Source organism: Tetrao urogallus (genome assembly GCF_951394365.1).
Source record: "Tetrao urogallus genome assembly, chromosome: 1".
NCBI lineage: Eukaryota > Metazoa > Chordata > Aves > Galliformes > Phasianidae > Tetrao > Tetrao urogallus.
The window spans coordinates 156,167,179-156,239,267 of NC_136813.1; the positions used below are offsets into that span (position 1 = coordinate 156,167,179).

Sequence of the window (72,089 nt, forward strand, 5' to 3'; positions counted from 1 at the left end):
TTTCAGAACCAATGGTGTACGCTTTCAGCCTCTGTTTTGCCAAGAGAAGTAAGTGTAGCCCAATATCTGCTGATCTGTGAAACAACGTGGGAGAATGCAGTCCTCTAGCAGTTCTGCACCTGCTCTATTCTTGCAACTGTTCCAACGTGGGCAGGCAAAGCCTTCCCTCCCGGTAACTCCTCTGTGGTACACTGGGCTGTGCTGGATTGTCTGCTGCCTGGCCACCACAAAAGGCAGCAAATGCCAGGAAGTGGATATGAGGGTGGGTGTCATGGGTACCACCTTTGGGACTGAAAGGAGAGAAGATGAAGAAGGGGCTGCAGTTTTGTGGGCAGACAGAACCAGAATGCATCAGGAGTGTTACCAATAAAAATCATAAGTCAAAGACATCTGGTAAAAATAGAGATCTGTTTAAAACAGCTTTAGGGTGAATGTTCTAGTGTCAGGAAAGATCTGTTTATTTGGATAACTGCGTGGCAGCGAGTTCGTGCAACTCAGACAGCTGACTAACTGCTTTAGGTATCAGTGTGTACATCTGTTTGTAGTGTCACTCCTTTTTCATCCTGTTTGAGAGTGCTTAGCGTTTCCGTAAATTGAATGTGTGTGTAGCCATCCTGGTGCTGTTGAATAGCCTGCTAATAATAGAGCCCCAAATGGGTGTGGGGTGAAGAGATGAAAAGGAGCGGCTTGCAGGAGTGTGAAGCGGTTGTGCCTCAGTGGCCTGCACCCCGGCTGCCCCTGGGGAGGCAGCACCGCTGCGCCTGCTGCTCCTGGAAGTAAAGCTGTGGGGATAAGTTCTGCCCATGGTAACGTTATCTTTCACCTCAGTAATGGCGATTAATCCCTTATAATAATTTCCCTTCCAATGGATCGTGTTTTTAATTTAAATGTGAACATACAGGCGCACACTTCCCAGTTACGTGTCATCTCAGTACTTGCTGAGGTCCATGAATAAGGTCTTCCTTGGTTCTTGAGCTGAGTCATGGAGAACAATAACCTTTGCAATTTCTTAAGCACAATGGCAGACTGTGACTTTGTTTAAAAAAGTTATCACTTTCTTTTGTGTTTCAGTGGCATATGTTATGGTAATTTAGTATTTCAATTTGCTATAGTGTGTTAATTCTATTTGCTCTGCCTAAGGGAGTTCTAATTCTAATGTGCTTTATGTAATACAAGAACAAAAACTATGGTAATAATGGAACAGTTGAACAAATGCTTGTTCTTTCTAGCGCAATTTTCTTCCACGAGTGTGTATTTCCCAAGGCAGGCTTGGAGCTGCACAGCCAGGTTGATGTGCTCTCCCACTCCTCTTTTCCCATCTCTCTCCCTGTTCTCCTGCAGCCTCCAGCTCTCAGAAGGCTGTGGGAGCACCTTCCTTTCTGCTCAGTTACTCTTTCTGCTCTTGCTTGAGCTAAAGCTACAGCTTCATGTGTACCCCAAGCACAGTACGCTAATACTGTAGCTTAAAAAATATTCCACCGTCTTCATGCTCTTCTTCTTGCCCAAATGTTCAGCATCTGGCTTCTGACTCAGCTTCTTCCTGCCCAGCCCTTCTTAGAAAGGAGGAAGAAAGTATCCTTGGGCTAATACTCTGCTGAGTGCTTGCTCTGGCAAGAGGGCAGGCAGTGTGAATGTGCTTTGAGGCTGCTTGGACAGCTGGTTGTTCTCCTGTGGGCTGTTGCCTTCCTCTATTCTGTATGGGCTGGCTTGCAGCCCTCACTTCTGCTTCTGTCTCTTCTCTGAGGCCATGGAAAGAGGGGCAGAGCCGTGGGTGGAGGTGGGCATCTCTGCGCTCATCCCATCTTCATCTGCTTCCCTCTTTGAACCCACTAAGCACATGATTAAGCCTTCCCACTGAGTTCTGTTTCCAAACCCTTTTCTTGTCTCACTGTTGACTTTAAATGTGATGTAGTACTGAGGTTGTTGTTTTTTTTTTTTTATAGCTTTTGTTCTCTATCAGAGAAGTAAATAGGAAATATCAAGAGAATGAGGCATTGTTTGGCAGATTCCAGGGCAGTGACCATGAGCTGAATGCCCAGGCGTGCCACAGAGGGGCTGGCTGGCTTGAATAATTTAATTTCTCTGTTGTGGTTCCATGAAGTCAAACGTGGCTGTTTCCAAAGTTAATCTGAGAAGCTCTTTGTCTCTGCTATTCCAGAACAGCTCCTATATATTCAAACTGCTTATATGTGCTTGTGTCTGCAGGGCAGGAGTGGTGTGCTGCTGCTGATGTCTGGAGTGAAGGGAAAATACAAGGGAAAAATGAAGGATTTCCCTCTATCTAGCTTTCCTTTTTTTTTTTTTTTTTTTTTTTTTTTTTCCTTATATTTTTGCAAGTGTGACCAAATGTCAAGACTTGCCTTTTTGAGTGTATGTGGAATAGCTTTTGTTTTGGCCATTTTTTCAGAAGTTGACCTCTCCTTTCACTCTTGAAAGGCTGAGTTTTACAGGTAGTGTGTGCATTTTACAAGGAACCATAATACAGAGGGCATACAGTAGAAGACTCTTTGTTCTTTTAAGAGAGAATGTGAGAGATTTTTAATGGATTTCAGACACTGGGCATTACTTTTTGTTTTGTTTTGTTTTCTCTCCAGGACATTGTGTGGCAGGATGGAAGAACTGTAGCTGAAGGAGAGACACAACACGCTCTTTCAGCATGGAGACTGTTCTGGCTGATGGGGAACTTGACAAAAATTCAGTGAGTAACTTAAATGTGGCTTCATGTATTCAAATGAAAACAAAGATGTTTTTCCTAGGAGAAGGGTCAAACAGCTTGAATTGTTTCTGTTGAGTCAATACTTTTCTGGTAAATGCACTTGGTGCATTATGTCCTATCAACCATAATTTGGTAGACTCTAATGGCAGGAGGGCTGGATGTCAAGAAATGTCTGGTTCTTGGATTTGATACTTCATGCATCTGAATCCCAAAAGAAAAATATGCCTGTCAGTCTCACTTGTTAACACTTTATCAGTTACTTACTATGGACAAAAAAAAAAATATTTCTCAGTGGGATAAGGGGCAGAAAAGAAAGGAATACAGGTAATTATGTATTTTCAGGCTCATTTCAGGTACAAAAGTTGGTAATCTGTGCAGATTATAAATTTTCTGAAGCAGTGAATGTCCCAGCTCTCTTTCTAAGCACAAGTTAAAAACAGGAAAAGCACAGAGGGTGCTGTGACACTTAGTCATCATCAGGCTGTCAGAATTATTTAAGAACTTATTTTTTTCCACAAGCTACGTTCTGTGAAAGCACTCTAATAACTGAAGTAGGAAATGACTTTTTCCTTCCAAAGTTGTTATCTGATACAAAGTGCTGCCTCCAAAGGGCAAAATTGGATTCTCTAAATTGAGGTGAATATGAGGTTTTAACAATTAGAAACAAACTTTTTTTTTGTGATGGTTCAACTACCACATGAAGTTATTCATTTGATAAGATAAAGGCAGTAATAAAATACTTTTGAGAAATCATTTTGAGATTGTATTACAATGCACTTAAAAAGTTGTGTTTTTTTTTTTCCTGTAGTTAAAATTTCCCTGAATTGTGCAGGACAAATATGTGTACATTCTATGCACATAAATACAGCAGACACGCACAATGCACTTCAAGTATTATCTACCAACTCTCTAATAGGATATTTTATTAAAAAAAAACCAAAACCATCAGTTCAATTGCTGTGCTCCTTAATCTAAAAAAAACTCACTGTAATGTTGAAGGTAATAGAAATTTCCTACTTCTGTTTTTATGACAGGCCTTCACAAAAGCATGTTTTTTTAAAAAGGTGTCCTGAAGCGAGGCTGTGTACATTTTACTACACAGAAACCTGAAGTTGGGCAGATCCAGCACAAACTGGGATAAAAGTGATCATCTTATATCACACTTTCATTAAGCGTTAAGCCTGACTTCGATCAGTAAGTACTTCAAATCAGTGGTAAATTTTTATTCTAGAGCATTTCAATAGGAAGTGCATGATTTGAAGCAAAACTGTTTGCTGCATTGGAAACCAACAGGCTATATCTGAAATCAGGAATATGTACTTTTATTTAAATGCATTAGCAGATGGCAAAGTAACTTTCCTCCCCCCCCCCCCCCCCCCCCCCCAAGTTTTAATTTATTGGTCCTTTTTACTGATCAGCTCTGCAGGCTGGGTTAGTGGTCCTGAATTTAGTTGAAACATGACTGATATTAGTGATTTATATGTAATAAAGACAGCTTCCTGAAAATGTCTCTCTTCAGCAGGCTAAAAATTCTAATTTGGCTTTAAAATACTTGTTCAAACTCTATTAAGAATTTAGTTGTAGGTTTAGATTGTAAGTCTAGTAAAGATTTTTAACAAATTGATCTCTTATAGTGTTAGATTGGGACACGCTAGCGTGACATTCACTTTTGCTTTTGGCTAATCTTCAGCAGGAGAAGGATTTCACTTTATAGGACAAGTTGGCAGATGTAATTTTAGGCTTAGTGGCAGTTATTATAAGCTTTATCCCAGAGAAATGAATGTCTAATAATAATGCTTTTTTGAAGCACAGAGCAGCTTTTGTATGAAAGTATTCTTGCTGCTATTGCATGAGATGGTCAGTGTCACTGTTCTTCATTCCCTGGTATTGAATAGCTGAAATGTTACTGGGAGGAGTGCTGAGCTTTGTATGGTTTGGTAGAAACATTTTTAATTGAATATGCCCCAGCAGAAACGAAGTCATTTAATGTGGGGAACCTCCCTTGTCAGAAGGTTTACTGTGTAACTGAAGCGTGTCGTCAATTAAGTAAATGTGAAAATACAGTGGGCTGTGTCTCTGGAAATAAGTGCATATTGATTTCTCTTAATTCTTTGTATTTAAAATAAAAATCATGGGAGATGAGGAACGGGAATGCCCTGAGGGTGCATTCTTTTCAAAGCAGTCACCAAGGTAGTAAAATGATCATTTTTTGTTTCCTGAAGGGTTTGAATTGCTGATCTGCAGGGAAAGGAATTACAAATCATTGAGGTTCCAATAGGCTATTGGAAAAAATAGAGGTCTTCTTGACTGAGATAGTCTCATTTCAGTATTTTAATGTCTCACATCGTGTTCAGAATATTCATTTGGTTTTAGGTAAATGCACAGGCCCAGTTTTTTCTAGCGAAGGGGACGCTGACCAGCAAGGAACGTGGTTTGATGTGTAAACAGAATGTTTATTGGGGAAGATCAGAGTTAGCCAGGCTTGTGTTTCAGTCCCTGGCATGGGAGCTGTTTGTACCGGTGCATAGGATTAACCAGGCATTGCTAAAATATTTACGCAAAAGTCCCTGCGTCGTCTCGGGTGACCGGTTGCCCTGCTCTGTGGTGTCATGTTGTATCTTGGGCAAACTGCTTGAGAAGCAGGCAGTGAGGCAGAACCCTCTGCTGTGCTTTTTCTCTGTGTTTCTTCAACATGTAAGTATGTGCTGTTAGCAACCGTGCATCAGAAACTTCTGATCTGTGTGCCTGTTAGTAATTTATTTTTCCAGTTCTATTCTCTTGCTTTCTGACTTGCAGTGTGAAATAAAGCAAACCAGCACTGAGCATTGGCTTTTCAAGTCCTTCCATCAGCTGCTGGATCTGTTACTGCAGGCTCTTTCCTTGCTCTCTTGTCAGTAATTCTCTTCAATCTGTAAACAGCGTAGGGTAGCACAGTTACAGTCCAAACAGAAGTTTTCTCCTAGTCTGCTGTACATTGCTAAAAAGCTGTACCTTGAAAACTGTTGAGTTCTTGTATGCATTTCATATGCTGGTACTTAAACTTGTCTGGTAAGTTCATGGGTTCCTTTAGGAGTGCTTCCGTCTGACCTAAAGTGTCTGACAAGGGGCAGAAGGCTGTTTAGCAAGCACACTTTATTTCAGCTTCTCTCGTTCAATCACATCTACTTCCCTGAAGTGCAACATTATGAAAGAAGTGTTCCCTCATCTTTCTAATGATTTGTCCTGCAGTTTCAGAATTCTTGTTGCAGTATTTTAGGTTTGCTTGTCACTGCATGTTGCAGTGATGATTTAATGCCCCTTTGCAGCTGTGAGGAATAAAAATCTGTGTTTTAAGATGAGGAGTGATGAGTCTCCTGCTTGCAAAGATTTTTACTTCTTTCAAATTTGCTGTTAATTAGTCCTGATAACAGAGAAGTAAAACTGAATGCTTTACAAAGCAGGACAAAGATTTCCTTTCTACATGGAAATGGAGCAGAAGGTTTTTGTCTGAAGTATAGTAGGTGCAGCTTTTTTGGATTTATTTTGGTGTTAGAAAGGAAATGGCATTTCATGCTGGTGTGCTGGCTTTCACTCTTCTATGTTTTTTGTGCGTGTCTCAAAAGTAAACCTTTTGAGACATGGGTGGAACTTATCTTGTCTCTATACTGCTAAGCACAGTGGGATCTTAAGCCCATTGTGGCTTTGGGTAGTAGTGACTTTTAAGTGATTCCAATTCCAATGTCAGAAAGGTGTCCGGACTGTTAGTATGTGATTGTTCTCCTGCAGTAGCCACATTTCATGTATCTCAATGGAGAAAGATAATGTTTTAATGCAAGTTAGTTCTTTGGGTATATTTTGATACAAAATGTGGCTTCTAGGTCAGTGTTTGCCAACTGAAGCCATTGGCGTGGATATGGCTTTAGTGCTTTTGCGCTTGTTTGCACACTAACGATCAATTAAGAGCTTTTTTATTTCTGAAACACCTGTCTGAAAGTGGTCCAGTTTTCGAAATAAACGTTATTTCAACTTTCTTTCGAGCTTTAGCCTTCTGAAAACGTTTCAGCTGGAAATTTCTTAGTGTACGTTATATATAAGTCATAGGAGCAGTGGGAGATTCCACTCAGAATTAGCAGCGTGGTCAGTTGCTCATCATGTACACTAACCATACACAGCGACGGCTTCTAATGGCTGCTTTATTAGTATATGTGTCAGTTTTGTTGCTTTGACTTTTCTAAGCTGCTAATTCTCTTGAGGTCTCGCCTTTGGTATTGAGGTGCACGTTGTATTTTAGCCATGAACTAACTCTGTTTTCATTGTCCTTCTTCTTTCCCGCTGCTGCTGCTTTTGTGCACTTGCTTCTTCCTGGCCTGGATCTTTTTGTTTGCTGTTCTTCGTTCTTCAATTGTATGTGCACACAGCATCATGGTGATAACAGAGAATCTCATGGACCATCAAGTAAGTGAACACACCTTTACTATGGTATTTTGGACATATGTGCATAATAGGTAGTCTCTTTCTTTGTAAGTGAGCCCCTAGGCTAAATATTTGATTTTCTTCTGTCTTCAAATCCAGAAGCTGAGATACAGTGGAAAATATACTGTTTTGAAAAAAAAATCCTTCAGAAGCTACTCTAGTGTGGATAATAAAGGCAAAGAAATAGTGGTTCAGAGATAAATTCATTTTTACAGTTTTATGTTTATGGTGCTGTATGGTTTGTTTAATTTCAGTAAGTTATTTCAGTAAGTCATCAGAAATCAACTGGTGCATGAACTGTAATACTCAAAGATTGACTCTACTGTTTCAGTAGAGAAAACTTCTGTGTGTTCATGAGCATGCAGTCAAGGATCGACCAGTGCCACTGCTTCATGTGCATGATTGGCAGAGTAATTTTGCCTGGGATTTAGAGTCTGTGTATGTGAGGGAGGGACAGGTGCAGGCATGAACTTTGTCCTTTGGAAAAAATCTGTGCAGAAGCTATGATTTTAATCAGTTTTTGTGGGCGGTCCATGTACCCCATACAGGTAGGGGTTTTCCCTTTATGAAGAACACATTTTGATGAGGCACATTTGTAATATGAAAATGATATTTAATCATTGAAATATTTATCTTTTTGACAATGGAAAGAGTTCTTTTGGCATCCGACTGTTCGTTTTTCAAATTAATACATGTTGCTACTTCCTGTGATATTAGATGTACAAAATAAACTTATTTGAGGTTTTTAACTCTGTCTTGCAGATTAATGTACAGGCTGCTGCTGGCCTCTTGTCTGAATTTACGATATATAGTTAATGGCATACACAGCTTCTGTGTGTCTTGTGAGCTGTAGATAGCAGGTACAGTCTCCCAGACTTTGATTGCAAAAAACCTCACAGTCTAATGTAAAAACGGGCAACTTTCTCTAAGTGTATCTGCTTGAGCGAGGAGATAGAACAGATGAGCTCCAGAGATCCCTTCCAACCTTGACTACTCTGTGATTCTTTGAAAAAAATATGAGACAGCTGTGCTATATAAATGTTTAATCTGAAAAGCAGACATTTACTAGAGTGTACTCATGTACATGCATAGAGTTCCCAAAGCCTCTTTATCCCACATTTGGAAGTTATTTTCTGATATGTTTTTCAGTGAACGAAGTAGCCATGCTAGGTGCTAGAAAATTCCTGAACAGAGTATTTAAAATCTTACTGCTAAAATAACTACCTAAATAATACTTTTAATTTACCAATTTACAATCTTCTGGATTTTCTGTAAGTGGAGCTACTGTTGCTACTTAGTAAAAACTAATGCAGAACTGAATTTGTATAAACCTTTTCCTATATCTCATGTCCTTGTATTGTTTTTAAGTGTGTAGGCACTTTGATATGATATGCTCATTATGGAACAGAAGAATTGGCAATCTACCACTTCAGTTATTTTTTTTTCAGAACTTTATCTGATGAACTGAATTGGCTGTAAAGACCTCAATTTGTATTTCTTCTGATACATAAATCTTACTGACAATCTATAATTAGCAATTTGATTGCTAGTAGTGAGAAATAGAATGAAGTTTGAATTATCATCCCTAACAGTTCTGTTGGTATTCAAATGTGCCCTCCAAAGATTCACAAAGAGACTTTGATGTTTACTACTTGATGTTTCTTTTCTGAAATAGCATTCTGCTTAGCTTCAAGGAGATAGATCAGATGAGTTTAAACCCGTTCAGGTAAAGGATCGGATGAACTAAGATCTCTCTTTTGAATGAGTGCTCTGAAGCCTGAGCTGAAGTCTACAAATACATAACCACTTCAAGGCCATTGAGTGGAAGAAATGGTTGGCAATGCTATTGTAGTGCATGCTGAGTATTTATCTACTAAATCTATTTCTCAAGTTGCAAAGATGACATGAAACCTAAGAATTAAATGATATGTAACTTGAGATCATTAGAAAAATCAGGTTTTGAATGTCCTTGCCATAAAGACCTGATTAAGAAGCTAAAGCCGTACTCTCTAGAAAGTTTGAGTGCTTTGAAGATTAGTCAGCATTTGAGTGTGGGTTTTGAGACTTACAGCTGTCATTAGTTTGCCAAGATTTTACTGCACATACATGTGGACACCCAAGTTTAAAACTAAAAGCTTCAGTTTGGTATTTTGGGCAAATTAGAAATAACACGTTTGACTAGGAACATCATTCATGGTAAACTTTCACAAGTGAGCAAGACACTAGAGTAAATGACCATTGCTCTTTTTCTGAGAGGTAAACCTACTTTATTTTGTGAATTTACTGAAATTCCAGGATAAAATCATTTTTTGGAGGAGCATGAGTTTAAATGGGGAATCTGAAGCTTGCTATGGATGTTGCTTAGATAATATCATGGAATTTAGTTCGTGCTTTTGTAGAACTTTACTGCAGAGCAAATATCATCTGAAAAATCATTGCATCTTGATAGTTAAAAAACTGACTGAACAAATCTGTGTAAAAACCTTTGTAAAATGTTAAAAAGGGACACATTTGAACCCTGAACTAGGAAAATGAGCTTTTTGCTTCCTTTTCTATCTGCTGACTTTTCTTGAGCAGCAGTCATGGTATAATTTATCTGGAGAAGAGCTCTAGATGGTTTATCTTAGATGGATATCTTAGCATCCTTACATTCATCTTAATGCCTCGTGGTTTTTTTAGGCTTTGCTCGAGAAGCACATTTGAGCTACTATAATAATAGTAGTAACAAAGCTAAGGAGACAGCCTCTATACCTGCAGGTTCTATCTAGAAAATTGAACTTATTTTGACTACATATTCTTCTGAACTTTTAAAACTATTTAGAAGAAAGCTGGGTAACTCTTTAAAGTGAGCAGCATTGTAAGTTAGAATCTTTTAGGCAGAATGTTGCTTAGCAAGCATCTTCTGTTTTTCTTTTTATCTCCTTTTGCCCATACATCTAGTTCCAAAGGAGAGATGTTACTGAGTCAGCCATTCTTCCCCCATCAAAAAACTTACAGTTCTGTTATGTGCAGCTTAAGGATAAGTAGGAACAGCATAAACAGGATGGCTGTCTAACTATGAATAGCTAGAAGAAATCAAACAAGTGCTTTTCCAACTGATAAGGTTCAAGGAGAGAAACTGTTCCACTTTGAACCTTTCTCTTGATATATTCTCTACATGATCTTTATTAATAAGGTGCATTTCTTTGATGTTTATGTATATATTCATTCATCTTAGCTTTCTGGGATGCTACTATAGCTTGACCTAGCAAGTTGTTTCCTGGGTCAACTCTCTTGTGACTAGTTAAACCAAGTATAAGAAGTAGTAAAGAAATCCTAATTTCAGAACTTAAGTAACAGCTCAGTGCTGTGTCTGTATTCAGTAGTAGCCTGCAGCTTTCATACATCTACTAGTCTTTGTTTCCATCTTCTGACTCATATCTTAGACCAGTCTTTCTGGCTCCTTTCTGTCATCCCCTCCCAAGCAAATCTCTGGTTTGAAATCTTCATTTTATAGAAAGAAGTATTTCACAAGACAGCATTCAATCCCTGTTTCATGAGAAGCATTGAAGTTGATATAAATCTACACACAAGCACACAAGATTGAGCGTCCATTTTGTATTTCAGCAGCGGTAACAAACAGCGATGAATCGCAGCTTTTAACTCCAGGAAAAATGAGCCAGCGCCAGGGGAAAGAAGCTTATTTTACTCCAACCAAAGAGTTACTCCAGCCATCTCTCAGCCCAGCAACTGCTCACAGCCATGGTAAGACAAAGCTTTTTCTTTTTTAACAGAGATTTTGAAGAACCTAAATGCTGACATTACCTATTTCAAATATTAGTTCAAAAACACTGCCCTCCACAGTAAAGAAATAAGGAAGAAAGTGTATTAAAGTATTGCAGGTAATTTCTTTTGTCCTTACATGTTAATCTGAAATAGAAAAAAATTACCACATGGTGCATTACTTTAATGAAGTATGCTGTGACCTGCGAGAGAACAGCCCACATGATGGAAAATCATTATCTGTGTATAACCCTGTAATTGATGGTCACATTAATATCTCTGGTATGCAGAAGTGTTACAATACATCGCCTAAGCCTGGAGCCCTTGTTCATTAATTACTTCTCTAAGATCCTTCTCCATTTGAAAGGTAAAAGTCTCAGCTCTGCCTGCCTGTCTTCAGCCCATTTCTCTGCTTTGCTAAACCTGTTAAAAACAAACTCTCAGTAAATCTGTGTGAACTGATTGGATCCACAGTGAAACATACCATTAGACCTGATGTGCTGATAGGTTGTTTAAAAGCAAAAATAAAAAACAGCTGCAGATGCTCTCCTTGTACTTATTTGAATTTGAAACTGTTTGTCTTACTGGCTAGAATATAATTATAAATGTTTGTGGTGGTGTATACAATTATTTTTTTTTAATTGATACTCCTTTTTGATCTTGTCAGCTGTGTTAATCAGCTATGATTACTCCAATTATCAACATGAGTAGTGTTTCTGAGTCGACTTTGTGCAAGCCTCCCAAACTCCTCTAATGTGATTTGTCCAAGTAATGATGTTAGTCATTGTAATAAAGCCTGATTCTGAGGCATCTTTGAATCGCTTTGCTGTTTTCCCATTCCATGTCATTGACATAACAGGGGAAGTACTTTTGCATCAAATATAGTTGTTACTATGTTGAATCTAGTAGGCTTTTGTTGTATTTCAAGAATTACAGCAGTATTTTCAGTGATACGCATAGCTAGCTCTGATACATTTTCTAAAAGCTGCTCTTATCTCACTGGAGCAGCGCCTGATGTTTTCTGGCTTACACTGTGCTTAGTCTGGAAACATTTTCTGTAGCGTATGTATATGTAACTTGTTTGTAACATTTACTGTTCAAATAAATGTTGTGTTATTCTGTTTCCGTGTCAGATCCCTTACTTGAAAAGCGATGCAGTTATTTTAAGTTTATTTAAATATTATGGTAAGTGCTTTCTTTTACTGTATAATACACCCATGGCACTGTGTGATGAGGACATGCAGAAATATAGGAAATGTTTAGACACAGTTTTTACTAGGCATTTCTTACAAACTAAATGGAGACACGTCTAGTCACTTGTACCTGAATGCACCCTTAGGAGAGGTTAATCTAAACAAACAGTCTGAAAAGCTTACTAGGCACAGCACAAAAGAGAATCAGAAAATGTGTGATCTGGTTGAATACATGTAAAGGGAAGCTATGACATGAGTATTTTGGCTTCTGCTGCTGGATGGTTTATCCACCATTACCTAAATTATCATTCCTACTGCCTGAATAAAGTCATTTTCATGGCAAATCCAGTTTTTTATAAAACTTGTGGCTAAAAATGAATGAGTTGAAGCAGCTAGTAGACATGCTGGTGTTAGTGGGCAGAGAGGAACTGGTTGACGAACACGATGTGTGTCAAATTTTTTGGCCAACCAGCAACGGTTCAGGGAGAGGAGTAACCTGGTGCCTGTCCTTGGCAATTTACTGGAACTAACTTGATTTGTGTCTTCTGTTCATGTCTTAAGATCCTAATGGTAATGACTACAAGTGTAATTAAAATCAACGAGAAGTTGTATCTTGATATAAGGGAGCAGAGGTAAAGATTTTAAATGTTCAGTTATTTTTAGTCATTGGCCTCCTATTTGGAACAAAGAGTGAGCAATATCACATACCATTGGGAAGTTTTAAGTGGTGTATATTTCACAATTTCTAGTACTCTCCTGTATAAATACTGGGTCTTAACTTACATGAATGTCGTTCTTGATTTCAGAAAGTTTCTTTTTTCCTACACTTGGCTTCTTAGTGTGAAATACTTCGTCCTTCCTCATTCCTTTCCAGTGCAGATCTGTTTTGCTAAGCTGATCGTGGGAGTTATGCCTGCGTGATCTCATCAATTTAAACTTCAGAAACTTCTGAGTTTCAGTGCTGAAAGTTTAAGTCAGCTCTATGTAGCCTTGGTCCTAAGGTTGACTTGTAATTTTAATTAATATGGATTCAATTTCTTTCTGCCATGCCCATCTTGCTATCTAGAGTGTCAGAATAAGCCAGTATTGATTGGCTGCAATTATATTTTGTTCTGGAAGTATTGCACCTCCAAATGTTGTGGCGTTAAGTTGCATAGTACACAAAAGCCAAGTGCTATCCAGTATAAAAACTGAGACACTCATGTGCTGAGGTTCAAGTGACATGAAAACAAATATAGAAACTAGCCTGTTGCCTCTATAGCATGCAAGAGATGGTTTAATTCTGGAAAGCCAGCAATACAACCTTTTGTCGGAGCTGTAAGCTCAGTTGCACAGATGAAGATATTCTGATTAGAGACATTCTCAGCATCGTGACTCAAGAACCACTTGTGAGAGTGGGCTTCACCAGCTCCATGTTGAGTTGATCTTGAAGATGTTTACTGATTTCCGCCCTCCCCACCCCCCACTTTTTGTTGTATGTGTTTAAATAGCCACTTCTAGATTCCTTCATTCAGCAGCTTGCTCAATAAGGCTACATTGCTTCTGAAGTCAAGGTGGGAAGTGATCAGAGAGAGAAAAGGATTTGGTAATTATATGCACGACAAATTTTTTAAAGCAGATCTTTTTTTCCTTATATGATCTTTAACAGTGACTTTTGACGTCTGTGTCTGTACTCGTCCTTTCCTAATACTGCCACATTGGCCCTGTCTGTGACTTGTCAGTGCTGTATATGGAAACTTTGGGTTTATTGCTTTCTTTTTTTTTTTTTTACCGAACTATCAGTGCAATAGAAAGGAATCTTTGACAAAACTATACTATTACAGTTAAAAAGGAGCATCAGAAATACTGAGTCTGGGACTGCATTTTCAAAAACTGTAAATCAGAAATGCGCTTGCTGATGTAAGCTGTTTATGTTGTTACACAAATTATCCCTGCTAAATTGGATTCTTGTAAATCTTGTTAACTCAGACTGACATCAGCATGCCCCTTTATTTCTGTTTGATAAAGGGGACTAGATAGAAATACAGATCTTTTAAAATACATGAAAAAATCAGAAGCCTCCTTAGGAAGGGGACACCTTCCAACCTGTAAATATACAGTTAAAACATTTCAGACTTCTTTTGAAAATAAAATACATACAGCTTAACTGATAAGTTGTTATTGTGATAAAGAGAGAAATTTAATTAAGGTAGCAACATTAAGCATTCCATAAGGTGTTTGAAAATGCCAGACTTTTAAAGGAATTTGTATTGTCTCTCTATGGCTTTATTTAATGAGAGCTGTGCTGTTGTTTTTTGTGTACCACTGAGTGTATGTTACAAAGCATATATGGTGAAAAGAAATGGGTTTTTTGGGTTTTGATCATGCTGATTGCATTCATGTGTGTTTATTTACTCAGGAAGTAATCTCTGTGTTTAACTTTTAAGAATGAGAGGAAGTGAAAATCCACAAAGAGGAATACAAAATTCACTTCTCCCATTTTTGGGAAAATTTACCATTCTGGATTTTAGTGAATTTGAACTCTTGCAGGTTGAACAACTTGGAACAACTTGCAGGTTGCAATAATGGGAGCATCATCCCGACCTGAACAATAGCAAATACCAGTGGTGCTTGTGTTGACAGTGTTCTAAGTTATACTTTAAGGCTGTCAACTCAACAGATGATGCATTAGGATTTTGGAGCTCTGATTTCTTTATTTCCTGTGGTGAACAGTGACCTGTGCAAACAGCCTTCCTGGCTCAATTTAATTGCATCAACACTCAGTATTTCTGTTTCTATAGGAGGCATCAATGAGTGAAAATGTGAGTAGTATCTAGGAAAAGTGTGTTACCATGATAAAGATTAAGGAGGAGATATTTTACAATAATGTAAATCTTTGTTCTCAATAAACAGCTTCCTGCTCTTTGTTTGAAGTCTGCTGCCTGCCACATTATTTCCTGGAGCATGTAGTTTACGAAGGAGTTGTTTCAGTTTGTTGATTAGGAGTGAGGGGAGAAAGAGAGAGATAGCACTTTGTGTTGGATTTTAAGGGCTTGGTTGTTTTAATGTGTTAAACTGACATACTGTAGGACTAAGTGAATGCTTGTCACATAAGGATAAGCCCTGGACGAAGGTGTCCAGAAGGAGCTTGAACTGATCTAAGAAGCAGGATCCACTCTTCCTTTCTAATAGAGTAGTAGTAGCTGTTAGTTCATTTTGCACAAGGATGAATGTGTATTGTCTGTAACTGAGAAACAGAGTGGCTTAGGTGCAGGGAAATGGGTTGATGGTGGAAACAGAACGTTTGGGTTGTGAGTAATGATGATGATCATAATGAATAAAAAGGAAAAGTTGATGCTCCTTTCGTGGGAGAGTAAGAACATTTTTGGCTGTGCAGAGCTTGTGCTAAAATACTGCTTGCTCTCTAGTAAATATCTAAAGGACGTGGTAGGATTTTAATCTGTAGGAAGCTTTGGAGAAAAATTGGGAGAGAAAATACAAATTTCACTATTTTTTATATGAGAGAGAAGATGGTGAGTGAAAAATTAAACGTTTTCAAGCACTAGTTGCTGAACAACACTTGGTAACTCCTGGAGGGATGAGATGCCTTTGCAGCTATACTGACCAAGAGAATGTAAGACTTACACGAATTGCTGTCTACCTGAGCAGCTGACAAGTTAAAGGTGGTTCACTGTAAATCCATACAACTTGCAGCTTTTAAAACCATTTGTTTTCAGGTGGGTTGGCTCAGCTGACAGCTTGATTACATGGCAAGAAATACATGGCACTCCAGACTTGGGATCCCATGGAGGTGGCTGTTGTGACCCACCTGTAGGTAGCGTCAGGAGGCTCTTGAAATGTAGCATGTGGGTTACTGTGATTCAATGGAAGGAAAGGTTCAGTCCTGTGTTATCTGAGTTGAGCCTTTTTAATTCACTAGCAGCTATTTCTGAGGTGGATGCTTTGTTTTGGACCTTTGGGCAGGTTGGTGAGAGCTTGTTCATGGGCGTGCTCAGAGTTGAAGCAGCAGCAAAGGCGGTCTGTGCTGGAGTTGGAGAGAAAAGTCCTCTGTGCCCGTATCTCCAGGCATATCAGAATACAGGGATTGGGCCGGATAACCTCCAGAGGTCCCCTTCCAACCTCTGCCATTCCAGGACTCTAAATTCTGATCTCTGATTGAATGACAGCTTCTAGTTTTCTTTCAGCTAGCGCTTTCAAAGTGTTAATACTGCTTTATGAATATGATGCTTGCAGACGATGGATCTTCCCCATCTGCCTGGTTCCAAATCAAATTGCTTTCTGGGCAGTGGGGTTGTATTGAATGGTTGATAATGATTTCTGGTTTTCTTCTACCGTTTCCTTTGATTTTTCTGCTGTATATCCAGACAGACTTAATCATGCAAATAACTTCATGCAGTCTCCTGTTTCACTCTACTGTATCTATCCTTTGAACAGAGAAACTGAAGAATGACTAAATAATTGATTACAGTATGAGCAACTTATTATCAAGCATGTCATGTGAGGTTTTTTGTTTGTTTTTAAACTTAGTTCATCCTCACTTAAAACCGACTCAGCACTAACAAGGAAACTGCTAGAGGTTTGGTGAGACTCGTTTTGTTTTTTTTTAATTTGTTTTAGCAATTCCATATTAACAGCAAATGGTAATTCTGATGCCAAGCACCTTCTCTTTTGTATAAGTATAGCTAACATCTTAGAAATGTGTTCTATAGCCACGTGATTATTTCTGCCTAAAATCTTTTAACCCTTAGTACTTTGTCTCGGGTTTCTCTTGCTGTAGTTTGTCTTACTTTGTCCTTTGATGCTGAAGAAGTGTTTTGTAATTTGGAATGTATAGAAACCACGTGGACTGGTGGTTCTTCAGGTAGTTCTGGATTCGTATCTGTATATTGCTGCAGGCAGGCACAGGTAACTGGCCTCAGTGACATGAGTGGTCATTCTTCAGCTTTGTGCATAGCATCACGCAGGTGAAGCCTCTGCAAAATTGCACCTCTTACTTGGAGTAGCTTCCCTGATACTTTTGTCAAAGAGAATGTTAATATGGCTCTGTTCACAGTAAAGAGGGGGAAGGAGTTCGACCCTATATAATTTGTTTTCAGTTTATGTTGCCAAACTGAAGGTGAATATGTTTGTGTGTGATTAGTCTTCTGAATGTATTATCTTGATGTCCTCCTTTCTTACTGTAATGCACGCTCTGGCACATTCCTCTGCAAGTCATTGTGTATTTAATAAAACTTGCCATTTCTGAAATGCTGCTCCACCCAGCATTTGTGGCTTGGGTAAATTATGTGTGCTCCTTTCTCTGTGACTTATAGCTTTGTGAAAGAATAGTGCTGGGTTTGAAGGGCACAGTAGGGCTTATTACTACGAAACTTCTCAGACGAGTTCTTTTTCTCCATGTAAATCTCAGGAAAGCTGATGTACTTGAACCTGAACTGTGACCTTGAGTTTTGTAAGTGCTGAGATGAAAAGTGCTGAAACCTGAGCAGCGAGTGAGCAAGGCTATTTGCTTTGAGTGGGAGGAGCTGAACAGGAGCCTTAGCAAGCGATGAGGTGGAGGCAAGTACAGTTGCCAGCAAGGCGCTAGGAGTCTTGGTGTTATTTCATAAACCATTCTTAGGCACGCCTCTGGAATTACTCCTCAGCTAGACTGCACTTGACCTGGAAACAGTAGAGAACAAAAGAAGATTTAGTGAAAGAAATTTGCCACTGAAAACTGCCATCACAACGTGTAGCCTCATGGTTCAGATGTCATTTTTATTAGTCAGATATTGGTATCTGAAGGCAAGTACATCTTTACTTCTTTTTTTTTTCTTAAATAGAAGAAAAACACTTTTGCTTAAAATCCACGTGCAAAAATTGTATGTTGGATAAAAGTTATTTGTAGGTATGGTAACCTAGCAGTTTGCTTTTACTGTTTTCTGCATACTGTACAGAAAGTGCATATACTACATGTAGAAAATTATTTACAATGTTTTCGTTTGCTGGACTGGGAGGAGAAGCCTGCTGGAAACATCACGTTGTTGAGCTGTCAGAGCAGATTATTGTCAGACTTGAAGAGTGAGTGTAAAAAGCTTCCAGCTTCTCTGCTGTGCTATCAGTTTTCCTTTCTCTTTCTTCTCCCTTCAGCTTTTACAGAGTTTGGTTTTAAGATTTTTGGGTTTCGCCTGCACAACTCTAAGAGAAAATATTTTTTACTTTGCATCAGTAGATGTATTCAGAGTTGTGTTATTACAGCAGTATGAATTTGTTTAAAATCTTTATCATTTTAAGTTACTAACATCTGTGTAAAAAATAATTGTTCACAGTTCCTTAGTAGGATAGTTTAGAATATGGTTTGATCTTTAGAATTCAGTTTTCATGGTTGGCAATTCCTACCAATGCAACTCCAAGAAGTTTTTTTATAAGTCTATGCTTTATTTCAGCACTGAATATATATATATATTTTTAATAAATATTTTAGAACTATAACCGTGCTTTATCAAAAGTGCTCATGTGTTGTTGGAAGTGCATGCATTGCTTACTTGCTTTTTAGAGTTTGTGTGTTAAGATTTAAGGCAATATCCTGAAAGAATGCCTTAAGCACAGGACAACGTTTTCAGCCAGCATTTACTAGTAAAGAAGCTCTGATTGAGTAGCTGATATGAGAAATATATTCTGTCCTTGAGAAAATATGAACAACGCATAAGTTTTCCTTCTCTGAAAAGATGTTCAATGGTTTATGATTAGGAATGGATTTTTTGTTTTGTTTTTCCCTTGAGATAGATCAATGAAGTATTCCAGTCATGGACTTTCTCTTCTTTCTGCTGATGTAGCTATTACATGAAACAGGAAACAGAAGATGTTTTCTCCCTTTAAGTCTGCTTTTATGAAGTGCTTAACTTTTGCACTGGCATGCACATGAATAGAATCATAGAATCACCAAGGTTGGAAAAGACCTAACCGTCCAGTCCAACCGTTCACCTATTAACAGTAGCTCCCACTAAACCATGTGTACATTTAGACCAGAGTGTGGCTATTTTCCTGTTTACATAGACATTGATAGTTATCTACTGTCTGCCATTGGTCTTGAGTGTAGTTCTATTTGGGAATATTTGGAAACTGTTAAACTTTCAAGCTTTGTATGTTAGTGCATTTTCTAAGTATACCATTTATTAAGGCACTATGCACTGAATATATCAAAAGAATAGAAGACTTCCTGGGATGTTAGTTTAATGAATGATGTGAATTCTGTTCATATCAATAGATTGGCTCATTCTGTATTAATTTATGTTTAGGTTGGAAACAGGGAAAAAAAGGATTTTGTTTAATATATGGTGGCTTATGAAGTGCACCTTGCTGTTGCTGTATACAGAATGTGCAGATAAGAGTGCTTCCAAGCAACTTGAAACATCTTTGCAGGCTCTTTCAGGAATAAAATTTGTTGCAGAGAATGAAGAGGGTTTCTGGAAACTCAGAGTGCTGAGTGTCTGAGGAACAGAAACCTTTTTAATACTGCAGGCTGATTCCCAAGAATGATAATAAACTTTCATTTACAGTCATGCTATAGAGAAGAATGCTCATTTTTAATCAAAAGTTATAGATTTCTTTTGGTCTAACAGCCTTTTGTTATGTGTCCGTTATCTGCTTCTGCTTTAAAATAATTGGCCATACATCTACAAGTATTAGAACCCATAAGAAATCACAAGCTGTTCCAGAGGTGGAATTTTTATAGCCAAAGCCTGATATGAAGTGTCCTACTGCTGCATGAGGAAGTGAGATATGAGGATGAATTGGTGAGAGGGAGATGACCTACTTTTTCCCCTCTCCGTTGTAGTGTGAGATGGTCATCTTTTGACAAAAGGCTCAGAGCCTGCTGCTCCTGTGCTGCTGTTGGATTAAAGCAAGAGGTGCTCAGTTGCAGCTTCCTTGGCTGGGAGGAAACTTCAGAGAGGAGAGATGCAGCTGTAACGTTATCACAATTGGAAGGCTAGCCAAAGATTTTAGTTTTCCTTCTAAATGGAGGAAAAGGTGTATGGAGAAAGGTTTTAAACTGTACTCTGATACAGCTTGGCAACATGAAACACTGCCAAGGGACTGAGACAATGTGGCTGGAAATGAGGGATAAACCTTCGAGATTTTATTGTTTCCCCCGGATACCTAGCCTCTTCTCAGTAAAATGAACATAATGCCTAATTTCTCCATTCACCATGCCCATAAGTTTTTCACTTCCCATACAAAATAAGTGAAGGTTACATATCGTGTTTCGTTTTTCTTACATTGCTTGAAATATATTGGAGCATTTTTCTGGTAAGAGGCATGAGGAAATTCTAGCAGTTCATAGCATCCTGGAAGCTGCTGTGCTTCATAATCAAAAAGTTAATTTTCAGAGATTTCTGTATGTATTTTAGTATATTCATAGGTACAAATACACGAACATTCTGCACAATTTAAACCTGTCATGGAATTAAAGAATGTTTCTGTCTACTGTATTATCTTTAAGCCAGTGCAAACAGAAATTGCTCATCTGCAAATACTACATTTCTTTACACAAACAGCTGGATTACACAGGATTATTTAAGAATTAGTGGAATTCACATTACTGATTTGATTTAGGGTATGCGTTTCACTTTGTGAGAAGAGAAGACCTCCTGTACCAAGCAAGGGAGCACACGAGACTTTATTTCAAGGCTATTTTTAGCGTTTTATTTTTCTCCTTTCCAGCTAAGAAAGCAGGTTTCAAAATGTAGTTTGTCAGAAGTATGCTGTGAGTCTGTCAGATCCAGGTGATGGAAGAATGGAATTAGTGGAAGCATGTGGAGCAGGGCAGAGAAACAGCCAGTGAAAAGTGGGGTGCATGAAGGAGATTAGGGAGAGCTTATCTAGCTTCATTCTGCTACCAGCAGTGAACAGTTTGGATCATCTGATTCGTAGTCTTGAAGCATAATTTACTGGAATTATTTTTGTGTTTAAAATTTAGGATGATTAGTTTAAGTGTTGTATTCATTGCACAGAATACTTGGGCCAATGAAAATAATTGTGGAACTTATTTTGTGCAGCTCTTCCAGGAGTCAGACATTGCATAAATAAATGTGGCAGTGTGTTAGAGAAGAATATGCTATCACCTCACCTTTTAAATAAAAGTAAGAGATGAAGACGTAGAAGCCGTAATAATCAGCTGATGAAAATTAGCTAGGTAAGTGCCTGAACAGGGGAGTTCGGCATGGCTGCATAAAGCAAACATTGGCTTCCTTGTCAGGTTCCCACTGTGTACTGAAATATCAAATAGGGAAGCCACATTAGCTCCTAAGTGCAATTTCAGTTTGGGACTTGGAAGACAAACATGAAGAAGATTTGATTTAATGAACCCTTAAAACCTAAGTAGTGGTTGTTTTAGTGCTCTTAGAAAGCAGAGATGAATAGGACCAAAGCTGAGATGTAAAAAAAATGTATATGTGGAGAAGAAAAGCTGAAATGCAGCTGTTCACCTTTAAATGTGGAGAAGAAAAGCTGAAACGCAGCTGCTCACCTTTAAATGTTCTAATGGATTTGACGAGAACAGTATAATATTGCTTGGCTTGCTGCTGATTTGGCAGCCTCTGTCTCTTCACTGCATTTTTCATGTATGCCCTTCGTTTGTTTTTTTCCTTTTGTATCTTACTCATCAGAATATGAGGTAGAAGGCTGTTACTGCAACACTCTTGTTCCAGCCAGCTAATGCTAACCAGCTTTCACAGAGAACATAATCCTTGTACAAACATCTTAACTCATGAAGGAAGAGGGTGCACTGCGACGTAGGTTTTCCTCATGTGCTGGGATTTCATCTGTGTTTTCTTCAAGAGCTGATGGCCGAAAACTTGTCCGGAATGCTTCCTTTGGAGGATATAATGAACTCTCACCTGCTTCACCAGGTTTGTTGTTCTTAAAATGTACAGAAGATAATATAATTTCCAATTCAGATTTTTCATCTTGAATGAAAGTAGTCTACTGAGATATTGGTAGAAATTGTTAACAGAAATCAGAAAGAATATTGTTTGCGTGCATTAAGTGACAGCTCTTTGTAGTAGCAAGAGCTGTTGTACATAGGCAAGCAAGGTAATTTATCCTACAGCAGATAACTGTTTAAAAGTAGTTTGTTTACTTGATACATCATGGAGTATTTTGGTTTGGTTGGTTGTACTGTGATTTATAAATCCCTTTCTTGTAGTATACGTAGTGACAAGATAGAGTGAGTTAAGTCTAAAACATAGCCTCACTGAAGGCTGTACTGCAAGACTTCTTTTAAAAAATTTAGCATCCGAAAGGGCTTGAATCTCTTTCCTCAGATTTGTTGTCTCCTAAAATCAGTAATGGGATACTGAAGTGAATTTCTAGAGGTTCGTTGTCTCTCATGTGTCCTGCTGATGTAGGTACTTGAATTTCAGTAGTTTACTTCATGAAACTTGGATCCTTGGAAATACAAGGTCACCTATTTCTGAAAAGCAATGCTGCGAAAATTGCACATTCTTACTGGAATTATTCTGCACGTGTGATTTGCCTTGAGCCTGTGCAAATGCACAGTTTGTTGTGGGGCTGGAATGTTGGGAGAAAAAAAAAGCACTTTTCTCTTCTTACTGTGTGCCTTCTAAAGAACAACTCACTCAATTGTTAAGCTCTGCCTCTGAAGCAATGAAAAAGAGTCAGGGTGCAGTGCATGCGGGAGGCTGTGGGCTGCTGATTTCTCAGCTCTCCGCACCACTGGCTCACAATGGCTTGCAGAATTGCTGGAGCGGCATGCTCAGCTGCTGGCAGCTGGGTGCTTCCTCAGAACACCATGTTCTGGTAGCCCTCCTGGTAGCCCTCCTGTTTTACTATAGAAAATGTCCTTTCCGTCTGCATCAGGAAGTGGCCAGTCTTCTACCGGGAGCCTTGTTAAAGCTGCTCAGGAAATGAAGATGTCAAACCTGGAAAGCATGGAGTTGGCAGATAGGCAGAAACTCCCTATCTTCAAAATGAATTAGATAAAATGGAATAGTATTCTTACAAGTGTTTGTCAATAAGCTGCTGAAAATCACTCAGTCAAAAATGCTGTTGTCTCTGATGTTTGAATCTGAAACGACTCTTGCCTTTTTTTCTGCCTTGTTTGTTAAATAATGCTGGTACTTCTGTCTCCCACAGATTATAATTCACTTCGTCCTTTAGAAGCATAGCCATTTTCAGCTCAGTAACTTTTTTTCAGAACTGTACATTCATGCCAGTAATCAAATCAGTCTGTTTCTTGCTTTTCATTTGCAAGTCAGTAATATTGTTACTTGGCTTGCTGTTCGTGATCTTTTTATGCATTCTGTTACTTCTTTTTGCTTGTTCTTTGGGCTGTTGGGAACAAAAATAAGCAACAAACAAACAACCCTTCAGTCAGTAGTTATTTTTTCTTAGGTTTTTAATAAAATAGTATTAAAAAGTAACATTTATTTTTTTTTCTTTCTCACTAAAGTATCCTAATTGTAGATGATAATTGTTGAGAGACACAATACCAGTACTTGAAATGCAGAAGATGTTGCATGGTTGTTCTGCTTTTTCTTTCTTTTGATTGAGGGACAGACTGTAGGTATGACTTCAAACAGCCAATACATGCTGTGCTTCAAAACTGAAGTATCTTAAACAAACACGTTGGTTTTAATTTTTAATTGTACCCTACTAAAGGCTTCATATTAAAGATTCTTGAACACTAATCTCGCATCATTCCTACTCATTATTTTTTGTCAAGGGTGATATTTTGGAAGATTTTTTTTTTTCTTTTAGTGTTGACAGTGTGCTGTAGCTCCATCTCTGAAGAGTTACAGAATCATAGAATGGTTCAGATAAGCAGGAACCTTAAAGATCACCTAGTTTCAGCCTCCCTGCCAATTACTGATCAGTTTTGTTGTGAGGACAGCTTACATGTATGAATTTCTGGTTGTTCAAACTGTGTGCAGTTGTCAGCCTCCTCTCAGGTCTTTCTGAAAGTTCAGTGTGAGTTTTCATCTGGACTTGCCATGTGCCCTCAATAGGAATGTAGTCCTGCAAAGTTTGCCTTGGAGTCTAAGATCAGATCATGAACCGTAGCTTGCTTGGTTTTGGATCAACTTTCAGAGTACGGGGCTGTGATGTTAACAAAACAAAGCTTGCAGTGGGAGAAATTTGTTAAGATGGTGTTGCTCTGGATACAGTTTCTACTATCGAAAACTGCTTTAGAGGCTACAGCAGAGAAACTTAAGATTAAAAGAAATACAACTGCAAGTGCCTTGAAGAATATTGGGTGCTCAGTCTGCAGCTCTGAAGGCTGATTCAGACTGCATTTGCTTGCAGTTTTACCTGAAGATTGCTCTAATGGGTTTAAATAGAAATCCGTAGAGAAACTTTAACTGCTATCAGGAGGCGGGGAGACTGCATCTTATTTCTGATTCTATGCATATAATTGTTTTGGTGGTGTTGACCAAATATTTCCATGGCAGAGTGTATATTGTCCTCAGTTAGGACTCATATGTTGCTTTTGGTGATGTTTCAGTACAAATCTGACACTAATTAGTCTCATGCTAATGTCAGAAGAATCAGCACTACTTGGGGCCTGAAACGCCTCTCCAGTCTGAGGCAGCTGGGCTTGTTCAGTCTGGAGAGGGGAAGACTCTGGGGAGACCTTATTGCAGCCTTTCAGGACCTAAATTAAAAAAGGGCCTACAGGAAAGCTGGGTTGGGACATTTGCAAGGTCATGTGGGAACGGGACAAGAGGTAATGGTTTTAAAACTAAAAGAGGGCAGATTGGGATTAGATATAGGAAAGAAATTCTTGGCTGTTAGGGTGGCACAGGCTGCCTGGAGAAACTGTGGATGTCCTATCCGTGGAGGCATTCAAGGCCAAGTGGGATGCGGCCCTGGGCAGGCTGATCCACTGGCTGGCAATGCTGCCCATGGCAAGGGCGTGGAACTGGATGGCCTTTAAGTTTCCTTCCAAGTCAAACCATTCCATGATGGTGACTGTACATGCGTTCCCCTCATCTTAATGAAGATGCAGGAAGGCTGTGTCTGGGTTAGCACCTGAATAATGCTCTATTTTTTTCTTTTTAAGTCATTCATGTTGTCTTACGGCAGAAGGGCCTTCTGTCTAGTCTGTGTTGGCTCATTCCTTCCACTGAGAGGGGAGCAACAAGGATAGCACAGGATATGGATCCGACTGCTTGGCTTTTTGTCATAAACTAAGACAATGTACTGCAAAGTGACCTAGAGCCTGCAGTGCTGTGATTTCAGCAGCTGGATTCACTAGCAAGCCCTCCAGCCATCATTTTGCTGTTTATGTGACCGAGAGAGGGAGTGCAGTGACATATTGTAAAGCAGCAAATGTGTGCACCTCTCAGGCAGGAGGCTCTGGGAGCGAGAAGGTGCAATTAAGAGAGACAGCTTTGGTCTTTGTCTGACACTCTGACTATAGAGCACTCCTTGCTTTATTAGTGCTTGGTGATACCAATGCAAAGCTTGTATATGAAAATAAAAATGTGCATGTTAGATAAGGATGTGCAAAGTCCTCAAAGTCCTTAAAGCTGTTGTGCTGCAGAAAGAGAGCTGCTCTTCTGTAATCCCAACCCTGATGCAGCACTTCCGTGGTAATTCCCATCACTTTTGTGTCTGTGTTCAAATAGATAAACGAAACACGGAAAGTGATTAAAATATCCCTGCATTACCTTTTCAACAGAACTTAGTTCCTAACTGGTGATTGCTTTTGGCTGTGGGATGAGGAGAAGACATTGTTATGGTGATTGTAGTGCATGTTTGACTAAGACTGGTATCAAGTATGATAACTTCTCACTGAACTGAAGTCTGTCCTCTAAGACTTGAGGTCACCTTTGTTTTCTTCCAGCACTGTGGCTTCCAACTTCTGGATCCTGATGAATCTGTTTGTGGTGATTTTTTTATTATTATTTTTTTTATTATTCTTTTTTTTGCCGCATTGCCTAGAACTACAAATCTTCTGCATGTCTAGGTGCTTTTTCTCTGAGGTCAAACAGCTTGCTGGATTATGCCTTTTTTTTTTTCTTTTTTTTTTTAACTGAACAAATCCCTCACAGATGTGTTAGGAGAATTTCATAAGGAAGGGTTTAATGAACTGTCTGCAGAAAGGCTTCTGTAAAGATGTGTGAAGTTTTATTTGGGTTGACACAAAATGAATTGTATTGCAGTGCATTTTTTCTTTTAATCTGATCTTCAAACTGAATCTCTACAAAAGGTAATAAAGTAAAAACAAGAATAAAAAAATAGGGCTACTGAAGCAAAGCAGGAATCTTGGATTCCTCGCAGAGCCTCGAAGATTGTTCTAATGTCTCTAATAACTCAGAGCAACTTCCCAAGGTGCGTGTTTGTGATAGATGAATCAGTGCTGTGTTAAACTTCTGGGTTTAGTGTGAACTGTGGAAAGGTGAAGATACTATTCATAAAAAGAAAAAATAAAGTCCCACATTAAACAAAAAACACAGCTGCGGAGACTTGATGAAAGTTCTTTTAAACCTTACAAAGTACCCATTTCTGTGGCAGAACACTGGGCTGAATTGTAGCAGGGGCTCAAAGTAGCATCTGTCCGTCCATCCCATCTGCCTTTTCTGCGTGGGTCTGGTGCCCTCTGGTGGGCCGGGCGGCAAGGCAATGTCACAGAACCATAGAATCACCAAGGTCGGAAGAGACCTCCAAGATCATCCAGTCCAGTCATCTACCCACCACCAATATTTGACCACTAAACCATGTTCCTCAGTACAGCATATGAACGTTTCCTGAACTCGCTTTTTGCCATTGCTTTTTGCTGTTTTCTTTTTTTCCTGATATTCACTTATGCCCTTATGTCTGGAGAGCATGTCAGCGGTGACATTATAATAAAATAAATGCATTGAGGTATTTGTTTTATTCCCATTTATTAGTGCCTATGCTAGAGCCAACTTCTTCAAAGAAAGCAAATCACTGAGATGTTGGCTCACTTTGCTCTTTGGATGCTGTGAAAGTGTGGGGTTCACATTATGCATCATTCACAGAAGATAAATATAGAATTTTGGTGACTTAATATAAAGTCATGTAGTTACATCTGTGCAATGTGAAGTCCAAAGTATAAGTTCAAGGCAAATGTGGACCATCTTTTCATGTACTTGTGACAGATTGACTGGCAATCTTAAGCCATGTTATCTATTTGCTTTCAATTGTATGGATTTTAACCATTATTTCTGGCTAAAGAAATGAGCAAACCAATCCCAGCTTTCCTTAGTGTTCTGCTGTGTTCATGCCTGCATATGCAGATAGCGGAGGCTGAGGGCATAAAAGGATGACAATTTGCTGATCATGTTTTCAGTTGGTTAGATCTCTGAATTGGGTGCAGCACCATCCAAATACAGTGGACTGTTCTCACTTCTTAGCAGGTATTAAATCTGACTGTGCTGTGGTAACCGATTTTCAACTTATATGAAGAACTAATGTATATGAGCTGTTTGAAAATCTGGTTTGCTTGCACTTTTCAATGGTAAATACTATTTGCAAGTTTATTTCAAAGGCTAGCTTGTGTTAAAGCTAGTGCATTCAAATAATGTGCAACAATGCTGTCTTTTCTTTAAGGTTTTGACAAAGGGAAGGATGATGCCTCACAAAGCAAAGAGGATACAGCACATTCTATGTCCAAAAGCAAGGTAAGGAAAGCTGCCTCTGCCTGGCTTAAAAATGTCAGCATGCAAAGGAGTTGAGTGCCTGCTTTAACAAATGTATTAGACTTTCATTCAAATTCATAGTCGTATTATACTGATGGTAGAACCCTTTTTGTCTCTGAGAAGAAGGTTCACTGAGATGCAGTGAAAAATGAGAACGTACCAAATTGGGAGACAGCAGTCACCAAAAATACAGCATATTGAGATGGCTGAAGTTTAAAGAGGAAGAAAACTTGAACTGCTTCAGCAATCAAAAAAAGACTGTTGTTGTGTAGTGATCCCATTTTCTTCTCCTTTGCAGAGTTTTGTTTTGTTCTAATCAAGTTTATCTACATGAACACTTTGCAATAGCATCAGCATTCAGAATAAAGTGTTCTTTTCTGCTGGTCCTCATGTAGAATGAACCATTGGTGTAAAAAGTCATAGTAATGCAGAGAAAAATCTTCCTTATTTATTTATTCCTTTCTTAAATCCTTTTAAATCTGTGCATAACAGTTAGAGAAGCTTTACATTTTGAGACATCGTATGGGCTGCTCCGATGCTACTTTCTTTAAAAATTGTATTATTGTAACTCTTGGAGTGCCTGGCTTGTTAAAGCACTACATTTTCATCTACTGGTCTACTGGTCTATATATATTTAGAATGTAGAATTCCAGAAAAATATTTTTAATTGAGTGTCTTACAAAACAGATGTCTTTTTCTCATCAAAACTTTAAAGAACAGGCAGATGCCATTTTGTGGAGGAGAAAGTTTTGTATGGTTTGGTTGCTGAATTGAGTATCTGTGTTAAATTGGTTTTCTTATGTAAGCATCACCACTGGCTAGATTTCAGATCTTTAAATGATCCCATTACATGGCTGTGTGGGGAGGGCAGTGGCCAGGAGCGCAGTGCTACCATAAACGGACAGGGTGAGCAGAATGAGGCTGGTAGTGTAGGCCAGGCTCAGCTTACAGCACCAATCTGTGGGGACAAGGTAGATCCAAAGCCAAGCTGGGGGCTGAAATGGGTCGGCTGCTGGGTCTGTTAGCTGCACAACTAGGCACAGCTTAAGCTGGTTTGGGCTGGGACCAGGGGCTGGGAAGCAAGCTCCTGTACGTCCGTCTCCTGGGTGAGGTGGGGAAGAGGACTGCCTCCCACTGAGCTCCCACACAGCTCTCCTCTCAGCATTCTGATCCAAGATTCCCCGAGCTGCCCCAGGCACAGGCAACCTCAGCCAGAGGAGAGAGGCAGTGCCCTCCAGGCCTTCATAGAAGTTTTTCTGCAGTGTTTCGTATGTCTGAGTCTTCAAGAGAAACATCAAACAGGTGCTGAACAAAATCAAGCTGATGTAAAGATTATGGTAACATCCCCTACTTAAATGGTATGTTCAGAATTGCATTCTGGAAGAGCAGAACTGTGATTGGTACAATTCCATGATGTCACAGCTGAGCAACCCTTGGAGTCACTGTCATCCACCTAATCTGAAGCCACAGAACTGTGTCTGCAGGCTTTAACGTATCCTGATCAAGGAGATCAAGGAAGCATACTTAATCATCTGGCTTATGTCTGGTCAAAGTATTTTTTATTGGTCCAGAAACCTCTAAATCTTTTTCTGTCTTGGAAATAAGTCAGCATTGTCTGTTTTAACCCAGATGAATTTCAGACTCTATTAATAATTTATCTTTGACTAACCAATTTGTTTTTTCTCTTCCTTCTATTTTTTTTTTTTCTTGGAGGGGTTCTTTTTATTTCCAGAATCATAATTCTTTTTATGCTTTACTGTTCCTTTTGTGATTTTCTGCTATTCAAGAAGAGACAGATACTCCTACTTCTCTTAATATATATAGTTCTTTATCCTTATTTTTGCAATGGAGCTTGTTAAGACCAGTAGTTCCTTTATACCCCACCAATAAGCTTCAGGCTAGTAGAAGATGCTTACTGGCTGTCCCAGCTATGGAGGTGAAGTAGCACTCCTTGTTTCTAACTAAAGAGGTTTTTTCTTGTAAATTTTGATCCTATCCCCCCACATGCAAATGAGAAGATCATTAAAAGTATCCTCTTCACTGATCTGTCCATAATCTGTTGGATAGGCAAATACGGACTTTCACTCAGTGTCATGTTAGTGAACTTTATAACTGAGAAAATGAGTCTTTGTAACCTGGGATATTTACTGGTTTGGGCTTTATATGTGTGGACTTTAGATTGCATTAGCTTTCTGCTAGTGAGCAACTGGAATATTTATGAATGTTTCACCTGCGTTACCCCATTATACCTTGCATAATGACTTCATTAGCTCATATGTGACAGTGATAAGCATTTTTCCTTTCTCTTGTTATTATGTTTAAAGTACCATCTTTAACTTCTAGGCTGGAATTAAATTTCAAGGTGCATGCTTATCTTATATTTTCAGTGTTAAGGACATAGCTTTAATATAAAATGAAGAGATTACCTTCCTTCTTGCAAGATGTACATGGAAGTTAAGGAACATTTACTTACTGCTGAAATAATTTTGATTTAAAATTACTTTTTGCCAGTTGTTGCACATGTGTTTTTGACAATCCAATTTATATTTCCTTGCACAAAGAAATACAACTATGTAATTTATCTGATATTTTTGTACAGTGGGGTGCCCATACAGTGTTCTCTTGAGTTGGAATAGAAATGTTGTGTGATAACACAAGAAGAGTACACTGAGTTACAAAAACAGCCCTGTAACCCAGGGTGAATCTTTGGTGGCTCTAGTTCCCCTACAATTAGTAGGCAATAGATGCCAAGAAGTAAACTTTGAACCTCACAGGAGGTGGGGGGGAGTGACAGAAATCACGTGGTGCTGAGGCAGCATATTGTCCTGCCATGAATGAGGACTTGGGTTTTATAAACAAACCTGAGTTGCCTTCTGCCTATTGCCATGGTGAGCTTCTCTGAGATTATTTGCAGAGTAACGAGAGCGTGGCATTAGGGAGGAAGCAGGAGAACAAGTGCCAGCAGTGGTCAGTAGTACTCTGGTAACTTGCAGAGCATTGAATTCTAGGTTGAAGAGGCTCTGTTTTCCTTCATGGGTCATGGGGTAAGTGCCTCTATAGCAATCTGTTTGGAGGAACTGTGAAGTTAGGAAGACGTTGAGATTCACATGTCAGACACAGAAATGACTCCTGAGTTTAAATAGCAGGATTCTCCTGAAACCTTCTTTCTCTGCTGAAGTAATGCATACCTAGTCAAGACTGTGACATGTGAAGCAACAGGATACATGGCTAAAAATATTTACTGTATTTACTTCAACTTCTGGAGGAATCTCAGATTTGTTGCCCACAAAAACTTTATGAAGAAAAGACTCCGTGGGTGATGAATGTTTCTGTTACAAGCCTTGTTTTACTATTTGGGATAAACAGCAGAAAAAAGGAATGGGGAGTTTGGAAACATGCTGTACACTTCAAACACTGAAATATTAATATGGCCTCATATCTATTATCATGTGTTTATTCTATGTTTTGTTAATTTCAGTCTGAATCCAAGCTTTTCAATGGCTCTGAGAAAGACATCTCATTATCTTCAAGCAAACTTACCAAAAAGGAATCTCTCAAGGTGAATTACTGTCTAAAAACTTCTCATGGACTATAAACATGCACAAAGTTTTATCACATTCTTCTAATGAGAAGAGAAATGCCAATCAGTGAGGAGACTTCTGTGGAATATCCGTGTTGTGTGAGAATTAATGTTGCTGGTTCTCTTGGGTTTTCAAGCCTTACTGTACTGTTATGAAGTATGGGCTTTCATAATGTAGTCTTTGAGAATACATAAGATTATAGGATAGCTGAGAAGCTTATAGGATAATTCAACTTTGCAAGGACCTCAGGACATACACGTGTGATAAAAAGACAAAGTGAAATAACAAAGCTATGGTTTGCATGCTTTACCAGTATTACTTACTGATTTTTTTACCTCTCTGTTGTAACAAGACTAAACTTCCTCTGTTTGTTAAATACCATGTCAGGGGAAACAGAACATTATTTGCCAGTAAAAGATAAATATGTATTACGTTGAATTTTTGCTGTGAGGGAAAGTGAGAGATGGATGAAAATTGATCACATAAAGTGCCAATAAAAATCTGAATCTAGCCCTAAATTTGCTTTTGTACCATAGGTTTGTAAAGGAAGAGTATTTTTGTTTGTTTCGGTTCATTCCATCCCATCTCACTCCATGATTCTAAGAGGAGTTTCACAGTTCTCAGTATCAAAAACAAATTGTAGAAGAGTATGAAGTTTTTATGTTGGGAGCACCTTTTGAAACAGTATGGAATGGTTGTTTAGACTTTGGGTTCAAATACTGTTTTAAAACTGCTTATCTCCATCTTTCTTGCAAATTCAATTTAGCAGTTTTTACCTCAGCTTGTACTAGTAGGTGGCTTTTTGTGCTGTGATTACTTGCTTTTGCCTGTGGCATTATAAATATTTTTATTATTATTTACAGGTTCAAAAGAAAAATTACAGAGAAGAAAAGAAGAGAGCTACAAAAGAATTGCTCAGCACAATCACAGACCCATCAGTTATTGTTATGGCTGACTGGCTGAAGGTCAGAATCTAAATGTGAAATCTAAGTTGAAGATACAGCAGCTGCCCACTGATTTCTGACCAGAATAGAAAATGCTCAGCAACTGAAGTTGCTGTTAATGTTTTTCTACAAACAGCAGATACTAATTGTGACTTTGTGCTCGCTTCCTAGGGGAATAATGGAGGAACCTTGCTCCCACTTACTGCACTCACCGTAGTCACATGTGTCTTGTATGTGCAGCTTGTTAGCTTCACATGAGCTGGCTTTATTATTCCGATCTTGTCCTTTTTATTTTGCACTTTGAATTGAAGCTCTGTTATGTTTGTTACTAACTGTGAAAGTAGCTTGGTCATATTAGGTATATATTTATTTGTGTTTCTTTCTGGCAATTTTCCTTTCCTCTCCTAAGGACTAACAGTCCATAATACTTGTAGGGAAAGTAAGAAATGAATTTATTAAAGATGGCAGTCAGCATCATAATGCCTTGAACGTGTAACATACTACGTGGAAATCCTGCTTTTATATTTAGCTGCAAACAATAGCTTATCTAGGAGAAGTTTCTCAGTGTTTTGCAAAATCAATGTAAACTGGTTGAAATGTTGCTTACAAGTTGTTTTGGCATTTAGTCCTACAGACAAAAGAACCTAAATCCAGAGTTGATTAAATGACGCAAGTAGTTTAATCAGATGTGCGGAATTCAGGGACGTGAAGGGGTCTTACATAGCACATGTGGGTTGAAATTAACAGCTCCTTGTGAGAGGTTTTATCTAAGAAATTTAGATCTAATTTAAATAATTTATTTTGTGAACATATCCTATTTTTCTTATCAGATGTCTGTCCTGTTTTCAGAAGAACTGTGTTTCCAAAGATTATCCTCCCTACATACTAGAGATAACGTGTGTTTCAAATAAAACAACTCATGAAGTCAGTTTCAGATGACTATCCACATTTCACAGATCTTGATGTGTAAAATAAGTACTTCTGTAAAATAAGTACTTGTCAAGACAGAGTAAAAGGATGAGCACTTAAATTGTGCCTTTTTATTATATTTGATAAACATGGATGAACTTGAATAGACTTCTTGTTTTATTGGAATTAAAAAAAAAAAAACACTAATAAACATTTCTAATTTTGATTTCTGTTTTGTTGAAGGGGATGGTTTTTGTACTGAGTTCACTGGAATGTAACTGTAACTGTTTGTCTTCTAGATTCGGGGTACCTTGAAAAGCTGGACCAAACTGTGGTGTGTACTGAAACCAGGAGTGTTGCTTGTTTACAAAACACCCAAGAATGGCCAGTGGGTGGGAACAGTGCTCCTGAATGCTTGTGAACTCATTGAGAGACCTTCTAAAAAAGATGGCTTTTGTTTCAAACTTTTTCACCCTTTGGAGCAGTCCATATGGGCCATAAAGGTTAGTGGTAGCACGTGTGGTTCTTAAGGATGACCAGTAGTAGCTAACTATGAGTTAAGACAGCTGTAACAGAAAGTTAAACAGTCTGTTATAACTTTCAGTGGTTTGTTTATTCTGAATGTAAAATTTGAGCACGTAGTTTTCTTCACTGCAAAAAAAATATTTGCTTTTTTTCTGCTGTATATACTAAAATAACTTACAGTGTGCAGAAGTATGCCACAAAGAGGATAATGCCATCATGGTAGTTATGTAAGTAGAAGGAATGAGTATATAATGTTGTATTCTACATCAGTCTAATCTAGGAAGTTAAGGAGGAAATTGATTGAAAAAGATGAAAGTATTCAGATGCATTATGAAAATTTCTTGGCTTCCAGCTCTATATTCATGTAATGTCAGCCTGGTTCAATTTGCTTGTGATAGTAGAAATTTGACTAGCTTCCTTATACAATAATAGCATATATTGTTAATTGTACTCTTTGGATTTGGCTGAAATTTTACAAAGAGAAATGTTTCTCTTCAGTTCTGATGACTACTTGCTTTGTCAAACATGGCACAATGTTGTTAGTGTTAATAATCATGGTGTGTTCTGCAGAGCAAAGGGTTATTTCAGGTTTTTGTAATTTTTATTTTAATGTTCACTATTGCTCATTGTTTACTAAACTAACTGCTGTAGTCCTTGTTCTGTGTTTACACATGGAGAGCAGGCGTGGAAGCACAGCACAAGTGATCATGTTTACCTCCTGAATTACTTTAGATGAAATCGCGATACAGTGTCAGAATCCTTGTCATTAATTAATTGTGTTCTCTGCAACATCTCAATACAAGTACTAATTGTGAGATTGTATTGTATGAGACGTCAATACCAGTGTGGTGCTGTCACATCTGGAGAATATGCTGCAGTGTTTTTTGTTTCTTCCTTATCTCAGAGTGGGAAGTAAGTCAGCTAGTACGATCCTTGATATTTGTGCTGTTCTTGCTGAAGAACTGTCATTATCGGTATTATCTGAATCTACCAAACTTAGATCAAATCATTTGTCATGCCTTTTGAATGATTTCATTTCAGTATTGATATTTATTTCAGTATTAGGAGGACTTTTCCCTAATTAATTGTGATCTCACATTAGCAGAACACAAACGTCATATTCTTTTTCAGAAACAACAGTTTGGTGTTAATGTGATTGAATTACGAACTTGTACGTGTACATTGCAAAGTGGTGGCCTGTCTGCAGAAGAACACAAATCAATCTTATATTTCTTTATTGTTTGGCAATGAGAAATGGATTTGTTTGTTTTTTTAACTAGATATTTAGAATTTAGAGGACATGCCCCTCCAGATTTTTACTTTTTTAAGGTAGGTCATATTTTGAACCTGAACAAGTTGATATTGTCCATTTTAAATGTGCTGAGAGCTGGAGTGGCGTTTGTTCATTTTGGTATGGCTATTTGCAATTGAGAATTACTGGACTTAATTAGATGAGAGGCCTTGAAGTTTGAAACTATTTTCTGCCTTGTGTTCCTAGTCAATTATAACTTTCTAGTAATAAATTTATTACTGTAAGGTAAATTTTCATGAACATAAATGGCAATTGACTGAATTGCAGAGTAGATAACCCAGAACAAGGTTGAAGTCTAAGACAAAATGAGTTGTGTTTGCCATCAGTGTAGGAAGATGACATTGCAAGAAATATTTACACAGAGATAAGTACTGCAGGACATTTTCTTGCTTAAGCACACCTTCTGTAGGGTGTCCTTCTGGCAGCTTGTAAATTCTCATTGACAGTAGTTTGCAGTCAGTCACTTACTGTGCTCCCTTAAGCCTATTGTTGTGGTCTGTGATGTTCCTTCTGCACTTTAAGGTACTTGATGCACTGAACCTTCTTTCTTCCTCAGGTGCCCAATCCTAATGCCGTTTCAGTTTTTTAAAATGTTAACTGGAGAAGTTAGCACAAATGACTTCTCATGAACAGATTTAGATTTTAGTGTGACTGCCTGATTTTGTTGTTTTCTATGAATATTTGTGGCACTTGAGTTTAGTTGGCATGAATATTCTGTTGAAAGTAAACTTCAAAGTTTTTTAATCTAGTGGAATTTTTAATTTGCCCATTACCTCATGTTCCAGTAGTTGTGCAATCAGTTTAAATGCAGTTATCTAACAAGTGAAAACTAACTAACATCTGTCTTGGACACTAATACTCTGAAAATTGATTTTGAAGTCACAATGGCTGATAACAATGAAAATGTCAAGTGCTTTTGAAACAATAGCCAATTAAAAATCCACATGCAAATATTTCAAAATAAATCAACCTACTTAAATGTTCAGTCAAATGATTAACTCTGTGTTAGTCAGTACATTGTGCAGCTGCCCATGGGAGTATAGCTTTCTCATACGCACTGAAATGCAAACCATCATTTCTTTATTACATCTGTTTGGTACAAAGTGATACATCCTGTATGCCCACAGCATAACCTTAAAGCTCTCAAGGGAGGAGTGCTGCCCTTTGTATCCTGTAATCTGGCAGTTTTGAGGACTTGGGATAGTGGAGGCGCTTGCTCAGTACACATGTGCTCATGGAGCCACAGCACAGTACCATCCCCCTTGTGCAGTGCCCAGTGATCTCTCCCAGCCCTTCTCTCCCCAGGGGTGCAGTGAACTCTCCCTTGCATCCCCCAATGTTCCAGACCCTTAGTGACCCACCCTCAAAACCAGGAGCGCTCTGCATAATGTCTCCCACGGGTCTTGTTAGCTCCAATCCTCATGTGTCACCTCACCAAACACCTTGCATAGAAGAGCCTCTCCAGTCACTGGAGGAGGCTGTAACATAGAATCTTAATTTTAACACCCAAGTGGCTTCTACTCTGTATGCTTTCAGAAGTTTCTGAACATTGTTTACCAGCACCAGCTCATGTGTACAGGTATCTAAGCACCACCAAGACTCCTTGTTACCTGCCTCTCACCCTCAGAAATGTTCTGGCTGTTTCATATGCTTGCTTCTAAAATATCTGCCATTATTTGCTTTTGCTCAAAAATTCTGCTGGCTTTCAAATTTCCTCTTCCAAGCCTTATACTGGTTTTCATTAGGCTTCTATGGGGAAATCAGTCAAGGCCAAACTGTGATAACTCATGAATTAGGCAGGCTTAACCCAGCTTTCAACAAGCTTCAAGTGTGTTTAATACAGCCCTCTTTGCTCATCACTTACTTTAATGTTCCCATGGGTAAATGTTTTTGAAGAGACATTTAAATGATTGCTTAGTATTTTATTCCAAAGCAAAGCTTTGGATTTGCTTTAAATTCCAAACGTGAAAAAAACTTCATAATGAAAGTTAAACTTTGGCATTTAATGTCCTGTATGTTTCTTTTGGTTGAACTCAATTCTTGGTGTCCTGCTGATTCTCTTTGTAGAAGGACTTAAGCATCTGAATGTCTTTTATGGACTTAGCTATCATCCTTATCATTTTAATTTTTTTTTAAGCACCAAGTCTATAGGTAGGCATCTAAATACAGTTAGACACAAAATTTTTTAAGGGGATTGACTGACTGTTGGGTGATAGAGAGGTTGAAGGGAGAAGGTGGGAGACAGGAAGAGTGGGTTCCTATTGCAAGACGTAGTGTTCAAGTGGGAACAGTTAGCTCAATTTTGTGTACATATTGATCGACTCATGTCTTCTGAAGACAGCAGGTGCCATGCAGTTCTGGAGTGTAGGATGCAGTTGAGATAACAAACATGTTCTTGCGTAAAAGAGGCATGAAGTGGATCACTGAAGAGAGCCTCCTGCTCTCTCCAGTGGTTTAGCTTGCTCTTTTGTCTTTTGGGGATTTCTGAACCATAGCATCTTCTTAGGAATTGAGAGGAATCTACTCACATCAAGAGAGGATGAGGACCAGAGGGGAAGGGTTAGTTGTTTACAGATGTGGAGTCTTCTGATAGACAGTTTTTGTTGTAAATCAACCATCTTAAAATACCTCTCCCCCCCCCACTATTTTTTGTTTCATACTTACCTGTTTATCTGAAACGCAGAGTTGAAGAGAAATAACTCATCTCTTCTGATCTCTCTATGCCCATCTGCAGTCCCTTAAAAAGTGAGGGTGACTCCCCTTATAGCATTCATTTTGATGCTTTTGTCTTTTTGCTTTAAGTGGCATCAGCAGAGCATTTCTAAGCTACTACACCAAGTCTGATTTACCAAAAGCAAACAAACAAAAAAAAATCCCTAAAACGAAGACAAAATAAAAGTACCAAAAATTATTTAAATCCCAAAGACTGTTCTCTTTAAAAGAAAGAGGGTTGAATTGGGAGCTATACTTAAAATGATGTCTTTGAAGAAGAAATCCAGTAAAAGAGGGCTGTCCATCTTTCCATTCATATCTTCATTAGATGTTGCTGAGTGACAGTAAATAGCCAGCAGTGTGTCTGCTTGTTACGTGAATGGTAAACTCTAAAACGGAATTAAAATATATGATGCTTGTTTTGTGTATTTCAAGGGTCCAAAAGGTGAAGCAGTTGGTTCTATAACTCAGCCACTACCCAGCAGTTACCTGATCATCCGAGCCGCTTCAGAATCAGATGGTAAATAGGCACTTCAATATTTTTTCACCAAGACAGCAGTCAGTCGTTAGAAAGACATTGCTTAAGTTGTCTTACTGTCTATTACAGCCCTGTGATTGCAGTTCCATGCTTGTAAAGGCTCTTCCTTAACTTGGAAAATTGTTGTATTGGAACTAGCAATTTTTCATGTTTATTCAAGGAGAGTATTGAATTGAAGAAATTGTCATTGAGCTCCTTGCAACTAGTTCCTTTCTTAAATGCTACTGTAGACTCTTTCTAATGAAAGTGTTTGTGTATTATAAAATTCAGCAGTTTTACGGAGCTCTCGTAGTAGAAATTCCCTCGAAATACACATTTTTAATGCTATCACTTAGAGGAGATAGGGATTAATATTGATGCAACCATCTTGGAAGGTTAGAAAACAAAACCAAAATTTAAGACCACTGTTTAGACTTCTTAGTAGCTGCTTTCCTTCTACAGATTAATTAAGCATACCCTTGAAGTCCTTAAAGTTAAGACTCTTATTTTCCTTCAGATAATTATACAGTTATTTTTAAATATAGTGTATAGAACAGAAATAAAAGTCACATTTTTGGATTATTTAATCAGCCTTAGGTGTAAATTTGTACTATCTTCATTGTTATATTTTAAATGCTTTTTTTTTATTTCTTATGAAAAACTATTAGATTTGAAAATGAATTAAATACAGGAAAATAAATAAGTGAGGAGTGAAAAGAGCACATGATTTTAGAAAAACTGTATTGGAATGTCCAATATTGAATTGACTTTTACATTGTAATTTCCATATTGTAATTGTATAACATGAACAAATTCTGCCAAGTGATGCAATTACATAGTCTTCAAAAGTGGAGTATGTCTGCAAGCACCTTTAGAGGAGTTCAGTAGGTAGAGCCTTGATGGAGCCAGTAAGGAAGAAATGCTAGAATGTGCTCTAAGTGAATCATTCACCTTGGTCCCCTACCCAACAGCATCTCTAATATTAAATTTGTCTTCAGGCAGGTGTTGGATGGATGCTTTGGAGCTGGCTTTGAAATGTTCAAGTCTACTTAAACGTACAATGATTAGAGAGGGTAAAGAACATGACTTGAATTCTTCAAGTGACAGTGCTCATGTCTCTCTCTATGGCCTGCTTCGTGCTAACAACTTAAACAGTGGAGACAACTTACCGTAAGTAAATTAATTACTAAACCTCATTGCTTTTCTGGCAGAACCATATAGTAATAACTTCTCCAAAGTTATTGGCGTTCTTCGAAGAGAGGATCTCTCTTTGCAGTTCTACTCGCTTCCAAATTCTCTCTATAAGACTTAATTGCACTGTTTTTATACGTGAATAAAATGAAAAACATGTATACTTTATTTTTTGAGCAAAGCAGATACAGCGGGCAGCTTGGCCCAAGGAACTCAAAGCTGAGTATTACACCAGTAAGTTAAAGCACTCAAACTGTTACAGTTTAATTTTTTTTTGTATTGTGAAGTTGGTCTCTCTTGTTTGTTTCACCTGAAAAAAGTTTAGTTCATGTTATGAAAGTAGGCAGGTGTGAATATAAGTTGCTTTTCTTTGGTCAAAGTATAAATAACACCAAAACTATTTAAATGGTTGTCATTTGCCTCAGGTTTGAATCGTCAAGTTAATCAATAATGCTTCCATCAGCCTATGAAATTAAATAGTACAAAAATTGAAATCACCTGTGTCAAATATTGGAGGGCCCTTGAGTCACTGTTCATTTCAGTAAATGCTCTCATCCAAATTTTTGTGAGCATGGTCTTTCCTGAAAATACATCATTAAACAAGCACGGTGAATGTCTGGTATTAAATGTGGAGCTTGGTGGCCCTGCATGTGGCAGGGGGGTTGGAGCTTCATGATCCTTGAGGTCCCTTCCAACCCTGGCCGTTCTGTGATTCTGTGAATGAATGTGCTTTCCAACACTTCCAGTTATGGCATCAGAGTGCATTAGAAAGATATAAAAGATTTAGTCATTTGTTTGAAATAATTTGGTCTGAAGCTTGGGCTTTGCACAGTTTTTCTCTCTTATCTTCCACCAGTTGAGTATGCTGATAGACTGACATAAATGTCTTTGAATAATCCTTCACACACATGAATACAGCTGCCCACACTCTGTTCTGGGTGGGTGGGGCTTTTATACTGCTGTAGCTGAGATAAAAGTACAGGCCTGTGCAGGAAGAAATGCTTTTCTTGCTGACTTTAGATAGTCTGAAACACTGAGAAAAAGCAGACTATTGCCTTATTGCCTCCAGTCCAAATTCAGGGCACTATCCTGATGACCAGGCAATATTTTGCCCAGGTACAGTTTTGCTCCTTCCACAATCTTAAGGAAACAGTGAAACTGCAGTGTACAGTTCAACTGGAGATCTGTAGTCATAATTTAATATCGTCACCTGACCGAGATTACAGTCACAGCAATTAGCTACAATCGTTAAGTCTAATTAAGAGTAATAGTTTAATTAAGTAGATCTTTGGATGTGGTGTATTGTAAGAGTATTCAGTGTGTTTATCTAAACTATAGACATAGTTTTAAAGGGGTTGGCAGGAGAGGGAGAAAACATGAAAGCAATTTTAACTCCAGCTGAGAGCTAGCTTTTTACATTTCTCAGTGATGTCGCAGCACAGGATGCCTTGGTCCTTCTGGGAATGTGTACAGCTGTGTAACCTTGAGAAGGAAGCATGCTGGGGAGTTAATAAGGAGTTTAAAATCAGTATTTATTTACACTGCCTTAATGTGGGAAAGGAAATAGTGTTTTATACCTACAAATTACTGCCTTGTGTGAAGTATCACTTCAGTTATGGAATTCACTTTATCGTTCTTTATCCACGGTGTGTAGTCCCTTCCTCACCTCACTAGCCATAGCCAGAGAATATAATAAACATAAATGCAAAGTAAATCTGGTGCATTTTACAGTTCAGTGACAACACCTCATCCTGTATATTTCCACTGAAGCAAGTTCAACTTTGCTGCTAGACCAGGGTTCATGCTGGCACCTAATTCAAAGGATTATTGTGGGATTTTGGTTTGGAAACATGAAATCATGGGGTGAAGCTGAAGATTCATTTAGCTTTTATCTTTTGTAGATTAAATGACAGTGAAATTGAAAGGCATCACTTTAAAGACCAAGATATGTACTCTGATAAATCTGATAAGGAAAATGATCATGAACATGATGAGTCTGATAATGATGGATTGGGGAAAAGTGAAGAAAGTGATAGCGACACATCAGAGCGACAAGATGACTCTTATGTTGATCCAGAGCCAATTGATATCAAAGAAACAACTTACTTAGAACAAAGTCATGAAGAACTTGGAGAGGTAAAAGTACTTTTCATGTAGTAGGCGGGTCACTTTGCTGAATGTGAAGCTGATATTTTAGAGGATGTGCTACATTTGACAGCTGCTTTACAGGATTGACTTTCATGTGGTCAGTAATCCTGAGGAAAAAAAAATTGTATCCATCCGTGTTCTGCTCTGCTACACCACTTCTGTGCTGCTGGGAGATACATTTATTTAAAAAGAATGATTTCTTTGTTAAAGATTATTTGGGGTATTTCTCAGAGAGAAGGCGCTTACTTTAGAAGGACCACCTGCAACAGAAGTTGGCCATGTCTGCCTTTCTTCTTGTTACTAACTCTGTTTTTTTTTTATTAAATTGTTTTGGTTTTTTTCTTTAAGTAAAAATTTTCAAGTTGAAGATTTTTATACAAACTGACACCTATTTTTCTACTGCAAGAGAGAAGTTAAGTAGTGCTGGGCTTTGCAGAATTCTGTGAAAGACTTGCTATGTTTTCAGTGTTCAGCTTGCATTCTATTATGATGCCCAGAGTTACTGCTCCATTTCTGTGGGTTTTCTTTCACCCCTACACAGCCAAATGTGAGAGGAATATGTATGTATTACTTGCTATAATAATACCAAAAATCTTTTTAATGGAAATGGAGAGAATAGGATAGTTGTGACTCTCCTCTTTTTCTCAAGTGCTAACTGTGAGGTTTGTTGTTGTTGTTGTTCGCTTCATTTTTATATACCTACTGGATGTAAAAACTTTGTGATTTGTTGCTTTCCAGGATTGGCTCTAGAATAAACAATGGCTCAAGAAAAGTTGAGGGTTCAAGTTAGCAAAAGTGCATTTTAGAATAGTTCTGGGAAGAGGCATGCTTTTCCTATAGACCTTGTTTTTCATTTCAGGAACTGTAAGAAAGAATATCTCCACTTTTCTTTGACCAAAAGGAGCACATTGGGGTGTTTTTCTGTTTTAGGGTTGATAAAAAGAAATGCAGTTTTTAATGCTGAACAGTAAATATGTAATCATATGTATTATATATTAAATGTATACTATAAGTATATTTAAAGAAATTTTCTATCTCTTCCTCGGAATGTTCCATTTCACGTGTACATTTTCTGTTGTTATGGCGTCATCAGAATGCGTTGAAACAGTTCAACTTCTATGTTCTTTATCCTTTCTGTAAGCAGTTTTTTATTTATCTTAGGCAGGGGAGGCTGCTCAGACAGAAGTAGTGTCTGAAGAAAACAAAAGTTTGATCTGGACACTTCTGAAGCAGGTCCGTCCAGGAATGGACTTATCCAAGGTTGTACTGCCTACGTTTATCTTGGAACCTCGTTCTTTCCTTGACAAGCTATCTGATTACTACTACCATGCAGACTTCCTATCCGAGTGAGTCAATCCTATCACTGGTTTTCTTTCCCTTTAGCTTCCTTTTAAGCTAAAATAAGAAACCAGTAAGATACTGAAATCTTTGTTGTCTCGTCTGGTTCACTTGAACAGCATCATAGAATGTGTAGTCTGAATGTTTGTCTGACAATCTATCAGTTGTTAAATATTCTTGCATTCTGAAAATTATGAGCCTAAGAGCTCGGCTGGTATGTCTCAATGTCTGTCCCCTCTTAATACTTTAATAGCAATTGTGTTGCAAACATTTCTGTTGTGGATTTTAGGAAATGGTTAAAAGACTTGTCAAGATTTAACAAAATTAGTTTGTTTTTTCCTTTTTCTTCTTTTGGATGCATATTTATAACGGTAGAATAGCAAGAGTTAGCTTTTTTAAATAAATTATTAAATACTGTTTTGATTGAGAATTTATTTACCTGCTCAAAGAAAGCTAATGAATTAAAACCTGTACACAGAGATAATCAACTGTGCATGAGTATGCCAATTCTCTGAAGCATTCTCTTTCCTAAATAAAAGGAATTGGGGGGGGTGTTTAGCAGGATTTAGTGTTTCAAAGTCCAGACTCCATTTTGGAGTAAGCATTTCTGATTTTTATTTTGTTTGATTTCCATGTTCAGAGGATTCTGAAAGCTTAATTTCAGGCTGAAAGTTTTACTACTGAGAATTACAAAACTTCTGTTTAAGTGAGTTTCTAGATAGAAGATATATAACAGCAATTGGTAGCGTCTCATAATTGAAGCAATACTGACATTCAGTCTGTGCTTTCTGTTTGTTTCACAGAGCTGCTCTGGAAGAGAATGCTTATAACCGCATGAAAAAAGTAGTAAAGTGGTATTTGTCTGGATTCTACAAAAAGCCAAAGGTGTCCTTTTACTCATTATTTTGTCTTTGTTTTGGAAGTTGTGTCTAGTTTGAGAGCTCAGGAATGTGCTGGAGTTTTTGTTTCATTGTATTGTTATGCATTTTTTTCTAAAGAAGGTGAAGTTTTCATTATTTACATAAATTTATCATAGATCTTTCTGGTCCCCAGCCATGCTTAAAGTAGATTGTGCACAACTGCTTTTTCCCCTTGACGTAGAAATGTAATGAAACATTTTTACACAAAGTTGAGCAATATCTTGTTTACTGTTCTTCAGTGATAGCATTATGCATTTGGAGGAGTAAAATTTCCCCTACTTCATTTAGCTTTAAACTCGATATTCTTTATAAGCAGCTTGATGGGAAATAGTATTTAAAAATGACACTATTTACTGCTTCTTGAGCCTAGTATTCAAATGATGAGATTGAGGCAATGTGCTTTAGCATATGCGTTATGCTTGCTTGCTTTTTTTTTTTCCTTTCTCTATCTTTCAGCGACTGACTGTTAAAAATATTCTGTGAGTTCTTTACATGCACTGTATGGTTACTGTCTGTTTTGGTTCTATTCAGGGACTAAAAAAGCCGTACAATCCTATACTTGGTGAGACTTTCCGCTGCATGTGGATCCATCCAAGGACGAACAGCAAGACTTTTTACATTGCAGAACAGGTAGCTGCCATAAGCAGCATGAATATTTTTAAGAAAAATAAATGTGCTAGGTTTTTTTGTGTGTGCTAGATAAGCAATACAGCAGCACTAGAAAATGTATTTGTATGTATGTGTAGTATCCTAAAAACTCTCCTCAGTATATTCTTAGAAAGACAAAGATGTTTCAGTGTTTTTGTTCCGTCTTCCTCCAGTGAAAGTCAGACACTAGTTTTCTTAACTCTTGTAATTCAGTGAAAATGTTTGCTTGATCTTTATCTCTGAAGATTAAGGTTGTGTTTGGACAAAGCTGTCAGACATACAGTTTGAATTTTGGGTGGTCCTTTGTCGAGCCAGGAGCTGGACTAGATCTCTGTGGGTTCCTTCTAACATGGGATATTCTATGATCCTATGATCTCATATATTAATTGTATTCTATTCTGTGTGACATGAATTTTGCATTGTCTTTATAAGATCAAGGTTTATACTGCGTTGCATGTTTTTTCAATAGGTGTCCCATCATCCCCCAATATCTGCCTTCTATGTTAGCAACCGCAAGGACGGTTTTTGCCTTAGTGGTAGCATTCTGGCCAAATCAAAATTCTATGGTAAGTAATGTTTTGGGAGCTAAGAGGGTTGGGGTTTTTTTTTGGCTGTGCTTTTATCGAGGAGTGTAAAATCAGTGCAGGTGTTTTGATGGTGAAAAAGGGCTTTTAGAAGAATGGTTGGGTTTGGATCATTGTATTATAATTGCCTGACAAAATTTTTATTACTGGTCTTAGCATTTTAATTTCTCTTTTACAGTGCACTTTAATTTTTGTTTGGAGATGCTGTGATTATAGTGGCTTCACTAGGCAAGATAGATTTCAATGCCAAACATGATAATTTTAATTCTGTTCTCTTATTCTTCCTAATAAAGGAAATGCTGACTGTTGTCTTGCAGGGTGTGAAATATGCTTCTCTGTGTTTGAATTCCAGGGAATTCATTATCTGCCATACTAGATGGAGAAGGACGGCTGACGTTCCTAAATAGGGGAGAAGATTATGTAATGACTATGCCATATGCTCACTGTAAAGGTAGAGTTCATTATTCTAAATATACTGTTGTTGAATTTAATCTTGTCATCTGAGTAAATTTTTCTGAACACAGGCAACGTTGGTGGTTCTAGGCTCCCGTATACTTTACCAAGATAAGAAGTATTATTTAAGTAATCGTCTGGCTTTGGCACAGCAGAAGATTTTTTTTCATAAGCATTTAAAGTGTTTAGATAGCTATCTGTCATTACATGACAGTAATTTATTGCTTGAGTTGCTTTCTTTTCTGAAGAGGACTCTGGAGCTTCTCCAGTATTTTCCTATTGGAAATATAATAGTGTAGTCTCTACACCTCATGTAGTTTGGGTGTAAATCATGACTTTTTTTCTTTAGTTTCACTACAGGGAAAATAGACAGTAGTTCCTTTCTGAAGGGCTGGTAGTTGTACAGAATACATTGCAGCATTGCTGGGATTTTTGCCTCCGTATTTTCTGCCAAAATTCTATTTCAGAACTCTTGTAATCAGCAAGTGTAAGACTTTCATACAGATGCATGACAGATGAGTTAGCAGAATTATGTAATTTAACATGAGTTTGGTAGGCTCTTCTTTCCTTTTTTTTGGGGGGGGGGGATATTTTTAATATTGTCGGATTTTATGTTACCTTTTATATGACTTTGGTGACAGAAATAATGCTTAACAAGTAACAAGTACCTTAGGTGTATACATACATACAAAACAGACAGGAAGAAGAACTAGAATGACTAGTGATACTGATACAGAGAAAGAAAGATGGAAGAATAAGGGGGGGGGGGGGGGGGGAGAATGTGCATGCTGGAAAACATATTTCTGCAGGCATCCATTGTATGTAAAATACACTCAGTGTTTCAAATGCTGGATTGCAATGGAAAGACTGTGATTGTGGGAAATATGCTACAAGTTGTCAACCTTTTTGCTTCCAAAAATCTTTGGAGAGGTGATCAGTGATGTCCTGTAGTGGTTGTGCGATTTTCTTTACTGTGCCTACTTGTATCTGTTTGAGGAAAGTTGTTTTCCTATTGATAGATCGTATTTCCTGCTAAAGTAATTCATTTGGATGCTTTTCTTTCTGTTTGGGTTATCTTATTGGGCAGAAACATCACGCTCATGGTTAGGGAAAGTCACCTAAAGAGAAAATAAGCAGAGCTGTTGCTTTCTTTTTGTTCTCTGGCACAGATGTGCTTACCCCAGGAATTGGGACAAAAGAGTTTAGGTTGTTTTTGTCTTGTCCAGTTACAAATTCTCATGTTGGCTCTTCCTTCTTGCAGGAATTCTTTATGGCACAATGACCTTAGAGCTTGGGGGAACGGTCAACATCACCTGTGAAAAAACTGGCTACAGTGCAACAATTGAATTCAAACTGAAGGTTAGTAAATGCTATGAGTGGACATGAGAATGAGCATTCTAATATTAAAATGTGTATATTATCAGATCATACCATAGATACAATCTAGCAACCTGTGGCTAGAGAAAAAAAAAAAAGGAAAGAAACATAGGACAATATAATTCCTTTTTTATTTAATGTTTTCTTCTGGATCCAAAAGTCTTGACCAAAACTTACAGCTCTGTCTTAATCTCTGCTTGTAAGGATGCTTCCATTGCAGTGCTTGCATATTGCCAGTTGTGTGAACCTCACAAACAACTTAGCTGGTGGGGTGACAGGAGGAAGAAACGGTCTGTCTCATTGCCAGCAGTGGCATCCGTATGTGTCTGGGAAGGTGTGCAAGAACAGGGATTAGTGATCTAATCAGCAACTCAAGTATTTTGTATCTTGCTGAGTGTATATATATCCCATGGAGATCTTTCATTCTCTGAAAACTTTTGAGTGTCTTTTTAAACTTCTTGAGATCCCTTGAAGAAGAGCTCAAGCTCAGGCTCCCCTCTTCCATCCTGCATGAAAATTAAGTTGTTCCTGGCACATCAAACAAACGTAACAGAAGGGTTTTAGCTAACATTCAGATCAGTTTAATGTCCAGCCTTATGAGCAATTATGTGTACTATTTTTTGCAGCTGTCTTTGCTATAGAAACACTCACCAGGTGCAAAGGCTAAGCAAAGGTTTCTCAATTATGTATAAATGGCTGGCTCTTCTGAAAATGTTCCTGCTGTTTTTGAGACAAACTGATTTAAAGCTAAACAGTCACTAGGGAAAAGTGCATGTGGAGAGAAACTATACTCAACTAAGATTGTAGGGGGAAATTGAAAGTTAGGAGGCTATATCAGTTGAAATTTTGCCTCTTCAACGCATGGGATACATGTGTAGACTATCAAAAAGGCTGAAGAAAATTTCTTGCTGTCATTTTTCTTGTTTTCAAAAGAGTTAATCTCTATTAACAGAGTCTTTGGCAAAGTGGTGAGATTAGTAATAGCAAATGACAATTTCCTTCTAGATGCCATTCACATGACTTGCATATCATCATGTTTTTACATTTTTTGCCCTTTTCAGATTTCTTACCCAATCCTAATAATTTTGATCAGCAAAGCTTTTGAGAAAATAGAGAGAACAATTTAGTTGTGGTACTATTAGGCAGAAGTTGTAATGTTGAAAGCATTCAGGGCTGTTTACATCGGATTTCATAAATGCATTTTATTTCATAACACTCAACATACGTGCAAATATTTTTTGTTATTAAAACAAATATGAAAGCATTTCTTTTTATTTTGCAGCCATTTTTAGGTAACAATGACAGTGTTAATCAAATATCAGGGAAAATTAAGCTTGGCAAAGAAGTTCTGGCTATTTTGGAGGGCCACTGGGTAAGTAGTAAGTATTGAGTAAATTATGAGTTAATAGAGGGGAAAATAGCATGTAGTTACAAAAAAGGCTCATAAAAAAACAGGAGTTGAGTAAATGCCACTTTCAGTGAAGTGTCCTTTTGTAGTTAAACAGTCCTCAAGGGTGACTTTAGAGTCAAGGTACTGTTACTGTTGAGTATGCTTGAGTAGTTCCTGGTGAGAATACTTTGTATACATATTAATACTTGGAGGAATTGTTGCAGCACCAGGATGAAATACTGAAATTTGTTTCAGTTCTGATGACACTGGCACCGTTGTTTGACAGCAATGGTCCCACTTCCTCTCTATTCTGAGTTAGAACCAGTGCAGAATGCAGAAATTGGATTTTGAAATTAGCATATGTAATTATTCTTGTCTGCGAATCTGAAATATTTTTATTTACGAAAATAGTAATTAAGGAATAATTACTGAAGGAATCAGTTTGCATTATTTTTTGCACTCTGTGTGATTATTACAGTTAGGATCACTAAATTATCTATGTTACAGGACAGTGAAGTTACTATTAGGGACAAGAAGACCGATGTTTCGGAGACGTTCTGGAACCCAACTTCTGATATCAAGCAGCGTAGATTACCTAGATACACTGTGAAGTTTGAAGAGCAAGATGACTTTGAGTCAGAGAAGTAAGTGCTCTTTAGAAGCACAAATAATTATTCTGACAAAATAGAACTCTTTATCTTCTTCAAATTACGACATTAGCTGGCCAGTAGCTGATGGCTTTGTTACTTCCTGTGTTTGCTGATATTGACCTGTACAGCAAGAAAGCAGCACTGTTAAATACAGGCTCGCTACTTAGAAGCCTTACGACCTCTACTAAGCCTATAATTAGAGAAATGTTTTCAATTATTTTTATAACCAGATTGTTACTCTTGATATTGCTTGTTTGTCAGGCTTTGGCAACAAGTGACTAAAGCAATAAATAATAAAGACCAAACAGAAGCTACTCAAGAGAAATACGTTTTGGAGGAAGCTCAGAGAAAGAGTGCCAAAGAGAGGAAGCTGAAGGGTGAAGAGTGGACGTGCAAGCTGTTCGATCAAGATTCAGTCACGGGAGAATGGCACTACAGATACGCTGAGTGAGTGCTGGAATGCTTGTAACAAAACTGCTAGTTGAATGCTCGCAAGTGTCTCTGAGCCTCTTGCTGTGCTTTCAAGAGCAAAAGCTGAAAGCATGGAAGCATGAAATTTGCAATGCTACTTGATTACTCCAATTCATGTGTTTTAACCAAAATGTGTAACTTTGTAGCTGAACTAGTTATCCTTTTAGCAGAGACTGTATGTAATTTTGAAAAGGCAGGGATTACTGCAGCAGAAAGCTATGTTTCAAGCACTTATTTCAATGGACTTTTTCTGTGTTTTGTTTTGTTTTCCTTTTTTTGGAAAATTCACTTTTTTGTGTTTTGTTTTCCTATTTCTGGTTATGTGCCTCCACAGATTGGAAAGCACTGTGTGTATTTTCTGTGTCCGTGAAGTTTTATGATTCAAGTGTGTGCCACAGAAGTGTTACTGTATGTTAGAAAGCAGTCTGTGGTGTCAGTTGTCATTGGAAGGAATTATTGATTCTTTTTATGAATGTGAGGCCAGCTCACCACGTGGTCTACATGAAGAGCAGAATATTTTATGCTTACTGTGAAAAATGCATTCAGTGAACTGCAGCATTTGTTAAGGTATCTAAATTAGATACCTGGATTGCAGTTGTGAGAGACCTTTGGGAGAAGAATGCCTTGTTCTTATCCAGTTACCTTAGACAACATTTAACTCAAGCCAGGTTAATCTAAGATGTGAATGCAGGTCTATGTTCACAGTATCCAAAACAGCTGCAAATGTTTTAAAAAAGACACAAGAAGAAATGAAAGAAAACCAGTGCTTAATCTGCACTCATTAAAGCTGTGCATGATAATGATCTTCAAGCAGCTGACTTGAGGTTTTTGTCATGGAAAGCCTGCGCTTCATGGGAATGTCTGTCTTTACCTTTGGCAATTTGTCTTCTCTAATGAGCTATGTCTTTTGCTTGTTGTTTTTCATTTTATGTCAGTTTGTATTTGGAAAAGCTCTCTTAAAAATCTGCACAAGCGAATTGTATGTTGCTCATTACTGCCTCTTGAAACTATTGCAGGTTACCCTTAGCCACTTTGGAATGAAAGTAGTTCTGAGGCAACTGTATCTCGTGGCTTTTCAGGCTACACGTGGACATTTGGATCATTTTTTCAGTGTCTGACTTCTACACAGGGAGAAAGATTGTTATTTCGTTACATACGACATAGTTTCTGAGCAATAAAATATAATTTAATCTCTGTGATATTAATCATTTGTATTCATTTTGTCTAGTACCAGGCCGTGGGACCCTTTGAATGATATGATTCAGTTTGAAAAAGATGGCACAATCCAAACCAAAGTTCGGCATCGGACACCAATGGTATGTTGTAGTTTTGTTAGTAGATGCAGCAAGCTCCAAGGACTCACGTTTATTGTGTTGTATGTATGAAGGTCCTCAAAGCATGGGGAGGGTTAAAGAATACCATTGGTACCCTGCGAAAATGTAGATTAGCCAGTCCATAGTCTTTCACTTCTGTGATACATCCTGAGCAGTAGAGATGATTTAATTGACTAAGAATGTGAAGTAATGCCAACTTGAGGTCAGCAATTTAACACAGTTCTCCCTTAATGGAAAGATGCACAAACCTTGGGTTGCTTTTATGTCAAAAATCTTGATTTGGAAGCCTGTGAGATATTATGCTTTTTGCTGTTACTGACAGAATGTGCTGCTTTACTGCAGTTCTGGTTCTGTGGAAGTAATTTGTATGTTTTACAATTGTAGGTTAGTGTTCCGAAAATCAAGCGAAAACCAACCAGCCAGAAAAAAGGGGAGTGTGGTTTCTCATCCCCTGAGCCTGATAATCAGGATTCCTCTGGAAGTGAAGGTAGGATAAGATATGTTTACATTCAAACATAAGAAATTTACTTAAGCAGAGTTCTTTAGTCACACATACTATTATTATTTCAGAATGTTTTCATTACAAAGTAAGACACGTTTTAGATAGCACTTCAGTATGACGCATGTTCTGGTGTCTCTATTGAGTATGTGGAAACAGATTTTTGTTGTTCAGACTGTCTGCAAAAATTAAACTATGCCTTGAGAGTTTTAAGATATTCCTAAAACTTAACTTGCTTTCCTTCTGAGCTACAGTAACTTTGTAATAAAACTTTAGTTTTCAATAGAAACTCACTTAGAAAACTTCCTCCTTGGTTTTGCAAGCTTGTCATTCCTGCTTTGTTCCATTTTGGATTAAGGACTTCCTGCTGGGAATTATACCCATCTTTTCTATTTTTCTAGCACAACTTATGAAGCATAATACGAGAATAAGGAAAAAAGGGGCAGACCTTGGTGAACTGCAGAGTGCCATTGAATCTATAAAGGAAACACAAGAAGACATTAAGAGGTAGTACTAAATCTAAAATGGTTTAAAATGACAAAGAATACTGATTGCCCAGCTGTTTTGGAGGCTGGTGTATATCTTTCTCCTTTTAATGCCATGATGTCTTTGAAGAACTGGGAAAATTAGTTCAACTACCCTTCTTCTACATGTTAATTACTTATCAATATTACATAATTTTCCTCAAAGTTTGTACTGTGGGGAGCCCCAACAAACTAGGAATGTCAGATTGTCTGGGTGGTGATTTACGAGATATTATTCTGTGCCTTACAGGGACATAATGGCTCTGCGAAATCGAGTCACTTCTAATTCCCCACCTGTGGACAACCAGTTTTTGCAGCTGAAGCACTATATCTTCATTTTACTCCTGGTTCTGCTACAGCTTATCATCAATTTCTTGTTCAAATAGGAAGTGTGAACAAGAGCCTTTCTGAACTGGAATGATCAAACTCTTTCTGGGGACCATATTTTAAGTTGGACTTTAAATGATGCAATATTATCTAAAAGAGCCTTGTAGCAACAACTTGCAGAACTTTTTGCCTCAGAGTCCGTGGTTCAGAATCATCCTCCCATCTACCCAGTTGAAGTAAGACTCGTGTAAGTGCCAGTACACTCTTGCTCCTGGTGTGTGCCTCTGTTTCAGACATACAGCATCAGCCTTGTTTTTTTTATTGCGTCACATGCTGTACTGATGAATCTTCACCACAGAATAGATAAATTCAAAATTCAGAGGGCAGGCTCTGTAGGTTGGACCTGATTCCTGTTTTGGTAGTGTAATAAACAGCAGACTTTGTTACATTTAAACTTACAACTTTTGTAACAAAGTAACTTTTAAAGTAGCCAGGCTTACCAACTTTTTTTTTTTTTTTTTTTTTTTTTTTTAATGGTGTTGGGTGTTTGGATGTGAACTTTTATTTGAGGTCAAATGAATACATTCTTATACAAAGGTCATGACTGTTAGGAACTGGCAAGTACAAAGCTGAAGTCTCTGGGAATTCTGCAATTTTATGTCCTTGATTTGTTTTGGAGGTGTGACAGTTTTTGTCCTGAATTACTACGGTGGCTTATAAGCCAATTTTGTTGTTTTTTTTTTTTTTTAATATATATAATTTTAAAACTTCAGGTTCTTCACAAAAACATTCCTGTATCTACTGTACAGAGCACGTTTTTAATAGCGCAGCACCTGGGCAGGTACTGTGTTTGTACATTCACACTCATGAACTGCAAATACTGAGGTTTTAGGCTTTGCTTTTTAAGTCTTGATAAATCTGTAAGTGCTGAATTTATACTGGAGTATGGCTGCGTCTCAGTAAGAAGGCAGACTGCCGATGCCAGGACTCTTTCTTATTTCAGAAACAAAATGTGAAGATGAAAAGTTACGTTTAGTACATAGCATGAGTTGAGCTTTCCAAAGGAGGGACTGTGTGGAACAGGATTTGGCCACTGTCAGCAGGTCATCTGCAAATGAGAATGTGTGTTTACAAGGGAAATGGCTTCAGAAATGGTGGGATGGCTAACAAAACAAATAAGAACAAATGATAGTGAAACGCTGTTTGTTACATTCACGGTGTATATATGCTACCTAACTGAATACTCAGTGCACCTGTTCGTTATCTGCAGCCATACCAATTTATGTGAACTTTAAATTTCAAATTAAAACCAGAGCTTGTAGCATCTTGTTGGAAGAGCAACGTGCATGTACAGCACTTAACAGCTAAAAAAGTGGTACCAGTGTTGATCTGGTGAATTCCTTCTGGCAGTCCAGCCTTTCCATGTACATGTATCAAGTCAAAAAGTAGCCATAGTGTTGTAAAGCTACTTTCAGCAACCCAGATAAGAAAGCAGGAAGACGGGAGACACAGAGTATAGCCAAGTTTGTTTTCAGTGGGTCCTCTCAGAAATCAAATGGAAAGTTTGGAGCTGCCATGGCCTTGGGCAGCCTCAGTAACTCTTCAAGTGATCTCACATTCTGTTCTGCATCAGCCTTGTCCAGCATTTGGTGAAAATTCTATTTACTTAGTCAAGCTCATTTGTTCCCATGGCTGACATCTTCACAGCACTTCACTTTCTATTTCATTTTACTCCTTCTTTGGACCTCAGCTGTGTGAAAGTTCGTTGCTTAAGCAGTCACTTCAGCTTATTTCTTACAGCTTCGTACTGGCATAGCTTGTTCTGGAATCAGAACATTTTGGAATGTGGACTCTATTGTCTGCAACTGATGAGGTGGAATTTGTGAATATAGGAAGTTTCTTACTGTTAAGTTTTGTGTCCCTAAATTAAGTCTCCAACAGAAATTGAAATTGTTTGCCATATATAAAATGACATTAAAAAAGCAGAATACTATAGTATTAATTTAATCTACTCAGCATGGAATTGGGCCATTTGTTACAGTGCTCAAATGTCAAAGCTTCATCTGTCATAACTATCCATTACAGGTTCCTAAGCATGCTCCATGTGTGGGAGTAATATAAAAGGAAATGAGTGAGGTAAAAATAAAATCAGAATTTGAGCAATAACTTTAATCCCCTAAAATAGCTCTGCTAAATTTGGGGTGCTGAAAACTCCTGACTGACAGTTACAAGCTTTTTATCTGCCTTGTAAATGGAAATGTCCTTCTGCTCTTTTATTTTGATTTTAATCCTTCTATTTAAGATCAGTCACTAACACAGACTGGATGTATTTTTACATGCACTGTTCATGGATTTGACCCAGCTAGCTGGCTGGCAGCACAGTGTCGGGCAGCATCAGACTAAACAAATGTTCCATATGTGAAATTGAGCTTCAGCTCAAGGCAAGTCAGAGTTGAACGGAGTGAGACAAAATGCCTATGCTTATGTTCCTTTTCAGTTTATTTTTAGAGGTTAATTCTGTCATAAAGGTGGTTTTAGTCATGGTCCAGGAAAGTAAAGGATATATGATGAAACTTTTAAAAAGTAAAACTGCAGACTTCTGCTTGACAGAACGATTGGATTTCTTAAATTCTAGAAAGTACATCGGAGTCCAGCGTTTTGCTGGATGATGTTCCCCCATGTGAACAGGACGGCATCATTTCCTGCCTGATGCTTTTAGTACAGCTGCCCGTGGGCCTGGTGTGTGAGGGCTTTTCCGTGGCACATCACGATTGTCTGCTTGCCCACAACGTGTGGGTGATCTTGAATATGAAATATCTGATGCTGAGATCTGTGTGAGTTACAGAACGGGCTGTACAGCCTGCAGATGTGTGAGGGCTGTAGCTTCCCAGTTTGTATGATTAAACAGCACTAGTTTGTTTTCACATTTGATTTAAAGATCTCAAGGGGGTGGTTGTTTTTTCTTGTACAGGAAATACCATCAGAAATTGTTGCCACGTGGTTTTGTTGTTTTGTTTTCAAATGCACTCTAAGCCTTTAATTTGCCATTAGGTACAGATTGCCTAGCTAGGTGCCCGTGACCTAGGCTAAAAGAGCAAATATGAGATGTCACAGGGCACCATTTCAGCAGCAGGAGATGTCGTGCATTTCACGTTGGATGTCTTTTAAAGACGAGGCATCGCTTACTGAGAGCAACGCCTGCTTTCCCCCCCCCCCAGTTTAATTTTGTCAAGAAATTGTCTTATAGGTCTTCCTCCCAAATGGTGGTTTCTCTTTCTTTCCTCTTTGTTTGCCACCCTCCTGTGCCTTTGGGATTTCCTTTTTTTTTTTTTTTTTTTTTTTTTTTTTGCCAGACGTGTTTATGGAGCACTCTGGGTTCGATGTGTAGCGTGTTTTCTTAAGAGGCTGTCTGTTACTTCACCACTCTATCTGTAAATAACGGATAACAGGGGTTCTCTGTACATCTGTAAGTTTTGTTGGTTCTTAAGGGTACCCTCCAATCGCTGAAAACTGAGCGGATCGAAGCTTTGTAAACAGTGCCTTCCCGAGGGGTTTCTTGTTGTTCCCAGACACGGTTTGTCGAGTTTGTGCCATATGTAACACCCGACCTTTCGTGAAGGCTTGCGTGTTTGAAACTAGTTCCCCTGCTAGACCCTCCGGTTACAAATAAAAATGTGAACTACAGCCCCCGGTCCCGCCTTGACAGCATTTCTCGGGGGAGGGGGCCGTGAGGGGCGGGCGGAGAGGCGGGCTGTCGCCACAGGGCCTCGCCTCACGCCGCCGCCCCGCGCATGCGCCGCGCTCCCCTCAGCGGACGGTTGCCATGGCGGCGCGGCCCGGGCTGCGGCAGGAGGCGGCGGCGCTGGCGGGCGCGGTGCGCGGCGCGTTGGGGCCGCGGGGCGGGCGGGCGCTGCTGGTGCGGCCCGACGGCCGGGCGCTGCTGACGCGGGACGGGCGGCTCCTGCTGGAGGCGCTCAGCCTGCAGCCGCCCACGGCCAGGTACGGCGGCGGGAGGGCCGGGCCGAGTGGGGAAGAGAAGGGGGCCGGGCCTAACGCCCCGTGTGCCCGCAGGGCGATGGCGGCCTGCGCCTGCAGCCACCAAAGCGCGACGGGGGACGGCGCCAAGACCTTCGTGCTGCTGCTGGCCGCCGTGTTGGGCGCGATGCGGGAGGGCTCCCCGCGGCGGGCGGCGCGGGCGCTACCGGCCTTCGAGCGGCGGGTGCTGGAGCGCGCCGTGGCGAGGGGCCTGCGGCCGCACCTCCGCAGCGCCTTCCCCGCGGGCGGGCCGGAGGCGGAGCTGGAGGCGGCGGCGCTGGAGGCGCTGCTGGAGGCTTATCTGCGGGGCCGGCTGGGGCCGGGCGAGCGGCGCGCCGTGGCGCTGCTGGGCTGCGAGCTGTGCGCCCGCTGCGGGGCGCGCCGCCCGCCCGCGCTGCGCCTCCTCTGCCGCCGCTTCGCGCAGCTGCACGCCGCCGCCGCCGGGCTGCCCCTCGCCCGCTCCAGGATCCTGCCCGGCGTCCTGCTTCGCAGGGACTTCGCCGTCTACTGCCCTGCCGGCGACCGGCTGCGCGCAGTGCTGGTCACTCGCTGCCTGCGGCCCGTGCTCGCGGCACCCGGCGTGGAGTGCGCGGTGCGATCCGAGCGGCAGCACCGGGCCGCGCTGCGCTGGTGCGGCGAGAGGACGGAGGCCGTGATGGAGCGCCTGCGGAGCAGCGGCGTGAGGCTGCTGCTGTCCGGCGTGAAGCAGCACGAGGAAGTTATCTACTACGCGAAATTACACGGTGTGTCCGTGGTGGAGTGTTTGTCATCGGAAGAAGTGGCCCTTATCTCTGAAATCACAGGAATCTCGCCCTATGACCCTGCCGGTGATAGCGTGCAGAGGGAGATCACAGAGGCTGCAGTGGTAACCTTCTGCCAGCCCCTGCTGCTGGGCTCCCAGCGGTACGCGCACATTGGCTTCAGCAGCGCGGGCGCCTTCCAGCCCCACTGCCTGGTTCTGTGCGCTCCTGTCGATGCCGTTAACGAGCAGCATGCTGCCGCTCTGCACGGGGCCTTCACCATGCTGCTGCAGCTCTTCAGAGAGGTGGGTCAGGAGTGCGGAGATGAGAGCCGGAATGGTGCCTCAGGTGTTGGGAGCGGGTATTGTCCAGCTACTGAAACGCAGATGGTGATAGGAAGTATTGCTTGTGGCAGCAGTCAGGTTTCTGAGCATCAGCTGGGAGGCTGCAGGGGTGAAACAACAGCACAAAGTTCAGATTTTGCTTTGCAGGAAAGCGAACATCCTGATTGTACGCCACCAGCCTCAGCTCCTGGCCCACACAGCAAGGAGCTGAATGTCTGCACCGGTGGGACTGACTCAGCAGGGACACACAAACTGTGTGAGTGTGCAGATGGGATGAACGAGAGCCACCGAAGGCACCCAGTGGTGTGCAGTCACAGGAATCACAGCACTGCTGTAGTCAGCACTGCTACCCTGTGTGAGCACCTAGGTGTCGATAAAGGCTTAGAGAAGGCTGGCAGTGGTGTTACACAGAGTTGTCCCTGCTCCGTCCTAGAAGCAGGATCAGTTCTGCCAGTAGGAGGTTACTTTGAAATCTTGTTACATTATTATATTCGGCATTATGCAAAGCAGGTTCAGCAGTCAGCAGTTATTGTCATATCTAATGTAGTTGCTGATGCTTTGTTAAGTATTCCAAAGGCCTTATATGGAACAGAACGGAACGGCTTTACCAAGTTTTATCTTGAAACCACAGAAGCACTCAGGAAGAATCAGCCCCTGCCTGTGAATGAGAAAGGCTTGGAATCAGTGTATTGCAAATACCAGCTGGTAACTTCAGTTCTTCATTGTGCTACAGAGCTTCTCAATATTGATTTAATCATTGGTGTTAAGCGGCCACCACAGAAAATTGAGGATAATGATTCGGATGACGATTTCTGAAATTGTAAATAAAAATGTTTTTGATAGCGCGTTTCCCTGCATCTTCTTTTCAAGTGATCTCAAATTTCAGTGCTGGAGACTAAAAGATCTCTTTTTAGATCCACAGACCTAACGTACTTCGTAGAAGTAGAGGAAGAAAGAGGCTGACAGTTGGGATCTGTGTAGATCTATCTCCCTGCAGCCCATGGGCACTGCACAGGGCAGATCTCCACTTGCGCCACGGAGGAGCCTGCAGTGCACCAGGATGAGGCCTGAAGGAGGCACTGCCCGTAGATGCACCCCTGCAGGAGCACCCTGTGCTGGAGCTGCAGCCTGTGGAGAGGGGCCCGTGGTTGGGCAGGAGGGCTGGGGGAGCCGCCGCTCATGGGGACGTGTGCTGGAACACTGCACTTCTGAAGGTGGGCCCTGTGTTAGGGGCTCTGTTGGAACAGAGCTTGGGGAGCTGCGGCCTGTGAGAAGGACACCTGGAGCCGGGCAGGGAGCAGCCAGGCCTGACTGGACTGACTGCAGCCCTGCTTCCCTGCACTGCTTGCAAGGAGGAAACAGTAGAACGAAGGCTGAAGCTGAGTGAAAACGGAAAGGGCTGAAGGTGTCATCAGTTTGTTGCTTTTTGTTGTTATCGTTTTCACTGTCCTACTTTGTTATTAATTGGCAATAAATTAAATTAATCTTCCTCAAACCAAGTCTGTTTTGTACGTGACAGTAATTAGTGAGCGGGCTCCCTCCCTGTTGTCCCATAGTGTTGTTCCCAATTTCTACTCCATCTTGCTGAGGGAGCACCTCCATGTTCACTGAAGAGGTTTATTTAAGGAAGAACAAGGGACAGTAATTTTTTCTTCTAGTAGAATCATTTCTGATATGTGCAGAAGAGTGGGTGTGGAATTAAACACAGAGGAGAGAAAATTACACTCCTGACAGCTCAGTAATGCAACAACTGGCCCGAGCTGAGCCCACAGAGCTCCCTGCTCAGACAGGCCCAGAGCTGGGAGCTGCTTGCTGGCATTATTTTATACCATTATTACATCTGCACAATTACATAAAACTTTTTTTTTTTTCTTTTTTTTCTTTTTTTTTCTAACAATTCTTTCATCTGGCACCTGACCCATCTCTGGTAAAAGCTATCGAGTCTGAAGGCTCTTTGAGTTGAGTGCTGTATTTCATTGACTTCCCTGCTATTTTCTATTTGTGAATGATCCATTCTTACTTTTGAACCACAGTTTCCCCAGTTTTTCTTGAGAGTTCCCAAAATGGTGCTCCTTTTCCTCAGAGAATATCAGGAATAGTGTCTTTGCTGGGGTGGGTACATGTTTGATACGTGGCCATTCAGTTTCCAGCCCTGGGGTCTGAGTTGGGTGTGAGAGATGCTCCGGGGGAAAAGCAGAAGAGCGGGATCCCTCCTGGAGCCAACCCTTTCCCAAGGCAACCTGCTCAGCCTGGGCACCCTCTCACTGCTTCTTGGTACCTCCTCCTTCACTGCAATTCTTTGTGTAACTCTTTCAAATTTTAGAGCTTTCTGTAAACGTATTCACTCTTTGAGAGCTGACATGGAGATGATTTTAAGACTGATTTCTTGATGTCGTGGCAAGGACGAATTCAAGACCCAAGGGGCCCCTGGGTTGGGAATTTGGTGTTTCAAAGCCACAAGAAGCAGTATGTCTAGAAGTGCACTATGGTCAGATCAACCTTGTGGGTTTTATTTCTGGTAGCATGGCCTAGAGAGTTTTTTTGTTTGTGGTTGACTGTGGATTTGTGTCTACACAAACTGGAAGGCAGGTCCGTGCTTGAAATACAAGCAAGCACAGAGAGAAGTAATGCACAGTGACACTAGATCCACGCAGCAGTGGCTCTTGAGAATGGGTGCAAGCGGTTCACCTGACGGTGCCATCCGTCATTTGGTGCTCTGGGTGGTGGTGGAGTCTCAGCACACTTCTGTGGGTGGCAGTTCCTGTGCTGACAGAGACAGGCCTGTGGGACGGCACCGAGACCGCCTGCATTCCAGCAGCATTCCTCCATCCCTGCTCCCGCTGAGGAACCCCAGCGGCACGGCCAAGCGCAAGTTCCCATTTGGGTGGCTTAGTGATGGCATAAGCCGTCAGCTGCATTCACCTGTTCCTATGTTTTAACATGTTGAATATGCCTGAATAGGTTAGCTACAAAGGTGCATTGCATTTTTTGTTGCCTTTAAGCCAAAAGCTCCAAGATTAACTTAAAACAGTACCAAATGTCAATGTGGTATTTGTTGTACTGTGCTAACTTGCTATGGTTTCTGTTGTTATCTTTGTAACAGTCTTCCAGAGCCGACAGGTGGGTGATTAATGGTACCACATGAGGAGATTAAGAAAGATTATATTCTTCACACGCATGCATCTCTGTAACTGAGATAGAACTGTATTCACTTCACCCTACTAGATTTGCTTTTTGTATAGCAGATCTGCTATTAACCATAGAAACTTCCAATTTTTTTTTTTCTTTTTAATTGATAAATTTTCTATCAGTGCTTAGGTTAATGTGTCTCCTCGTGTCTCTTTTTTCTTCAGCTTTATATCTCAAGCTAGAAACTATTTTGGTATTAAAGCAAAGAGATGTTTGCAATTTAATTTCTTTACATCTAGGGAATAGGTAAATATTTCAGCCACCATTAAGAACGGGTATCAAGCATGAACTTTGCTTACTATGTCGTTTATCTCACTATTACTATTAAGACCGAACAAAACGAGCACTAGTGTCAAAATTTGTAAACAGCAGCTTTGGAAATGTGTTGGCTGCAATTAACACAATTAAATTTTTGCGGTAGCGTTTTGTGAGGCAGCATTTGTATCTTGTGAATGAAGCTAGAAATAGCCGCTTGGATTGGAAATGAGACAGATCGCTTCCCTGTGGGAATGTCAAACTAATAATTGCTTTCAGGAATAATTGTAATGTTAGCATTCCAAAACCAAAAATGATAAAAGTGAATATGTAATACAGTTAATACGTAACAACTTCCTCTTATGATGTGATTCAGTGGAGGAAGAGACTTCAGAATCAGTTCTGCCTGCAGTAGATAGGAAGGCAGGAGGTAAGCGCTGCCCTCTGTTTGAAAACACTTCTGGCAAAAAGAGCAGCAAATAGTTTTCCTACAGAAACCGCTGGTTCAGCAGACTGTTTATCATGAGCAGATGAAAGCACCGTTACGCTGAAGCTTTGATTCAGTGCGGGATTAAGGGCACATCAGAAATACTGCTTCCTGTGCGGCTGCGTTCTAAGCCACCAACAGCAGAACTCACTGTAAGGGAGAATATTTCCACTTAAAGTATTTGCAGAATGTGTTGTTTTACAGAACAGAATTTCTAACCTGGTCGTGTTTTGGATTTCCAGTGAAACAATTTAGCGCTGTGATCTTCCTTTTCGGAACTATCATGACCTACTTTCAGTGGGTGTCTCCATTTTCCAGACCAAGCATCTGATCAAATCCTACCCTGAAATGTAAATGCAGAACGAACACATGGCAGGGATTTCTCTGGGTATGCAGGAAAAGGCAGCTCCAAATGAGAATTATGTCTGCTGAGATTTCGCCTTCAGAATTGATACATGCCTGGCAGTGTGTGTGAGGATTAAATTTAGGCTTTTGAAGCAATGAAAGCCATAGTAGAAACAGCTGGATTGTGTTTGTGAGGCAAATAAACCACACAGAGCCATTTCCTAAAACTAGGAATACTCTGAGACTCCTGTTACCAGTACAGGAGAAAGCATACAGAATAGTTACGTAGTGCTGCAGAAAATACAGTGTGTTATCAGCGTTGGCCCTCGTTGCCAAATATAATTAGTTTTCAATTATTGGGGCAGCTGTAGGCCCCTGCTGCAGGATGCCTCTGCCTTCCCTGGTGTGCTGGAGCAGCTCTGCGTGGCTGTGGCCTCAATGAGACACTTTTCTGGTGCAGCTGGCTCCACAAAGCCTGTAGCTGCCCTGTGACCAGCGCATTTATAGCTCCCAGAACACAGCGGAGGGCAGCCTATTCAGTTTCTTGATTGATGACTTTGTGCATGTGAAACCTTTCTTCATAACTTACACATCTCAAAAGAACAGTTTAGAACTGTGATGCTTTAAGGTCAATTCTTGGTAAGAAGTACCGGTACTTGCCATAATGAAAGTCGATTTTCAGCATTTGCAATTCAGCCTGAATAACCTTTTTGGCTGAAATTTCCCCACGCTGTACAAGGAGTGACTGCTTCCTGCTGACACATGGAGAATTTTGGCCGAGCACTTCAATTCTTTTGGAAAAGGAGTTAGAAAAGTACTTTGCTTTGCCTTCATTTTGTCTGGTCCTTTATTTGAGCTTCTCTTCAGTCCCCTTGCTGGGAAGACAGTTCTCCTGTTTCTTCTCTGCTGGGAGAGCTGGAAAGAGATACGAGCCAGGTAGCAAAAACATTCTGAACCCAAATCCTTCTGTCCTAGGTCTGATATCAGGTGCTGCTGGGCTGTTTCCTCTCATGATTCATTTGGGGCTGAAAAATATAAAAGCTGCTCAGTCGTATCCAGGAAGGGTCCTACTGTGCCAGAGTCACATGCAGCATCATGCAGTTTGCTGTAGTGCTTATATCTATGGATGAGTTTGGCCATCTTGCATGCTGCCATGTGGATAAGTGGGGAGGTTTGGAAATTACTGGTGCTTGTAGTAATACAGCAAGTGTTAGAAATCAGAATTTGTGGTGCATTCCCTGTAATCTGAGGCATTTTTATGACCCTGTAAAATTAGAGGCACTTTCTAACCCTTGATGGTTAATAGGAAGTGCTGTCAGCATCTCTATATCGTAGGACTCCCTTCTATTTCAGAAGTTTGCCACTTTGGCTGCAGTCCTAAGTGCTGCAGAAGATATCTGGCTTGGATGTATGAAAAAGAGCCAGTCAGTAAACAAGCAGGAAGGGGAAACTTTTCACCTCCTGTATCGCTGGGTCCTTGCTTCTACTCTCTGATTGACTATAGAAGTGATGAGTAATGCAATGGTAATTGCATGGATGTGTGGGTGGGGAGAGGGAGGAACCAGAATGAGAGAAGGCAGAAGATAGTAACACCCAGTTCAAAGGGAAGAGAGAGAGAAAGACAAAAAGAGAGTGATGAATGAATTGTCATTTGGAAGGAAGAATATAGAGTCTGGTGTACATAAACAGGAGAAAGCAGCCACAGCTTCCGTATCACCTTCCCTGGCTATGCAGTAGGAAGGGGAATACACTATGTTCTCGGAAGAGTGGCAAATGGGAAAAAAAAAATCCCTGAAATAAATTTTCTCCTGTGCTGGAATATACAAATAGCTGCCTTGGAAAGCCTTGGGAGGAGCCCTGCAGTCAGCCTGTCCACACATACCCTGCCAATCTGGGCCATAAACTTGCAACAGCCTGTGAGAACAATTCAGAGGTTTGATACTGAAGCTCAAGGAGTCAAGGGATGGGTGCTGAAAGGACTGGGTGTGTGTTAGATTTGTTGAGATAGAACGGCCTGTCCTCACTGGGGTGGTTTTTGATCCTTAGGCACGCAGACACACACTGAGGCCATCAGCAGCCGTAGTTCCGCTCCCTGGCCTCAGTGGCAGGGATTCCTGGCCTGAGCTCATGTGTCTGTGCTTGGCTGGGGGCACTGGGTAGGTTCATGTTGTGGGAAGTGCAGCAAGTAGCACAGGGATGCCATGGGAAGGCGTGGAAGCTGCTAGATTTATTGCTTTGGAAATAATTTTACAAACTCTTATTGTAGTCATAAATCATCTGATAAATTTGGCACTAGCTACGCCTCAGATAATTAATCTAAATTTACTTGTGTTAAGCATAGAAAGCACACCCAGGACCTTTCAGATTATTGTACATAGTGAAATATAACAAGAGCTCAGTACTTTTAGTCTCCTTATAGAATTATAGGACATAAATCAGCTTTCTTACAACTTTCTGAGTTCTCATTTGTGTGAAACGTTTTGAGAAAAAAAAAATTATTGTGAAAATCATCGTTTTCTGGGAACTCATATACCAATCCCTCTTATTGCCAGTGTTTATTTAATAACTGGCACTCGGAATCATGAAAAGAGATCCAGTGGTTCATCCCCACTGAGAATAGCAGTTCTACCTCTGTGTATTCAGACCCAAACCTCCAACCCAATTGTATTCAAGTGACTTCAAGCCAAATATACCAAACTTACAGAGAGCACGCCAGTGTACTTTTTTATTATCTACATTATTATTATCATAGAATCATAGAATTACAGAATGGCTTGGGTTAGAAGGGACCTCAAAGATCGTCTGCTTTGGGCCGGAATGCTGCTGCCATGGGCAGGGATGCTAACCACTAGATCAGATGCCCAGTATTGTTATTATGTTACATAATTGTACAATCTGTTTCTGATTAGTAATTGACATTGTTGTTCACATTAAAATGAAAAGTGGTCAAAAAAAATTATTAACAGGATCAAAACATGTTACCTTGTTTTATATTAAACTTATCTGTGTTCTAACCTCTCGCTCTGTGGCAACTGCGGGGTATTACAAACATGACTAACATCTCACATTTAACACTGTGTTTTGACTCAGAACTGCTGACTTTGACTGTATCATTTCAGCTGCAAAGATCAAATTGCAATAAAGATGTGGGAAACACCTCTGAATATCTTGGAAATCTTTTACCAGGAACCACTGGGGAAAACAGTGAATTTGTATGCTGGAGTCTTATAGCATTGTATGCCCAAGGTCAGAATTGAGCTGCAGAGCAGCAGCATCTGCATGCTGTGTTCAGTAACTTGGCAGCCGTAAAGCTTTTCAATTTTACCTTTACATTTTGGTACTGCTCTGTACCAAAGCCTGAATCTGTGTGGAAATGCAGAGAAATACATTTCTCATCGCCGTGCCCTCTGGATTGCTGTGGTCAGAACGAGTGGGTGTTACCATGAGAAGATAGAATAAATGTTGCCGCTTTGAAATGCTGCCTCTACAGCTCCCAGTGTTACTGCACTTGTCATCATGAGCTTTCTAAATGCTCTTCTTTTCAGCTTCCAGTAAATTCATTCCACTCACAGAAACACCCACATCTGTAGCAAGACATGTATGTATGTATTCGCCTTTCCTTATTTTCCATATTGTGACAGTCATGTTTTCCCTGCCCGGCTCTCCTTCCTTGCACTGTTTTGTCGTGCCACGCGACCCCACTCCGTGGTTATGTCCATCTTTTTCCCCAAGGTTGAGTGTTGTCATGTTTTGTTAAACTCTTCGATGCCAGAATATCTCTTGACTTACTGCTGATCAGTTCACGTGTATTTTAATTTCCCTGTTCAAAAATTATTTTAATATAAGACTCATTGAATGATTCAATACAGAAGAGCAGGTCTGGATATTTCATTTAAAGGCGGCAAGTGCTGAGGAGTTTTCAAACTTTTCACCATAACGAGCTGCACAGAATTAATAGCTTTGGCTTAATAATAGCTGAATTTTATTTAGCAGAAATTTCCAGAATGGCTGTCTGGAGCAGGATCAGAGAGACGTTATATCTTGTTCTGATTTTTACTTCTGACTACTGTGGTAAAATTTAGATGCTAGTAAGGAAGCAGACAATGTCTTCTGTGCCTTTCCCTTCTAATACAGGAGAAACTGGCTCACAGAGGAAGGGTTTCGGCACACAGCCTGGGGATGCGTTTACAATGCCATGGTTTTGACAAGCCTGGCCCTTCCACTTGCCGCAGCCCTGAGCCATCCAGTGTGGCTGGAACCGCAAGCAACTGGGAACACACTGTGACTGCAGTATCTGGCACAAACACGCCTTGGGGAGGAATGCTCCCATCTGCTGCATTCAGTGAGGAAATGCAAACAGAGTGACACTGGACTCTCGACTCATCTCCTTGTTCTCTGTTTCAGGTCCCAGCCTGATAGGATCATGGGGCAGGTGCCAGGCACAGCCCTGGGCAAGGATGCTGGCACCCTCCTGGCATTGCATGGTCACCCCTGTGCCACAGCACCAGGCCCAGCTCCCATCGGGCCCAGCAGGTGCCTCATAGCCAGACAGAGGGGCTTCAGCACCCAGAGCTCAGCCTTGGCACCTGCACCTCACTGCAGTGCCTGGGACTGTCAGGAAGCATATCTGTACATCTATTTTTATGGCTCCAGATGTGGTTTGTGGGTTCCCGTCTCCGCTGAATTATTTGTCTTTTGCTTCTCATCAGCTGGGCCCACAAAAGGGTGTTCCTGCCAGCTGCAGAGAGGGCCTGAGCCACTCAGCACATTCCTATCACACTGCTCCAGGAGCCCGTCTGATGGCTGGTAACTGGCACTGCGCTATGTCTGCAGGGAGAGCCAGCCTGGCCCAGCCTGCCATACTGAGCAGGTTCAGCTGTCACTGTGTGTGTGTCTCTGGGCCTGTGAGAGAGCACTGCGTGTTCAGCTGTGTCTGTGCACCATGGCTGTGGGAACTGAGCACTGAAAATCGGGAACCTTCTATTGGATTGTACATGTCAGGTAATTCCTAGATCTGCTCGTGTTAATCATCGACAAATGTAAAAACGCTTTGAGACTTTGATAATCCTCGTGAAACAGCCTACATTTTGGAGGACGTAGCTGCCATCAGAACGAGTCCTAATATCTACAAATTTCTCATTTATCGATGGAATTCTGCTTCTTTCCTCTAATCTCCTCTTGGAGATTTTATTTATTGAGAAAACAATAAACTGTTTTTACTGATAACAGGTCCAACCCATACCTCTGGTTCAGAGTAATACCAGATACTTATCTGAGATCATCATCTGCAGTTTTTCAATTTCAATTCATTAGCCCTAACACTCACAAGAGAAAGAAGCAATTTTATTCAGATTTTGTTCCACTGGGCCAAAATCAACCTTGAGGTTCAACATTCAGGATTGTTTTGTTTTGCTTGTTTGGGTTTTTTTGTATCAAAAATGATTAGTGTTGACTGATCCCTACTTCACAGGCTGCCACTTCAATAGCAATCCTGCGTGCTCATTTATAGACTCATAGAATCACAGAATCACAGCACCATAGAAACATTTGAGTGGAAAGGAACACTTAAAGGCCGTCTAGTCCAAATCCCCTGCAGTGAACAAGCACACAGCTGGATCAGGTTGCTCAGAGCCCCATCCAGCCTGACCTTGAGTGTCTCCAGGGATGGGGCTTCCACCACCTCTCTGATTGACCTGTTCCAGTGCTTCACCACCCTCACTGTAAAAATCTTCTTCCCTATATCCAGTCTATCCATTTATGGGAAGGAATATTTTAGATGTAGTTGTACTGCCGTGATGCTCTGACTTTGAACTTTGATTTCTGCAGGTTCTTTGCCAGAGCATCCTCACAGCAAGTGAAAGGACAGAGAGCTATGACTGAATTGAAAGACTGACTAATTACCCCAAAGGTAATGTGGGAAAGTCAGAGGGAACTGAATCATCTGCCATTAGCAATCAAAGCCCCAGTGTTCTGTTAAAAAAAGGTTGATGTACATTCCTGCTCATAGAGGAATCAACAGATTTTGTTTAAAATTCTGCTGTTGCAGAGGAGGTTTCCTGGAGAAACATGACCACACCAGTATGTCACCTGGTGACATTCAGTGTCAGAGTGCTGATGGAACAGGGAGGGGAAGGGAAGGGAAGGGAAGGGAAGGGAAGGGAAGGGAAGGGAAGGGAAGGGAAGGGAAGGGAAGGGAAGGGAAGGGAAGGGAAGGGAAGGGAAGGGAAGGGAAGGGAAGGGAAGGGAAGGGAAGGGAAGGGAAGGGAAGGGAAGGGAAGGGAAGGGAAGGGAAGGGAAGGGAAGGGAAGGGAAGGGAAGGGAAGGGAAGGGAAGGGAAGGGAAGGGAAGGGAAGGGAAGGGAAGGGAAGGGAAGGGAAGGGAAGGGAAGGGAAGGGAAGGGAAGGGAAGGGAAGGGAAGGGAAGGGAAGGGAAGGGAAGGGAAGGGAAGGGAAGGGAAGGGAAGGAATTGGTTGCTTTGCCAGGCCCAGGAGGGACAGAGAGGTCTCCTGCCCTGGCGGTGTATGGATGGAAAGCTGCCTGGCCTTACTGTGCTGAAAGGGGCCACTCACTGGATCATCCTCACAGACAGAAATCAAACACCAGAGCTCAAGTGGAAGAGATTACAGTCCTGGAGCCTAAGCTCCCACGTGCATTTGGTGAAAAGGAGACCTCTTTTAGGTTTCACGTTTTGTTTATTTATTTCCTACATGCCGTATATTCATGGAGGACAGGCTCCTGTGGGAGAGAGGTGTGAAGGGTTTGGATTTATAAGGCAAAGGGCAATCGGGAAGGGCTGCTCCTAGAATTGTTAGAGCTGACCAAATGCTCGCATTGACTCAACACAGTCAGAGATGAGCTATGGGAGGTGGGATGAGGCTGAGGGGGGGCACTGTTGTGAGTCTTGCTCCACAAAAGGCAGGGTGCTCTCTGGTGATGCAGGCAGTGAGGCCCAGTTCTGCTGTACTGCCAGGGCTGTGGCAGCCAGAGCTGGCAGGTGCCCAGAGGCAGCTTGCAGTGGGCAGCACTATACCCCGTCCCCAGAGGCTTTGCAGGCACTGGGGTTGAGCCAACCATCCTGCTGCTCGGTTTCCTTCTTCTCATCCCCTTCCTCTGTGGCTATTAATATTTTTTATAGCCCAGTTGCCAGCAGTTCTCAGCAAAGCAGCTGGTCCCTCCCAGGCTGCTCTGGGTTCCTTCAGGTTTTGGCAGCTGCTGTTTCTGTTCATTCAGAGGAGAACCAGCTCCAAAGCATGGGCTGGGCTGAGAGTGGATGGGATGGGATGGGATGGGATGGGATGGGATGGGATGGGATGGGATGGGATGGGATGGGATGGATGGGATGGGATGGGATGGGATGGGATGGGATGGGATGGGATGGGATGGGATGGGATGGGATGGGATGGGGGAACAGCTCACATAGCCAGAGATCTGCCCACTTGTCCCTGTAGAGCACAAGCGAGGAGGGACTCCATGCACTGGGGACTGCACAGCAGCCAGCAGTGCAGAAGAGGCACACTGTCATCCATAGCTGTGTGTAAATGTGCTGTGTCCCCCCATCTGAACTTGTCTGCTTCTCTTCATGAGTTGTATAGAGCTTTCATTCAGTGTTTTTACTTGCTCCAAGCTGCAGTCCTGGTGCAGCTGGTAGTGGAAACAGGCCACTCATTGAAAGTAATGGTCATCCTGGAAGGGACAGTAGTAGAAGCTGAAGCTTTCCAGCTCTCTTCATTTGCTAATGCTGTAGGGTTGGCAGCTCCTTGTATTGATGGTGGCCCACTAAATTCATCACGCTTTTTACTTTTTTAGACAAACCATCCATCAGAATGGCAAATTACCCCTGAAGTCTCAGCATTGTGCTACTGAGTTCCTCTAGAAGCAACAGTGAAAAGCACAACCTATCTGCTAATTGTTTTACTTCAATGCCTTTTGCTGATATGGAGAGCTTAGAAGAGCTCAGTAGTGGTTTCAATTACTTGGGTATAAATCCAAAAAATGACAGTGGGGTTGGGCCAGATTTACAGAGCTGTAAATGAGATTTTAAGAAATGTCTGCGTAGTTTCCTTTCAGGATCTATATCTAAATGTCTTAATTAGCCTCTCAATTCAAGGGTCTAATTTCCACCACGGTTAATGAATTGCATTTATACACAGTGGCTAAATTATCTTGCCAGTTTTTACAGAATATTTTAAAGACTCTTTATGAGAAAAAAGAGCCTCAAAGTTCTCCAGCTTTGTTTTTCCAAGTCTAAGGACTAAATATAGTGTACATTCCCAGAAAATGTGAGTGATGGGGATTAGTAATTCATGAGTGATGTGGCCCATTTACAGCCTTAACAGCATAGAGCTCATTGTTGCATGGAGAGGATCAAACAAAACAACTGGGTTGACTTTCATGCATTTAAAACAATGAGGAATAAAGGCTTAATCGGCTAGAACTGCAAATGCTCTCTCCCCCCCCCCCCCTGTTTAGTTAACACTGATGAAAATACTGAATCATGGCTAAGAATTAAGCTGTAAAGTGAATTTTAAAAGGCAAAAGGGTAATGAATAAAAGCTCCAAAGTATTAGAAGTTGGGGCTCCAAATGAATTTGGATTATGTAATAAAGCTGTCATCTGATGAAAGAAGAAAAGTCCTCCCCAAACCTATGGTTGTTTCTGATTGCTGTGTTTTTAGTCCCTTTTTGAGAGGTACTGGAGGTAGTAGGTGGTCACCATGAGGAAGTGCTTTGAGTCTGAGCTATTTATCAACAGCTGATTTTTTCCACACCCTTCTCTTTTATGTGAGATAGACCTCAGTGCTTGGCCCCCCAAAGGGAGGGGCCTCCCTCCCCAAAAGGAGGGATGCCCCTGTGCTATAAGCTGGGCCCCTGGAAGGGGTGTGCAGAGGAGCAGAGCAGTGCCCTGAGTGAGGTGACCGTGCTGCAGCCACCTCTGTGCAATGCTGTCTGTGCAGCCCTCCTGCAGCTCCAGCAAAGGAATGGCGAGCTTCGAATGTCCCCACATTATCGAGTAACCTTCAGATGATGGGCGTACTCCCAGCTCTTGAGATGCACACCACAAGCCTGGCTTTTGTTGCTGTTTTCTTCTGGTTGTTTTGTTTTTGTTTTTGTTTTTTGCTGTGTTGTTCTAACATAACTCGGTTGCCTGCCTAAGACTCGCTGTGCTTTCCAGCAGAGCTAATGAGCAGCCCCTGTGAATTATCCAACAAAAGGACTCCTACTCATGGTCTTAAAATATTGCCTGTTATATCTTTGATTGGAAAGGAGAAAGTGGCCCTTCTGTTAATTGCAGCCACTTTTTATTCTCATCTCTTAGAGCACAGCCTGATATGTAGGCCTGCCTCTGTGCGTTTGTTCATCCCAGCCTTTTTCTAATGCTCCGGGAAAGGCAAAGCTGCTCTGGCTGCACGCTCCATAGCTGTGAGTAGGAGGAGACATTTGCTGCTTTCTGTTCTCTCACAGAAGTAACCCCACTCACTGCTGGCGCAGGTTTGCAACAGAGGATGCAAGCCTCGCTGCGTGCCTCTGCTTTGCTCCAGGTATACATCAGCCACAGCAGCCATTTGCTGCCTGCCGCACTCCCAGAACCCAGGTCTGAACTGCAGGCACAGGATTTGGCAGCAGTTCGGTAAGTAGCCCTCATTGCTGTGGTGCTCAGAGTGAGCTGGTACTGAGCAGCAGGGCATGCACTGACCTCTTCTTCAGTTCGCTGAGTCACACACAGCCACTTCTGGCTGGAAGTGTTTCTCTCTCTGGCTTTTTCTTCACTGCAAGAAGAGATATGTTCTTAATAGCAGTTAGCCATCCAAACCACAAATGTAGTAAAGTGTATTTGCCTTGTTGATTGTAGCATTTTAATTCTGTTGTATCTTGCAATGTTAAGGCAAATTAAAAAGGCAGCTGTTCTAGTACAGTTTGTGTATCAAGCACAGAAGCATGAACTTTGGAAAAAACAAAACCCATCCTTTCTTTTCCAGCTGTTTAGGAAGAATTCTTTTTGTTCATAGAATCATAAAACCATAGATTCATTAAGGTTGGAAAAGACCCAATAAACCATGTCCCTAAGTACCACATCTACTCTTTCCGTAAACACCTCCAGGGATGGTGACTCTTCCACCTCCCTTGGCAGCCTTTTCCGATGCATTCTCACTCTCTCTGAGAAGAAATCATTCCTAATATTCAACCTGAACCTCCCTCCCCTGGCACTACTTGAGGCCATTCCTTCTCATCCTATCACTGTTACCTGGGAGGAGAGGCCAACCCACACCTCGCCACAACCCCAGGCAACAAGGTCTCCTCTGAGTGCCTCCTCTTCTCCAGAATGAACAATCCCAGTTCCCTCAGCCACTCCCCATAAGTTTTGTGCTGCAGACCCTTCATTGCCCTTCCCTGGGTGCACTCCAGGGCCTCCATGTCTTTCTTGTAGAGTCCAAAACTGAACTCAGTACTTGAGGTGCAGCCTCACAGGGGCTGAGTAGAGGGAATTAGATTTGAGCCTGGGGCAGTGCCCGTGAAGGATCTGCAGCACAGGAGGCTCCATATGCTTGCCATGT

General features: G+C 40.4%; 2 protein-coding genes across 2 annotated transcripts; both read left to right on the forward strand.

Moving 5' to 3' along the window:
• Positions 1-2,656: 2,656 nt before the first annotated feature.
• Positions 2,657-52,201, forward strand: OSBPL8 (oxysterol binding protein like 8; the record flags this gene model as incomplete). Its single annotated transcript, XM_079536236.1, has 23 exons — positions 2,657-2,698; positions 7,114-7,150; positions 10,775-10,912; positions 27,700-27,770; positions 31,267-31,347; positions 32,233-32,334; positions 33,522-33,725; positions 38,207-38,291; positions 39,287-39,458; positions 41,381-41,615; positions 42,789-42,973; positions 43,769-43,850; positions 44,417-44,515; positions 45,003-45,099; positions 45,470-45,568; positions 46,832-46,929; positions 48,230-48,319; positions 48,845-48,981; positions 49,249-49,434; positions 50,687-50,774; positions 51,177-51,279; positions 51,693-51,798; positions 52,066-52,201. The coding sequence occupies 23 exons, from the start codon at positions 2,657-2,659 to the stop codon at positions 52,199-52,201; spliced, it is 2,673 nt and encodes an 890-aa protein (XP_079392362.1).
• Positions 52,202-55,965: 3,764 nt separating this feature from the next.
• Positions 55,966-58,077, forward strand: BBS10 (Bardet-Biedl syndrome 10; the record flags this gene model as incomplete). The annotated part of the gene is made up of 2 exons (XM_079549240.1): positions 55,966-56,141; positions 56,214-58,077. 2 exons carry the CDS (start codon positions 55,966-55,968, stop codon positions 58,075-58,077), a joined length of 2,040 nt encoding a protein of 679 aa, XP_079405366.1.
• Between the last annotated feature and the right edge of the window lie 14,012 nt (positions 58,078-72,089).